Source organism: Leguminivora glycinivorella, chromosome 2, assembly GCF_023078275.1.
Source record: "Leguminivora glycinivorella isolate SPB_JAAS2020 chromosome 2, LegGlyc_1.1, whole genome shotgun sequence".
Lineage (NCBI taxonomy): Eukaryota > Metazoa > Arthropoda > Insecta > Lepidoptera > Tortricidae > Leguminivora > Leguminivora glycinivorella.
The window spans coordinates 31,942,026-32,014,114 of NC_062972.1; the positions used below are offsets into that span (position 1 = coordinate 31,942,026).

At 37.0% G+C, this 72,089-nt stretch overlaps 3 protein-coding genes across 5 annotated transcripts in view; all 3 read right to left on the reverse strand.

Annotated features, from left to right (window-relative positions):
* Nucleotides 1-5,303: 5,303 nt before the first annotated feature.
* On the reverse strand, nucleotides 5,304-24,940 carry LOC125234530 (probable chitinase 2). Of its 3 annotated transcripts, XM_048140817.1 has the most exons (9): nucleotides 17,554-17,668; nucleotides 12,686-12,868; nucleotides 11,456-11,556; nucleotides 9,381-9,646; nucleotides 8,057-8,196; nucleotides 6,804-6,958; nucleotides 5,957-6,302; nucleotides 5,894-5,920; nucleotides 5,304-5,644 (listed from the first exon to the last, which is right to left on the reverse strand). In XM_048140817.1, exons 1-9 carry the CDS (start codon nucleotides 17,618-17,620, stop codon nucleotides 5,454-5,456), a joined length of 1,476 nt encoding a protein of 491 aa, XP_047996774.1. In that variant the 5' UTR covers nucleotides 17,621-17,668; the 3' UTR covers nucleotides 5,304-5,453. The 3 variants fall into 3 exon arrangements, with proteins under 3 accessions (XP_047996774.1, XP_047996767.1, XP_047996757.1); XM_048140810.1 differs by lacking the exon at nucleotides 17,554-17,668 and adding an exon at nucleotides 24,830-24,940 and having other exon boundaries at nucleotides 5,894-6,302; XM_048140800.1 differs by having other exon boundaries at nucleotides 5,894-6,302.
* Nucleotides 24,941-27,015: 2,075 nt separating this feature from the next.
* Nucleotides 27,016-58,871, reverse strand: LOC125234509 (acidic mammalian chitinase-like). Its single transcript, XM_048140778.1, has 14 exons — nucleotides 58,855-58,871; nucleotides 57,635-57,735; nucleotides 55,381-55,646; nucleotides 54,056-54,195; nucleotides 52,665-52,819; nucleotides 51,711-52,164; nucleotides 48,288-48,470; nucleotides 47,067-47,167; nucleotides 44,817-45,082; nucleotides 43,790-43,929; nucleotides 42,412-42,563; nucleotides 41,622-41,911; nucleotides 27,552-27,670; nucleotides 27,016-27,302 (listed from the first exon to the last, which is right to left on the reverse strand). The coding sequence occupies exons 3-14, from the start codon at nucleotides 55,644-55,646 to the stop codon at nucleotides 27,112-27,114; spliced, it is 2,457 nt and encodes an 818-aa protein (XP_047996735.1). The 5' UTR covers nucleotides 57,635-57,735; nucleotides 58,855-58,871; the 3' UTR covers nucleotides 27,016-27,111.
* A 4,318-nt stretch (nucleotides 58,872-63,189) lies between these two features.
* LOC125234519 (probable endochitinase) overlaps nucleotides 63,190-72,089 on the reverse strand; it is a 19,704-nt gene continuing 10,804 nt past the window's right edge. Inside the window, exons 9-15 of the mRNA XM_048140789.1 lie at nucleotides 70,383-70,565; nucleotides 69,364-69,464; nucleotides 66,871-67,136; nucleotides 65,845-65,984; nucleotides 64,465-64,619; nucleotides 63,555-63,963; nucleotides 63,190-63,305 (exon numbers count right to left, since the gene is read on the reverse strand). Coding sequence (XP_047996746.1) covers nucleotides 63,205-63,305; nucleotides 63,555-63,963; nucleotides 64,465-64,619; nucleotides 65,845-65,984; nucleotides 66,871-67,136; nucleotides 69,364-69,464; nucleotides 70,383-70,565 — 1,355 coding nt within the window. The 3' untranslated portion in view covers nucleotides 63,190-63,204. The remainder of the gene's footprint in view (nucleotides 63,306-63,554; nucleotides 63,964-64,464; nucleotides 64,620-65,844; nucleotides 65,985-66,870; nucleotides 67,137-69,363; nucleotides 69,465-70,382; nucleotides 70,566-72,089) is intronic.

Here is a 72,089-nt window from a genome sequence, read left to right on the forward strand (position 1 = left end):
CTGGCGAATTGTTCAAAGAACTATTGTGTCTTATAACCTCGTGTTCAGCAAGTGTTCAGAGAATGATAATTAAAATACAAGTGAATGATTAAGTTTATTAGTAGGTAACTTAACTAATCAGTTTAAGGAAGCCTTCTTAACTATGATCTTGAAAGGATATGTATGCCTACAAAGACGGAGATGGAATTATTTTTGAAATGAAACAAATTGTTTTTTTTTTTATTAATTTGGCAAAATTTTATTCATATGGTTTTTGTAAGTACAATCAAATTCAATTAAAATTAGGTATTGTTCGTAACTAATCATATTTAAGATTAGAATTCGATTCACGGACCATAAGAGTAATAATTAATAATGAAGTTTTTTTATAAATAATCAAATAGTTAATACGTCTTTACAGAGATTGAGGCAAAGATCAATTCGGCATTTTTGCCAAAGTCGTAGGTTGGCATTTGGAGATACCAGTTAACAAATTGAACATCAAATCACATCAATTAAAGTAGGTACAGATACAATTCAGACATTTCCAATACAAGGTATAATATAATACGAGAATTTTACTCTTATGATAGCGATATGTAATGCAGAAGTTTAAAATAAAATAACAATAATAACTAAAGTTATATAATTAGCACAGGTATAAAACTCCGTAAAGAAAAAACGTACCTTAGAACGAGTCGGTGTACCGAACTTCCACACCCACTCACTTATTTATTTACTTACTTGAATAAACATACTTACAACTAACCACCCTTTAAAAATACCTCGTAGATTTGGCCTTGTAATCGTCTAGTGGTAACGTAGAACCCCTCGATATGAACCTTAGCAACCCAAACTCTTTAATGCGAAGTAGAAACAACTATTGGACTCATATATTCACTTATAACTTAACCCACTAATTAGAACTCAGCATAGGGGAAGGTGAGGTATAATGATTCCCTTAAGGGAAAAACTTAACTGTGGCTAAAGCTGAAGACAAAAACCGCAAGATTTCTATTGTTGCAGGTAGTAAACTTACTTGACGTTGTAACTGCACACTTGTTTTTTATTATATGTGTGTATTTTTATAGTATTAGAGGTTTTTGATAAAGTTTAGTAAAGGATCATTTTATACACACCTTTGTATAAAATGATCCCTGGGGTAGGGGTAAAATAATCCCAGGGATCATTTTATACCCGGCCCTTTATTTATTACGGCCCGGCATTTTATTACGGCCCGTTTGTGCAAACACTCTTGAGTTTTTTGTTAGGACAGTGCATATACTCGTCTCGTCAACATTAAATATCCGATGGGGTGAAAAATAATGTTTTGCTTGCACATTTGCGAAAGTCGAAAAAAATTTGTCCACCACAGGCCTTATTAAAGGAGCAGAAGACGTCGATTCTGGGGTACGCCGATGCGTACATTACGATTAATGTCCGGATGTCGACGACTAAACTAAATCAACGAAGCCATTCAAGTCCAACTTTTCCTTTTTCTTCAGAAAATGGATGAGGTCAATTATTTCTGCCGGTTGGTGACCTAAGCTTAAAAGATCCTGTGTGGTCAGTCCGTACATTCTAGACTCTATGTCCTTAATGTAATCAACCAGTTCCTGTTCTTGTTCTAAGTTAAACACTGTTTGTTTGCGACCTAGCTTTTTAGCGGAGCCTACAGCTATTTTATTTTTACCTTTGGCTCTTTTTTTTAAAGCCATCACTGGGACCTTAAACTCTACTTGCAGTTTTGTAAGGCATGCCATCTCTGACGGCATCTAATGCCTTTTGCATTTTGTTCTTCAAGCCAATTTTGGCGATTACTTTTGCGTATATAAATTCGCGGCATGATCTGTAAAAACAACAAATACTAATGGGGTAAAATGATTCCAGGGATCATTTTAAACACACAGAAAGGCATCGTTTTGCCCCAAACACCAAATTTCTAGATATCGATCAAATTATAACCTTCAAATAACGCGTGCGGTAATCGAACATGGCTTAAATATTAGCTAACCGATATTAATACCCGCAAATAACACAACATTTCAATAAATACGCACATGAATAAAGTAATGAAAGTTCAAAAACAGGCTTATCTTAGATCAGAGCCACACTTTTTGATTATTTTTTAATAAAATCACGCCGAGCTCTCGCACCGCCATGAAACTTGGAGAGGTGACTGGCTGGGGCGCGGGGAACATGTTTAAAACGCATTTGGATAGATGGCACTAGTTGTCTCTGATTTAGGGCGGGGGATCGTTTGACCTCCAGGGATCGTATTACCTCACCTTCCCCTAATTTTGTGAAAATTACATTAATTTGGACAAATAGGCAAAAGACGTGGAGATTATGTTAACGCTAAGTAACGCCTGTGAAAAATGTGCGTGCAAAGTAATATACGAACTTGAACAGGAAAAAACCTACAGGCGCCAGACATTTTATCTATAATTTTGGTTTATAAATGGTAAATAATATAAAAAATATTTTAGTAATCATCCACTACGCTCTATTAGTAGTTCCAATTGGGCTCGAAGCTTGCGTTGTGGTTTGGAACTCCTCATCTCAACCAAACTGCTCTGTTGAGAATCCTATGCCAAACCAGAAGGGCTATCTATCTATGAACTAACCCCCCTTTTATTTTGTTTCATTTTCCCTAGCTAAACCCCCCTTTTCCCCAATACTGCTAATAGACCATAACTTCTCGTCCCTTTCACTGTTTCAACGATACACCGAGTAAGAAGCTTCCAATTGAAAACCCAAGAAAAGTAAGCTTAATCACTCCTCGGAGTTTTCGGCTTTCCATCAGTGGACGGCGCCCGCATGCCACTGGTCCCTAAACAAACCCCAGCTAACACTCAATGATCGCTGTCACATGAAGAATCAGAAATTGCTACCACAATTACAAATTACACTTAGATGAATTAAACAGTAATAACTCAAAGCTTTTTCACACTTCGATAATAAATATGATATTGAAGTTTCATTATACCAAGAATAAACACACGATATTATTTATAAAATACCTTCTAACACCCAGTAATTTTGTTCACAGTAATTTTAGATCTTGAATTTAATTTACTTTTACATAATTTATTTTTAGTTATTAGATAAGATAGGTTTTTATACAGAACTTTATTTATTTCCCTACCTATCGATGTGTGTGATTCTACCCTACTAGATAGAAAGTTCCCTACTCTAAAACGATAAAAACTCTGTTCGTACTCACCATGGACCCAGAGTTTTAGGACATACGCGGTGTATACCTAAACTGACTACGCTAGAGTTCAGCAGACTAGACTGAAGAAAGCAAACCCTATAAGTCTGTGTATTTATCCCCCCCCGATGCAGGCGTCCGTGGACAGGGAGGCAATCGGGTAGGATAGTTCCCTATTGTGTATATAATATATACTTATGACAATAAATATACAAGGCCTTCAAATACTGCAACTTCGAGCGAGCATGGATTACTCCAAATGACACATAATTATAATGTCCTCGTTCTAGGCTAACAGCTGGGCATTGAAGAACCAGGGAGGGAGAGATTTTTTCATTTTTCTATGTTGATAAAGAGAAAAATGCCAATTTAACCCTCTGTATTGGTAAAACTGACCTCCTTGCATCAATAGTTTAACAGCCGCTAGGTTAATCGATGCAAGGCTAAACAAACTGTCTGTCTGGGCAGCGATCTGGCTTTATAATTAAATATTCTTCACTTAATTTGAACTGATTAGGTATTATTTACTTTAACCATTAAATTTGATTATCACAATAACATTGAAACTGACAAGAAGAACCGAATCGTTAGCGGCTCACTTCACTCACATAAACTCCAACTCAATAGCACAAGACAATAAACCTGCACCACCGAATCGGAATCTACCATCCAAAATCAGGCTCTGAAAAGAACATAATTATGTTCCCCACAAAACCAAACAATAGACGGCATGAATAAAATAAACACTCACTAACTTTCAATACTTCTAGTAAAACATAACTTAAACTTAGCAGAAATCACTACCCATTAGTACCAGAGTTAAACAACTCTAAGCACTTATCCCAAATGCTGACTCTACGAGAATAAAACATAGATTTTATTCACAATAAAATCAAACACTTAGAAATTTGGGCAGAGGTTCCCCACTATTTAAAACAATTTACACTTTAGACCAGAGTCGACTGTCGGTCCTCGATGCTCGAAAAATAATCAATAAAAACAATGCTCCCGGAGCTATTTATAGGGCACGAATCTGGACATTTTTTCTGGACACGCACCTGTGAAATTATTTCTAGACATTTTATCTGGACATGCCGATATCCAAAATAGAAAGATCATAAGTGCTTTGTTTACACCCATACGCTCTACGAATTAAAGTCCACGTTTTCTCAGCAAAAGATGCTTCCTATCACAGGTGTTTCCACACCTGATTTAGAGAGAGACAGATATATCATTGTTTATACCTAATTAAACTACTTATTGCATTGCGCAATAGTTGAAATACTTGAAATACACCGTGTACCATTTAACACTAAAAATATGAAAACCGCCTATTCAGAATCGAGAGTAGAATCGATTGAACTATATCTTGATGGAAGTAATATTTCTATTCAAATCAACATGATTAATTATCTTTTTACAAGCCTATTCCACCGTACCTGCAACACAACAATGTACATATCGCACCGCCAGAGGCTGCTCACCCCTCTCAATATTTAGGGTTGTCAATACTGGCCAGTTACCTGGGCGAACACTCCTTCCCGCTACGAGCTTGACGTTGTTTGTCATTCTAATCTTAATGTTTATCATAAGTCACTACAAACTAAACTCGCTCCCAATCACAACCCTGCCACTCCCAATATTGGCTCAAACCCGCCCACTACGACTGCGAAATCCACCGTGACAAAGCCTCAAAGTGTTTTACAATAACGCACACAAATAAACAGTTTTATAGTTCATGATGGCAATTAGCAATTATTTTATTAAATGTAGTGTGACGTTTTGAGTAATGGCAAAAACACGTTGTATAAGATGTTTTGTTGAACATGCGCCATCTAGCGGAATCGTTTTACAATCGCTCGCCCGCTCAATAACTTCGTTCGCTATTCACCACCCATGTACGTCTCTCAGTAGTTCTTAATGTTTAGTATTTGCTGAAAGATGGCGCTAATTTCAATAGACGATAATACACTGATTATAAAGCTTAATTATTTTTGTGTAATCATTTAATTCATTCTAATTCTGACATAGTTTTATATGAATAAATAGATACAAAATTACATTTAATCATCAATTTAAACATTTGTTCTTTGCAATGTTTCTTATTTATAGCTAGATGAAGTTGTTCAGTTACATCGGGAGATGGTAGTCTATGCACTGTGGCTACACGTTTTACTTTGGCACTATTTTTGTTTATACTTGAACCTCTTTGCTAACCCGCATCAGAAACTTTTGATAGCCTCAAGACACCATTCGATTTTCAAGCTTCACATTTGACAAGGTACCTATAATTGCAGATTTTATTCTCATCATCCCACACCAGATTGGCTGGACAGTTCATGAGTGTGGGAACCATGCCGTAGTTTCCTTGGACACAGATGAAGAAGGTGGAACAATCGTCAGGGTTGGGTATTGGACCTTCTTTAGTGCATAGTGCTGAGGGTGCTGATGCTGCAATAAAAAAATGAATGATTAGAATACACACATACAAGCTGCAGAAATGACTGACCCCCACCGCGTTGATTGTTTTGCTAAAAACCGAAGGGTTGTTCTTGTTAGACAGGACCCCATAAACTTTTGTCAAAAGGCATACATTATTTGTATCCGTATGTAACAATTGAATGTATTATCATGAATTAAATCAATCAAACAGTTCAGAAAGACAGAAATGTATAAAATAGGATACCAATTTTGACTTACTTGTTGTTGTCGTAGGTTTTACAGTAGACGTCGTTGTAGTACTAGTAGTAGTAGTAACAGTAGTTGGGTGTGTAGGGGCCGCAGTACTTGTAGTAGTAGGACGTTTAGTTGTTGTAGTGGTACTAGGAGTAGTAGTAGACGTAGTAGTAGTAGTACTAGATCCAGCTAAAGCTGAGTTAATAGCCCTTAATAAAGCAAAGTCCTCTCCACACTTCCCGTGGAAGTCATCAGTTTCGATACTCCAAACCATGGCACCGGCGATGCCGAGATTCATGGCATATTCGACCTTCTTGGCTATGGAATTGGGATCATCGTAGGATACCCAGTTTTTGTCTTGGATGGCATATGGCACTTGAGCTATGGAATCGTAAAGGACGTCCCAGGTTTCCGTGTTTAGTTTGGTGCAGAACTGAAAAACAATACGAGGTTTATTTAAGGGATCTTTATCTCAGACTTTTGTTAGTGCTGTTGTAAGCTCTAAGGTCATTTATTGTATGTAGGTATAAAATTCTGATATTAGTTTTTTACCCAAAGACAACAACAACAACAACATACAATCACGCCTGTATCCCATGAAGGGGTAGGCAGAGCACATGAAACTACTCAAGTTTCAGTGCCACTCTTGGCAAATAAGGGGTCGATAGAAAACGAAAGTGTAACATTGCAGTGACAGGTTGCCAGCCTCTCGCCTACGCCACACTTTAACCCATATCCCACAGTCGCCTTCTACGACACCCACGGGAAGAAAGGGGGTGGTGAAATTCTTAACCCGTCACCACACGGGCGATACCCAAAGACGTGTCCCGATTTTTTAGCTTTACTGACTTCAAATTACCCACCTGTCTATCAATGTGTTTGCATCGCATTTTTACCGTAGTAAGACAAAAGTATTGTACGCCTACCAACTCACCTCGTTGTATCCAACAAAGCCTTTTGTAGCAGTATATTGTCCAGCGAACCCAACCCCACTTGATGGAGCCCCTACCCCATTGTTATTCGCATCGGTCAAGTTGAAAGTCCTGCCGTAGAAAGGTATGCCCATTACAACCTTTTCTGGGGGACAGCCTGAAACCAAAATACTTTTAGAGGAACATGATCTGAAAACTGTGTCTATCAAGTTGCTTTAAACTCCATAATGTACAGTACATTGTACAGCAAGAAATCTTCCCTTTCATCAATTTTAACGAAGTATTGCGCCTATATGTATACACAATTACACATAGCCCAAACAGAGGGTCTATATTCAAAACAGAATTGAAGGAGCAAAATTTCTTATTATACGACTGTGCAGTGCTTGGATATACCTACCTACTCGTAGCACATCTACAGAAACGGATGCCCTAACTGTCCTAAGTATGGAACCTTTGTTAGGATTAAAAAATACTTTGATTGTCGTTTGTTTCCTTTCTTTTAGTGAATATTTTAAATATATGATTTTGACTCATGGAGATCATATACATCTCTAAGGAGAATTAGATTAAGTAGATATACATTTTATTTTTAGTTGTGACATTTAGAGTCATTTGCACCTCTAAAGTAATTTAAAACTTTTTTTTTGTATTTGTACTTTTTATATTAAAATTTAGTGTAGTTCTTGGTTGTAATTCGACATTTAGAGACCTTCTACATCTCTAATTAATTGTATAGAGTTAACTTTAGTTAGAACTTAGAATCAGTATATAATAGTATCAATTAAAACCGAAATAAATTACACAGTCATATGAAAGAAAAAGTGACTAAGTCCTCTGGTGCCTGAGGCTGGAATATTTTCAATAGATTATAATTTAACTTGTGTTCATTGGAATAATAGTATCAATTGTAATTTCAACTCAATTTTAAATATTTCTTTAATACATATGTACATGTGACGTGTAAAAGTGCCCCTGTGGCCTATTTGCTGAATAAATTATTTTGATTTTGATTTTGATTTTGTTTCTGATTTATAATAAGCGTATTGCTTTAATAACAATAGTTCCCATATTGAACCTCAAAGAAACCACAAGTAATATTTCTTTTTCTTCAACCTAGCGTTTTCCCGGCCTACGTCAGGGTCCCATTTCTTGCTCAATCTTCTCCACTTTGCCCGGTCTTCGGCATCGTGAGGTGTGATATTGTTCTCTTGCTTAATAACATTAAAGAAAATTAACATATAGCTAAGGTTACCTTGTGAGAGCCAATAGTTCAAAGCGGCATCCACAGCGTAGATCCTACCCTGATCTACGTGGAGGGGAGCGTTGTGGCCGGTGATCGAATCCCAGGCGCCATACAGGTCGTATGTCATGATGTTTACGAGGTCCACGTACCTGTTGACAGATAATTATTTCCTGTAGATTTTGAAATTAAAGTAGGTGCCTAAATGCGGGATGTTACTCCGTCAGAACTCGAACCTGTGACCCTTGGAATACAAGGGAGGTTATTTTAAATTCATTCTTCGTTTAAATTAAAAATTTGTAATGTCTCTCGTAAACGTTTCTGCTTGATCGAAAATCAGTGTCCTGTACGTTAGGTACATCAATTAGCAGCAATGTGCCAAAGAGATTATACACAATGTGCCCATAAATTTTCTCGATATTTTTTTAAATCTTACAATCCATACTAATATTACAAATGGGAAAGAGTGTGTGTCTGTTTGTTTGTCCGCCTTTCACGGCAAAACGGAGCGACGAATCGACGTGATTTTTTAGGTGGAGATAGTTGAAGGGATGGAGAGTAACATAGGCTACTTTTTGTCTCTTTCTAACGCGAACGAAGCCGCGGGCAAAAGCTAGTTATGTCAGATTTTTAAAACACCTGAAATACACACTAATGAGAATTGTGAAAATGTTGAATAAAACAGTCTTCGAAGTCTGGAATGAGAAGTTTCTAGAAGATACTTAACTGAAACATTCAGATACAAAATCGAGGTATATTTGTTGAAAGTTGTTTAGACAAAGTGTATAATCTCTCTGTGACGTGTTTTTATGTTACAGCAAAAGGAAAGGGATAAGCCGCTGTTAGTTATATCTTGTTCCGCGCCTCGAGCTTCTTATAAGCCCTTGTAACATTTACATAAGAACTTGGGCCTAAACAAAGAGTGTCTCTGTAAATGTTTATTTGGAAGCTTGGCTTGTGTATAAACACCTACGAGTTGGGATAAAATAATAGCACATGACATAACTAAATCTGTAGTACTGGTTTGTAAACAAACAGATATTTAAAAAGAATTTGGTAAAGTTAAAAAAATGGCCTCGATAACAATACAATAATATCAAATCAGAAGAAGAAAACCGTAAGTATAAACGGATGGAATTGAACTATTGAATTATTTAAGAATATATACATATTAGTAAATTGTACAACGAACACCGTAAGAACTGCAGTAAAAGATGATATTGATCAAACGCATTTGAATAATGAGATCACGAGGAAATGGAAGAAACATACAACTCTGGTGCAAGCGAAAAATGACGATGAATTATGTTTTATTTCAGTTTAAAGAAAGTCTTACTTGGCCACATTAGGGATATCATAAGACAGCGACGCACTCGACTCCACAGCGGCAACAGCAACAGTAATCAACAGTCCATGTTTATCGAACTCTTCCCTTAATTCCTTCAGTAATAAAGAGAAGTTGTTCACGTCAGCAACTCCCTGAGTACTGTCCCGTTGGTTGGGGTACTCCCAATCTATGTCTAAGCCGTCGAAACCGTAGGTCAGGACCATATCTCTGGCGGTGGTGATGAAGGTCTTGCGCAGGGTAGCGGAGGCTGCCATCTGTTGAGAAATTTCGAAAACTGAGAGTTTAAATGAAAGCTAAGAAATTGAGAAAAGACGTCATAAGGTACCTTACCTTTGATGGCAACTTTACCTTCCTTGGTAAGTGTCTTCCAAACAGGCAATATTTTCACTGCAATATTATGTGGCCGGCAAATATTGCTGCCTCTTCTAACATATGAGTGAAGGAGGGACACAAATAATGGCCGGCCATATAATGACATAGACATAGAAAGGCTTTATTTAATATCACATTACAGTGTTAAAATTAAAATAAGTGGAACAAACAGCTTGATATTGAATGACGTAATGCAATGAGAATATGACCCGTTTATAGAAGCCCCTATAAGAAAGTAAAATACATAATTCTAATACCCTTTTTTTAAATCTGTGACTTCTGAGTCCAGTTGCCGCGAATGATACGGTCGGCTGAATTCAATTAATCCGATTTTTATTCGTATGCATAGATATTAATAAATCTGTTTGTATTAATGAAATTTGTGAAATCATCGTTTTAATTGAAGTAAACTTTAAAGTATAATAAAAATCAAATTATATAAGAAACTAAGACTAAACTAGCTAATGTCTACTTGAGGCATTGTACAAAGGATACTGGCGACATTTCCTCGCTTTATCGCAATGCTGATACATTGTGCGAGGAAGTCGCCAGCTCTTCGGTCAAAATACATATAATACCCGTGAGTGACTTTAAACTTTTACTCAAACTTCCTTCCCTGACTCGAATCGTTTTCTAGCGTCATCGTCGTAATTTTGGATATAACAAAAGATTACAAGTGTTCACACAACACAACATATATACGTTTACCCAAGTACTCGTTCGAAGACCGGTTGACGACACATGACGTCACACACATACGTCACGGCTCCCCGCGCCGCGTACCTACATTAGACTGCACCTTACAGCCGAAGCGGCTACACATATATCTGTATAAATTTATCGAAATTACCTAAACTACTTGTACCTAGTTATTAAGTTAATAAAAAGAAGATAGTGCTATCCTGGAGTTCTTCATTCTTCATAAGAAGACCTTATATTGAGGAGTACACCGAACAACAAGAATGCACGTATTCGCCCCGTTTCCGAATTGCGGTTTCGTTAGCTGCAACCACACTGCTCGTTGTTAACAACGGCTCAAATTCAGGAGCTTGCATATAAGTAAGGTTTTGGCCTCGAAATAATCGCCGGTCTTCAGTGTAAGCCATAGCATTGCGAGCATATGCGATTTTGCGTTGAATGAAATCGATTGACAGAATGTAGGAATGAATGACAATGCATTTGTCCCGTAAAACAATTGAATACTAGTACGGTAATTATATAGTCAAATGTAAAATATTGTGTTACCGACGCATTATGTACAACACGTATACGTATCGCTTAAACGGCTTCAAAATATTTATATATATTGTTAAATAACTATAAATAATCTCAAGAAAAGTTTATAAGATATACCTACATGTGAAAATTTAGATCCACTATTTTAATAAGACATCAAAACTAAATTCAAATATGTTTGCTATAAATGAAACACAAAAGGACACGATACGAGATCGAAATACCTAGCAGAAAACCGCAGACAAAGACGTATTCGTGTTTAAGAGAAAAGGGACGACCGCCCCGTAACCAGTTTCTCATACAAAGGTAGTCCTGATATTCTTCCCTGTTTCACAATTTAATTTTAATGTGTGCAAAAATATTTTCCACGATGAAATAGGTAGAATAAACAGGACTACGTTTCTATGGGGAATTTGCCGTCTCCCATCCTCAACAAGAAACATCAAAATACTTTCCGTGGAGTAGTTTGCAGATCCCTGATTCCAGCCCCCGACGGCCAGAATAGTTTTCAACTGGTTGTTCTGTTGCTTCAATGCGTTGAATTTCTTGAAATTGTCTGAAACATGAAATACGATGTACAGTGAGCTGTGAAATTGCATGAAGACATTATGAATTTATAGATAAATTCTCCATGTACTTTTGAAAGAAAGAAAGAAAGAAAGAAAAGACATTTATTCAGTACAGCACACATACACAGGACAAAATGGTGAAAAAAAAAAGAAACTAATAATAAAAACAAATACACAAAAATATCCTAAGAAAATTACAGCTCACTGTACAGTTAACATCAAAAGTAGCGGATGTAATAACGTGTTGGAAGAAACTACAATTCTGTAACGCATAAACAAAAGCAGATTAGTGTCTATACGTAGAAATAATAATTCCCCTTATCTATTTCTGAACACGAACTGTACAGATTTATTTATTTTTAACTTCTGATTAGCAGAAACGTCTGCAATCGATGCCACTAGGCTTAGAATAAATTTAAAAGTGGAAAATGTCTGCCTTGGGTGAGACTTGCTTGGGTGGCTCAGTTGGCAGAGCGCTGGAATATTGATCCAGCGGCCGTGAGTTCAAGTCTCACCCAAGGCAGACATTTTCCACTTTTAGATTTATTTATATTTTGAAAAGTTTAGGTGTAAACGAGATAGGCGCAGAACCGGCACTTTTTTCATAAGCAGACACTTATTGTTACAAACAGTAGATGATTTAGGTAGTATTTAGTAGTCTTACCCAGTCCATAGTTATAAGATGATGACGATCAGAATACAGAGGACGTAAGTATTGAAAGTCAGACATACAGAATTCTCCAACACTTTGATAAACCAGTGTAGTGTCCAATGCCTTACATCATAAGGATCTTACCAAGTCCATGGTTATCTGCCAGATCAATATGAGGATCGAGCAAGACAAATCCTATCGTAATGGAATCCATCAAGAATTGTCCGGAACTTGAAAAAAAAAAACAGTGTAGTGTCCGACGCCTTAGGTACATCATTAGGATCTTACCAAGTCCATGATCATCAGCTAGATCGAGATACGAGTCGAGCGAGACAACAGTCTCATCATCATGGAATCAATGAAGAATAGTCCAACACTTAGATAAAATAGTCTAGTGTCATTGGGCACATAATACATTGGACTAGGCATTGGTATTGTATTGCATCATGTATTGTGGATCTTACCAAGTCCTTGATTATCAGGCAAGTCCAGATACGGATCGAGCGAGATAACAGTCCCATCGTCATGGATCCCGACGAAGGTGTAAACGAGATGGGTGCAGAGTGAAGCGTTGATGTCGGAGACGGAGAATTTGCCGTCGCCAGAGCGGTAGGTGGCCCATGTGCCGTAGTAGCAGACTACGACTTCTGTGAACAAAAATAATTCCTATCTTAATTTAAATAATTTTTTTTTGTTTTTGTCGAACTAGACCAACAATGAGATGGCGAAAAGACCAGGGTACGTAGCCGAATGGCACAAACGCTCACGAAACGAAACGCTCGTAGATATCTATCTCTATCGCTCTTGCATATTGGCGCGACAGAGCCAGACTACCTTTCGCGGCGTTTCGTTTTCGTTTCGCTTCGCAGAAATGCCATTCGGCTACGGCACCTGGAGTCATCTTGTGGTGACAGGCGGGAGCGTGCACAAAACCGTGACGAGTGGCGGACCACTGTCGGGCATAGGCCTCTCTTCCTTTGATAGAACCTAGGCTATTAAAAAATTCTTCATCTTGTACCATATTGCCGCTACTCGTCAGAGCCAACTTGGAAATTGAAACCAGGAATTGGCGTTTAAGAAGTATAACGCTTTTTTGCACATTGTATATTTCCTCAGTCATCCGTTGACCACGAACGCTGTAAAGTGTTCGAAACGTCGGGATGAATTGTGAATTTATTATACGCGATACAATCCGTTTTCATAGTTTTATTTCATAAGTAAAACGCTCTAAGAGTATATTTTGTTGTTTCCTATCATAAACCCAAATATCTGGGCGACCGAGCTTCGCTCGGTTCTATTTTAATATATCACGTCTTTTGATAAAAAAAAAAACTCTTATAAATACAAAAACAAAAAAAAAAGACAAAAAACAAAAACTTAATTTCTGGCCGGGATTCGAAACCCTGACACCTACGATCTATCTGCGTACATTAGACCGACCTCGTACGACTGAGCTAATCGGAATCGATGCGCGCGCGGCGAAATTAAGGACCATATTTTACGTTTACAAACGCGAAAGAAAAACTCATGAAAACTCGAAAATTCGCGTTTTCCGGGATCTAAGGCTACGCTAGATCGATTTTTCACCCCCGAAAACCCCCACATAACAAATTTCAGCGAAATCGTTAGAGCGGTTTCCGAGATCGTCGGTATATATAAATAAATAAATAAATATACAAGAATTGCTCGTTTAAAAGTATAAGATATAAACGATTTTCTCAAGTTGGTAAAGCGCTATATGTACACGTATTAGGCTGAGAAGTTTCAACCAGATTTTATTACTTTAAAATTAAAATTTTCACTAAGCTCCAAAGCATTTTCCGCAGACATTTTTGCTTGAAAACACCCATTTAAAATGAACACGGAAGCACAATCAATGCCAAACATCTCCCCTTTAATAATCGAATGAGCTTGACCAACGGCCACATTTCATTCACCCTCCAGTAGGCCAGAGACGGGCTCAATGTACCGAATTATACAACCGATCTAAATTGAGATATGATTTATGATGTGGCGAGATGGTGACCGGGTACAGCACATACAGTAGGCTAACTTATTTTAAGTACAATTTTAACATGTATGTCTTCACAAATAAAGAGATTCTGATTCCTGATTCCACCCACTTCCTGATACAAAAGTGGCTAACATTTTAGTATCACGGAAAAGAAGATAATTAATGTCGACCGTAGTAATTATTTTTGTCAAACTGCCGACATTTTTCTAGGCAGTTACATGCATCATGATCATTGTCTAGTGAAACCAATCGTGAGTCACTTAAAAATCTGCACCCAGTAGGCTCGTGTTAGGGCTCAATGTAGAGACATATACATAAATAATACAACCCATCTAAAGTGAGTGGCAACAATGTGACCACTGCGGCATACAGTAGGCAAGCTACTTTAGTAAGTACTAAACTGGCCCAGTAACAATACTATAATCTTAATAGGTTAATATCCTAAGTCTGACATTATAAAATTACCTTTTTAACCCCCGACGCAAAAACGACGGGGTGTTATAAGTTTGACGTGTCTGTCTGTATGTATGTCTGTGTGTATGTCTGTCTGTCTGTGTTTGTGTCTGTCTGTGGCATGTGGCATCGTAGCTCCCGAACGGATGAACCGATTTAGATTTAGTTTTTTTTGTCTGAAAGCTGAGTTAGTCGGGAGTGTTCTTAGCCATGTTTCATGAAAATCGGTCACTATGTCGCGGTCGGGGGTTTTTCAAAATTTTTATTTTGTGGTTAGGTTATAAAGTGTAATACGTAATCCTCACTGTATGGAACTTTAGTCTGAAATAAAGATATTTTTTATAGCATAATTACGTCTAAAATACTGCGTTATAAGTATTAATATTGTATTATATTATTCATTTATTTAGATACTAGCGTTTGCCCGCGGCTACGCTCGCGTTAGAAAGAGACAAAAAGTAGCCTATGTCACTCAGGTCACTCTCCATCCCTTCAACTATCTCCACTTAAAAATCACGTCAATTCGTCGCTCCGTTTTTCCGTGAAAGACGGACAAACAAACAGACACACACTTTCCCATTTATAATATTAGTATGGATTTATTACCTACACGTGCACGTCTTGTAGTCTTGTATTTATAGTATTTAACCTATCTATATAATCACTAAACAAAGTACTTTAGTTTTATTGCGGGCTCTTCAACTCAAAGACGTCATTAAAACTGAAAGTGGAAAATCTTTCTATTGCTACATCATTATGAATCACAAATGAATGCGTTTCAGATTCACTGTTGCATTATCTGTTAGGAAATGCAGTGTATTTTAAACAATAAATACTGTAAGTAAAGTAACTGTAAAGTAATCAATAGTTACCATCTTTATTTAAGTATATTGTTTTGTTTGTAACGGTTTGTATAAATTACCGGTTCGCCTCCTAGAACAACCAAGCCCTAAGTTCCCTGGCATCTTGGTAATGGAGAAGAGGGCTCCGGTATATTTAGCAAGGCCCCTGGAAATTCAATGAAGACTTTATGTGTAGAGGACACTGTTCAGATAAGAAAGCACATCCGGGTTCGAATCCCGGTAAGGGCATTTATTTGTGTGATGAGCACAGATATTTGTTCCCGAGTCATGGATGTTTTCTATGTATAATATAAGTATTTATATATTATATATATCGTTGTCTGAGTACCCACAACACAAGCCTTCTTGAGCTTACCGTGGGCCTCAGTCAATCTGTGTAAGAATGTCCTAAAATATGTATTTATTTTATTTACATCAAATATTTTATGTTGTGTAAAGTACATATATAATGACACTGAGATTTATATTATCTTTTTCTTCTGTGACAATTTGATATGTATTCTCTGACGAAGAACGACGTATTATTAAGCTATAATATAAATTTATTGAAATTAATTTCCATAGAGTACCTAGTCTGTTAATATTTTTTGATGAATACTTTTGCATGTTAAATTGTATAAGATGTAATGTTTTGAAAAGAAGTGGCCCGCCGAGTTTCTTGCCGGTCCCATAGTGGATACCCCCCTCTCAACTGAGGGGGGACTGAAATCTTCTCGAGGCTGAGGCGTAGGGTTAGAGCCGGCGTAGCTTTCTTTGACGTTCATATGCGCATTGTAATATGCCTATTTGTAAAATAAATATTTCATTTTTTTTTCAAGTGCCATACGTACTTCCTGGATCCCTATGTATTTTAATCCAGGTCTTTGTGTGAAAGGTCCCAAATATTTTTTTCTTTAAACAGTCTACTGTAATTGTCTCCGTTACTCTCCTTCCGTAGCGTTAACCTGACCAGCGCTACTAGTTGTCAGTCTCGAGATGGCATTAATCGCGATTGATTAATTGCGATGTAACCAATACAAACTAGTTACGCCGCAATTACAAGTTTACAACATTTATTGTGACGTTCAGAAGCGTTACCATGAGCACAGTATAATAAAGAGGCCGCTCCCCGCTGGAAGTGCCGCCTACCCCTCTCGGTTACCTTACAGTTACCGCCTGTCAAAAACGCGAACAGTCGACCTGTCATATTTCACTTATACAAGCATAGTACGCGTTCTGAGCTTAGACTGTGTGCTAGGAACGCGCCTCTTTCACATATTTGATCGCCAGTGCCCGGAGTGTGCCACGAGTTAGCGACCGTGTCAACTCATATCTGAAATACTCGATCTTGAAGTTATGATTGTTACGAACACACTAGCGGGTTATCAACGTCGTAGTTAGGCTATTATACAAAGGACCGTTCAGTTCTGACTAAATCGTAAATACTACTGCAGTATTTTAATGTCAGAACGGCATTCAATGCAAATGATTTAAAGTGTTCTGCACACCAACTGATAGGTTTTAATTTTAATTGTAAAACATGACAAATTAAATAGAAATTAATATACTCAATTTTACTCCTAAGTTTTCTCACTTTTGTAGATAAAATCAACATTCTTATAAGGCATAATTTACGCCCTGAAGGAACTTACATAAGTACTTATAACATACATACCTAAGGGTTTCATTGGATTGTATGTAACATCAACAGTCCGTAATGTACATATATTCTGAAATCGCATGCGCGATCGCACCATCTAAATACGTTTTGATTATCAGTTTTAGTTGAAATCAAAGCTACCTACTTTATATTTTACAATTACAATTAAATTAACACGATGTAATGTACAAGAAGTGGAATTCCTTGCCGGCGGCTATATTTCCGAGCTCATATAACCCCGCAACCTTCAATTCAATGGTGAACAGGCATCTTTTGGGCGAGCTCACTCCATCGTAGGCCACGTCTTTGCCTTTGGCTAGTCTGTGGTCAAGAGTAAGCCCATTTAAAAAAAATATTACTTACTGTCGTGCCCCTCCACAAAAACGGTCAGCAAAACGACTCCAAACACAAATTTAAGAAACAAAGACATTTTCAAAGGTTACTATAATTACACAGATAAAACTAATGATAATGAAAAGCCAACTAATAGAATAATAAATAGACGACATTTATATATGAACGTTATCTAGGGAATCAAGATCAAGGGGATTAAGTTGAAGTAACTAGATAATAGTATTGAGTAAGATTACTTTTTATTGGTCAATAAAGATATGACTGTAGGGAAATACTTTCACAGAGATAAGGATAGATAACATTTCACGTAGGTACAGTCAACCAATTAGAACCATAGGCCACTCTACAACCAAATGAAATGACAAAAGATTTCTTACAATCTGACTTATAACGTCACTATCACATAGTTCTCCTAGTGTTCCAATTGGTTGACTGTACCTAAAATAAAAACTGTTTATTTCTTTAAATTATTTTATCAGTAAGTACATGCTTATATCTTATCTACCTAAGATCCGTTAATAATCTATTCATAATTCTATTCTCTAATATTGTATAAAACGCGTACCTAGGTGTTTACTCAATTTCCCGAGAGATGTCACTTTTGCTTTTGACAACTAGCTAACGTTATGTTGTCGTAATTTATATAAGAGATTTTAGTTATTTTTGTATCGATAAAGAAGACGAGAAGACCTGTGTGGTATTCAGTTCAGCCGATTAAACGTACTTTTGGTTTATTATTAAACTGGGCGTTTGATTTAAGGCTTTTCCCTTTCGAGACCAGAGTTCAAAGTTAAACATGGTCCTTCGAGCCGGATAGTCAGGCGGATTTTTGTAGTAGAGTCAAAGTGCGGCGGAGCCTTTCTTCAACTAAGAAGGAGAGTTCAGTGAAGCAGCGCACAGTGGCGCCACCTAACGGCGTCCAGGCTGAGTCACCGGCGTTGCGACAGGAGCGCATGCGCCAAGAGTTCAACGAAGAAGGAGCTTTACGTCATCAGTGTCAGTTCAGTGAGTGTATGTCAAGTGTGAACTGTAAGTACAATTATTTATTAGTCAAGAAATTTTCAACCTTGTGAACAGGAGTTTATTTTGTGATGTCGGTTTATTTTGCTACGGGATTTTGAACTTTATTAACAAAACGATATTTACTTTGAAGAATTCGATTGTTTACATGGACTTATAAAATATTTGGTTGTAGTTTGTATGAAATTGAGTAGATTAGAGACTTAGAATAATTCGGAAAATCCTGTTGGAACGGGGAATCCGTGCCCAATTTTTACTCAGAGTGTATCAAAATTCAAACACTTGTAAAATTTTCCGAAATTTGATTTTGATATTTTTACGGTTTTTATTTTTTATAGAATTTTTAAAGTGTAATAAGTTCAATTCAAAATCTGTTTTGTCTAAAGTTTGATATTTGTATTATTTGCAAACATGGATTCATTGCTAAGCTTTCAAAATGACTTGTCTAGTCGTATTTTTAAAGCTCGTGTTAATTTCAAAAAGTCTCCGAAATCACGCATAACGGAGAATTACATAGAGAGTCGACTAGACACCCTAGAGCAGCTTTGGTCAGAATTCAGACAAGGTCATAAAGAGTTAATGCTTACATATGATCAAGTACTTTTACAAGCACAAAGCTATATTATTGAGGACACTTATGACAAAACAGAGGATGAATACACAGATTATAAATGTGAATTGAAAGATCGTTTGACTGATTTCCTAAGTTTTCATTCAAGTCAATCAAAGGTCAACATTCAGGACAATACATTTGTAACAAAGTCAGATTCGGTAAAACTACCCAAATTAACCATCCCTTATTTTTCTGGCAAATACCAAGAATGGATAACATTTCGAGATTTATTCTTATGTATGATGGATCATACTATTATATTGTATGATGGATCTATTGTGGACAATAACAACTCCTTAGATAATGTACAGAAATTGCAATATCTAAAGAGTTATTTCACAGGAGAAGCAGAGCAGTTGCTGCGGAATATACCGGTAACAGACTCAAATTATGATAGAAGTTGGAATATATTAGAGCAACGATACAATAATAAAAAATACCTGTCACAAAAATCAAAATCAAAATCAAAATAATTTATTCAGCAAATAGGCCACAGGGGCACTTTTACACGTCACATGTACATAGGTATTTAAAAAAATATTTAAAATTGAGTTGAAATTACAATTGATACTATTATATACTAATTCTAAGTTCTAACTAAAGTTAACTCTATACAATTAATTAGAGATGTAGAAGGTCTCTAAATGTCGAATTACAACCAAGAACTACACTAAATTTTAATATAAAAAGTACAAATACAAAAAAAAAAAGTCTAAAATTACTTTAGAGGTGCAAATGACTCTAAATGTCACAACTAAAAATAAAATGTATATCTACTTAATCTAATTCTCCTTAGAGATGTATATGGTCTCCATGAGTCAAAATCATATATTTAAAATATTCACTAAAAGAAAGGAAACAAACGACAACCGAACAAAGTGTCCTAATTTAATAAAAATTAGAATTAAAGTTACTAAGTTATAACAGCCCCAGTAAGCTTAAACAGACCGGTCTTCACAGACGGCACCCGTTCACGAGTATGACGCGTATCTCAGCCATTCACATTGTATCCTCCAACGTCTCTTGAGTCAAAAGCCAGCAGCCACTGAATATTCTGCTCTTTTAAAGGATCTTTTAGACACATCAACAGATTGTTTAAGTGCATTGTCTAATTTAGGCATTGATGTTTCCACATGGGACATCATAGTGATACATCTGTTGAAATTAAAGCTAGATCCAGAATCACGTAAGCAATGGGAGCTTAATGTATCGTCTAACTTGGCCTCAGATACATTTCCTACCTTGGATCAGTTCAAAGAGTTCTTGATCAGCCGGTACCGAGCTCTAGAGTTTATTGAGCCGAGAAACGTCAATAAGGCCACCAATGCTTACGAGAAACCTTCAAGTAGTGCAACAATACAAAATGTGTTCCACATTGCTAGCGCATCTGTCATAGCATGTGAGTTTTGTACAGAACCCCATAAACTGTGTTTTTGTAAGAAATTTGCCAAAGAGGACATTGTGAAAAGACACGAATTTGTTACAAAAAATAGGATATGTTACAATTGTTTAGGGAGCAATCACACTGTTAGATTTTGCCAAAAAACCACAAACTGTCGAATTTGTAAAAGAAAGCACCATTCCTTGCTTCATGTAAGGGAGGTCCCAACTTCAGTTGCCATTTCAAAGAATTTAGGTCAGGTAGCTGAAGGTGTCTCGGAAGAAGCCACGCACGTCTCTCCAGAGATCACGCCAGTAGTCAACTGTCATGCGGCAGAGGTTGCTAATAACGAAAAAACGTTGTTGCCCACAGCCCTTGTAAAGGCTGAGTTGCAGACAGGTGATTATCAGGTGGTACGCGCGTTATTAGATCAGTGCTCACAGGCTTCATTTGTCTCTGAAGCTGCTGTGAAGGCATTAGGGTTAAAGAAATTTCCCATAGAGAGTTCAATTACAGGATTAGGTGGCGAACATACCTCTGAGGTCCCTAAATACGCAGTTGAGTTGAAAGTTCAATCGCTCACCGATCCAACCTTCAATACAGTTTTGAAGGCTTACATTGTAAAGAAGATCACTACTTATCTTCCAAGTGAGAAAGTAGTAGCTCCAGAGTGGGCGGCGTTACAGTACATCAAGTTGGCAGATCCAGCTTATAGTTCACCCAATAAAGTGGATATACTATTGGGAGGCAAGGTTTATTGCAATATACTTATGGATGGCCTACTGAAAGGTCCAAATGGATTTCCATTAGCCCAGAACACCATGCTCGGGTGGATTTTATCTGGCCCACTGGATTAATTGATTTGTTTAGAGTTTTGAATCTTACGTTTATTAGGCCATTTAGTTGTCAAAACTATAGTAAGATATTAATGTATAATTCATCGTTTAAAATTAATGTTCTTAGTTCACGTTATACTCTCTTAAAGTAAACTGAAGATGAGAGTGTCTTTTGAAGAAAGTTTTCTGCCTCAATCTTTTTGGTCTATTCTTAAGAGTGGTTTTTCGGCAGAATTAATTAAATATTACTTTCTGTACATATAGTTTTAATTGAAGTGTTAACTTGCCAAGTTCAAAACTGTTTTAGATCATAATTATTATACATTTTTATATTAAAGGAAAAAATGGAAAAATTTACGCTTCCGGCGGGACTGCGAATGGTGCGGGTTCAAGTCCCGCCGGAAGCGTAAATTTTTCCATTTTTTCCTTTAATATAAAAATGTTTAGAATCGTTAGCAGACGTTTCTGCTTAATAAAAATTAATTTAGTATGGGTTAGCACATTGTTACTGGTGAATTCTCAATATAACTTGAGACTCCAGTGCCGTTACAAGATGTAATAGTCTGTCGGTAGATGGCGCTAGACGTCACCCCAAGACGTGTGTACAAAAGGAAAGGCATGGAAAGATTTGCGAAGTCCGGCGTGGCTTCCGTAGCTCAATTGGTAAGAGCATTGCACGGATTGCAAAAATGGTGCGGGTTCAAGTCCCGCCGGAAGCGTAAATTTTTCCATTTTTTTCCTTTAATATAAAAATGTTTAGAATCGTTAGCAGACGTTTCTGCTTAATAAAAATTAATTCATAATTATTATAGTTATATTATGTTGTGAAGGTCAATAATTTTATGTTGTGTTTATGCAAACATGTTGGAAACCGTACCCACCAAATTTGATTTATATTCAGTTCACTTTTGATTTCTTGGTCACTTCATGGTGGGCGGTCATGATGAAGGACATGTTGTCCTTGGTGGGCGGTATGTATTAAAACGCGTACCTAGGTGTTTACTCAATTTCCCGAGAGATGTCACTTTTGCTATTTACAACTAGCTAACGTTATGTTGTCGTAATTTATATAAGAGATTTTAGTTATTTTTGTATCGATAGAGAAGACGAGAAGACCTGTGTGGTATTCAGTTCAGCCGATTAAACGTACTTTTGGTTTATTATTAAACTGGGCGTTTGATTTAAGGCTTTTCCCTTTCGAGACCAGAGTTCAAAGTTAAACAAATATCTATTCAATACCTGGGCTAACGAACTTTGCTTTGTAGTTCTAAATCTCTAATATTCGCGTTTCCTGAGACCTAAGACTAAGCTAGATCGATTTTTCACCCTCGAAAACCCCCACTTAACAGTTTCACCATTCCTGTCTGTCCGTCCGTCCGCGGATAATCTCAGTAACCGTTTGCACTACCAGGCTGTTTGGTGCTAATATGTATATCTATTAAGGTTTACCCTTGAATCGCCGACAGACACTTGTTCGAATATTATTTCAAAGACAACGTTTCAAATAATTTCATTTCATCGACAGTTCATATCATAGAACAATCGACACAAGTAAAATCAAACCGTAGACTTTTATTTCGTAGATAACTTACTCCGAGTATACTTTACATCGTGGTATTTCATTTCGTGTTTTTTCATTTCATTTTGTTTTACATTAAATACAATTCATTACGCATAATATTATTTCAATTATGATTCTTTCTAAAATTGTACAATTTGTAAACTGTTTGTTTGGTCACAGTTCTAACCTAACCCAAACCTACTCGGTAAGCTGGTCGTTTTTGTGTGTGGTCACAGTTCTAACCTAACCTAAACCTAATTTAAAAGCCATTGGTTGTAGTGTAGGTCGCAGTTCTAACCTAATCCTAAACCTACTCTGTAAGCTGGTCGTTTTTGTGTGTGGTCACAGTTCTAACCTAACCTAAACCTAATTTAAAAGCCATTGGTTGTAGTGTAGGTCGCAGTTCTAACCTAACCTAAACCTACTCGGTAAGCCGTTTGTTTCTGTGTGATCACAGTTCTAACCTAACCTAAACATACTCTGTAAGCCGGTCGTTTTTGTGTGTGGCCACAGTTATAACCTAACCTAAACCTACTCTAGGATTTAAGCCAATGGTCATAGTTTAATTATGGACGTAAATATGTGATGTGCCACGATAAAATCGACAATTTGAAGTTTCCTAGAATAGAAACATCTATTAACGTGTAGTACGACAAATGAGAAAGTATTGTAATAATACGTCGAATAAATGAATTGCGATGTTTTGTAGTTCTGCTATTTGAAGTACTTTGAAACGAATCAGCGATGAAACAATATTCGTTGAATAGTATTTATAATAACTAAGAAAATTTCAAATAAATAGTAGTTGAAACAAAATTACTCGAAACAATTTTACTCGAACTAAACTTTCGATGATTTGCTGTCGATGAAATGATATTCGATGAAAAGTTTGTCGGCGAAACAAGGGTACACCATCTATTAACCACGCCGATCAAGTGGTAAAATAAAAACTGGAAAAAAATGTTTTATTAGGGTAACACGTTAAGTGGGGAGTGATTTTTTTTTTTTATTTCAACCCTTGATCAAACGGAAATGTTGAACAGTTTTAAGAAAATTGCACAATATATTTCTACTGTGTGTTATTTAACCGTATATATGCAAAACATGTTTTACCTTAATTTACTTATATACCTAAGTATCTTTAGCGTATTTTCTTAAAAAATATATATTATTAAAATTGGTTGACGCAGTCCAAAATTATCACCGAAAACACTTAAATATTGTGACTGCCGGTAAACTACGGAGCCCTATACTGAGCGTGGCCCGACACGCTCTTGGCCGCCTTTGATCAACCAGAACTCTTGCTGAAATTCGCAAGAGTTCTCCCAAAAACTTTATTTTATTACAGTCCACTACATCGCATTCCTTCCGTGACTTTTATGTAGGAACTACGGCAACCTAACGTTAGCGGCATCTAAATGACGCGCAGAGACATCTATCGACAATTTGTGATACTATACTATCAGCAGCAGTCAGTCAATGCGTAGGTAGACTGTAGTTTTAAAATAGGTACTAATAGCTATTAGTTTTACGGGGGGGAATTATTGTTTAACCGCACGTACCAATATTGATACCCGAGCAAGCTAAAGAGTCCAATATTGAACCGGGAGCGTCGAGTGACTTAAAACGTGGAATCTTGGGCGTGCACGAAGTTAAAACAAATTTTGCCACAAAAAAATCAGATCAATTCGTCGCTCCGTTTTGCCGTGAAAAACGGACAAACAAACAGACACACACGCTTTCCCATTCATAATATTAGTATGGATTTATGTTCCAAAGACATCAAGTTAAAATCTGTATGAAATTTCTCGTGGATAAAATGCAATTTTGCTATCTGTTTTCGAATAACTGTGAAAATGTAATTAAGTACTTACTGTCGTGCCCCTCCACGAAAACGGCCAGCAAAATAACTCCAAATATAAATTTAAGGAACATTTTCGAAATACTATTATTACATTAATTGTACAGATGGATCTAACAACCGAATACCAACTAATAGAATAAAAACTAGGCGACATTTATATATAAAAACGTTATCTAGGGAATAAAGATCATGAGGTGAGGAAACTAGATAATTGTATCGACTTAGATTACTTTTTATTGGTTAATAAAATTATGACTTTTTAGGAAAATTCTTTCAAAGAGATAAGCTACACATACACTTAGATATTAGTCAACAATGTAATAAACATAAATGCTATAATTATTAATGTTATTATTATATTACGTATATTTTTAGGTCGTTGACACAGACATCCAACCCTGTGTTGGTATAGGCTACTTGCCTCCTCCCCCCCCTAGGGTGCATTGTACTACCGCATAAGAACTAGGTGGGCTTACCGGGTGCTGCGACGGGAGCTGCTGGCAGATGCCTCTGCATCGGTACTATCGGTAGTTCTTCTGATTTACTTTTACTATTCAATGAAATATTTAAATAGGCTTCTAGACTCATATCGAATTTGGCACAAAACATTGTTGTTTCCTGTAGTATTTGACATAAGAAACCAATTTTTATAAATTTTGGGTAATAAAAGTGTATAATGACTACGTATTTTCGATTGAAAATGTGTGAAATATTTTTTTTAACTTTGGCCACCGAAAACGCTGTCAGCGATGTAATGACGTCATAGAACCTAACTTAACTTTATGTCGAGTTAATCACTGACATGATGAACTTTATGCCTCATACATAAATGTCAGAAAATTTTGCGTTCAATTCAATTGACGTTATGCACAGACAATCTATAGATTAACATGACTAATGTTGTTTTTGCCTGATTAAGTGAAAGTATACTTTAATAATGTTTTTTTCGCTTTTCAAGTCGTAATAAAATATGGTAATATTTTTTTTCGGTTCATTGGACAGTAATTAATAATATAAGATAGACTTTAAAAAAGGGTCAAGTAGCCTATTCAATGATAATTTTCGGCTGCCTCTCGTATAGATTTTTGATGACACTGAAGTTTTATTTGGACGTATTACATTTATAATTTTTAGTAGCAGGCCAGTAGCCGCGCTAGAACTAATGAGCGTAGTACAGCTAGAGAGTAGTACACCTTTACAAGAAAAAAGGTTATAAATCCTAACAAAAGGTGAGTTGAACAATGAACATGGAGCAATTTGACAAGACTTGAACATTGAACAAGATTTGAGCTTGCAAAACGTTATACCTACTGTACGTAAAGGTGCTGATAGACTTGAATATTTGCTCGGCGCAAAACATCTGGCGAATTGTTCAAAGAACTATTGTGTCTTATAACCTCGTGTTCAGCAAGTGTTCAGAGAATGATAATTAAAATACAAGTGAATGATTAAGTTTATTAGTAGGTAACTTAACTAATCAGTTTAAGGAAGCCTTCTTAACTATGATCTTGAAAGGATATGTATGCCTACAAAGACGGAGATGGAATTATTTTTGAAATGAAACAAATTGTTTTTTTTTTATTAATTTGGCAAAATTTTATTCATATGGTTTTTGTAAGTACAATCAAATTCAATTAAAATTAGGTATTGTTCGTAACTAATCATATTTAAGATTAGAATTCGATTCACGGATCATAAGAGTAATAATTAATAATGAAGTTTTTTTATAAATAATCAAATAGTTAATACGTCTTTACAGAGATTGAGGCAAAGATCAATTCGGCATTTTTGCCAAAGTCGTAGGTTGGCATTTGGAGATACCAGTTAACAAATTGAACATCAAATCACATCAATTAAAGTAGGTACAGATACAATTCAGACATTTCCAATACAAGGTATAATATAATACGAGAATTTTACTCTTATGATAGCGATATGTAATGCAGAAGTTTAAAATAAAATAACAATAATAACTAAAGTTTTTTGTACTCGTAGGTAGTTTTTAATAAAATAAAATAAGCTCAAAATAATTTTAGGTGCATTGAGTTGGTTTAGAAAGCTAAGTTATTTTACATATTTTCTCCTAATAGCATATTTAATACCAAAGAATATATAATTAGCACAGGTATAAAACTCCGTAAAGAAAAAACGTACCTTAGAACGAGTCGGGAGATGGTAGTCTATGCACTGTGGCTGTACACGTTTTACTTTGGCACTATTTTTGTTTATACTTGAACCTCTTTGCTAACCCGCATCAGAAACTTTTGATAGCCTCAAGACACCATTCGATTTTCAAGCTTCACATTTGACAAGGTACCTATAATTGCAGATTTTATTCTCATCATCCCACACCAGATTGGCTGGACAGTTCATGAGTGTGGGAACCATGCCGTAGTTTCCTTGGACACAGATGAAGAAGGTGGAACAATCGTCAGGGTTGGGTATTGGACCTTCTTTAGTGCATAGTGCTGAGGGTGCTGATGCTGCAATAAAAAAATTAATGATTAGAATACACACATACAAGCTGCAGAAATGACTGACCCCCACCGCGTTGATTGTTTTGCTAAAACCCGAAGGGTTGTTCTTGTTAGACAGGACCCCATAAACTTTTGTCAAAAGGCATACATTATTTGTATCCGTATGTAACAATTGAATGTATTATCATGAATTAAATCAATCAAACAGTTCAGAAAGACAGAAATGTATAAAATAGGATACCAATTTTGACTTACTTGTTGTTGTCGTAGGTTTTACAGTAGACGTCGTTGTAGTACTAGTAGTAGTAGTAACAGTAGTTGGGTGTGTAGGGGCCGCAGTACTTGTAGTAGTAGGACGTTTAGTTGTTGTAGTGGTACTAGGAGTAGTAGTAGATGTAGTAGTAGTAGTACTAGATCCAGCTAAAGCTGAGTTAATAGCCCTTAATAAAGCAAAGTCCTCTCCACACTTCCCGTGGAAGTCATCAGTTTCGATACTCCAAACCATGGCACCGGCGATGCCGAGATTCATGGCATATTCGACCTTCTTGGCTATGGAATTGGGATCATCGTAGGATACCCAGTTTTTGTCTTGGATGGCATATGGCACTTGAGCTATGGAATCGTAAAGGACGTCCCAGGTTTCCGTGTTTAGTTTGGTGCAGAACTGAAAAACAATACGAGGTTTATTTAAGGGATCTTTATCTCAGACTTTTGTTAGTGCTGTTGTAAGCTCTAAGGTCATTTATTGTATGTAGGTATAAAATTCTGATATTAGTTTTTTACCCAAAGACAACAACAACAACAACATACAATCACGCCTGTATCCCATGAAGGGGTAGGCAGAGCACATGAAACTACTCAAGTTTCAGTGCCACTCTTGGCAAATAAGGGGTCGATAGAAAACGAAAGTGTAACATTGCAGTGACAGGTTGCCAGCCTCTCGCCTACGCCACACTTTAACCCATATCCCACAGTCGCCTTCTACGACACCCACGGGAAGAAAGGGGTGGTGAAATTCTTAACCCGTCACCACACGGGCGATACCCAAAGACGTGTCCCGATTTTTTAGCTTTACTGACTTCAAATTACCCACCTGTCTATCAATGTGTTTGCATCGCATTTTTACCTTAGTAAGACAAAAGTATTGTACGCCTACCAACTCACCTCGTTGTATCCAACAAAGCCTTTTGTAGCAGTATATTGTCCAGCGAACCCAACCCCACTTGATGGAGCCCCTACCCCATTGTTATTCGCATCGGTCAAGTTGAAAGTCCTGCCGTAGAAAGGTATGCCCATTACAACCTTTTCTGGGGGACAGCCTGAAACCAAAATACTTTTAGAGGAACATGATCTGAAAACTGTGTCTATCAAGTTGCTTTAAACTCCATAATGTACAGTACATTGTACAGCAAGAAATCTTCCCTTTCATCAATTTTAACGAAGTATTGCGCCTATATGTATACACAATTACACATAGCCCACACAGAGGGTCTATATTCAAAACAGAATTGAAGGAGCAAAATTTCTTATTATACGACTGTGCAGTGCTTGGATATACCTACCCACTCGTAGCACATCTACAGAAACGGATGCCCTAACTGTCCTAAGTATGGAACCTTTGTTAGGATTAAAAAAGACTTTGATTGTCGTTTGTTTCCTTTCTTTTAGTGAATATTTTAAATATATGATTTTGACTCATGGAGATCATATACATCTCTAAGGAGAATTAGATTAAGTAGATATACATTTTATTTTTAGTTGTGACATTTAGAGTCATTTGCACCTCTAAAGTAATTTAAAACTTTTTTTTTGTATTTGTACTTTTTATATTAAAATTTAGTGTAGTTCTTGGTTGTAATTCGACATTTAGAGACCTTCTACATCTCTAATTAATTGTATAGAGTTAACTTTAGTTAGAACTTAGAATCAGTATATAATAGTATCAATTAAAACCGAAATAAATTACACAGTCATATGAAAGAAAAAGTGACTAAGTCCTCTGGTGCCTGAGGCTGGAATATTTTCAATAGATTATAATTTAACTTGTGTTCATTGGAATAATAGTATCAATTGTAATTTCAACTCAATTTTAAATATTTTTTTAATACATATGTACATGTGACGTGTAAAAGTGCCCCTGTGGCCTATTTGCTGAATAAATTATTTTGATTTTGATTTTGTTTCTGATTTATAATAAGCGTATTGCTTTAATAACAATAGTTCCCATATTGAACCTCAAAGAAACCACAAGTAATATTTCTTTTTCTTCAACCTAGCGTTTTCCCGGCCTACGTCAGGGTCCCATTTCTTGCTCAATCTTCTCCACTTTGCCCGGTCTTCGGCATCCTGAGGTGTGATATTGTTCTCTTGCTTGATAACATTAAAGAAAATTAACATATTGCTAAGGTTACCTTGTGAGAGCCAATAGTTCAAAGCGGCATCCACAGCGTAGATCCTACCCTGATCTACGTGGAGGGGAGCGTTGTGGCCGGTGATCGAATCCCAGGCGCCATACAGGTCGTATGTCATGATGTTTACGAGGTCCACGTACCTGTTGACAGATAATTATTTCCTGTAGATTTTGAAATTAAAGTAGGTGCCTAAATGCGGGATGTTACTCCGTCTGAACTCGAACCTGTGACCCTTGGAATACAAGGGAGGTTATTTTAAATTCATTCTTCGTTTAAATTAAAAATTTGTAATGTCTCTCGTAAACGTTTCTGCTTGATCGAAAATCAGTGTCCTGTACGTTAGGTACATCAATTAGCAGCAATGTGCCAAAGAGATTATACACAATGTGCCCATAAATTTTCTCGATATTTTTTTAAATCTTACAATCCATACTAATATTACAAATGGGAAAGAGTGTGTGTCTGTTTGTTTGTCCGCCTTTCACGGCAAAACGGAGCGACGAATCGACGTGATTTTTTAGGTGGAGATAGTTGAAGGGATGGAGAGTAACATAGGCTACTTTTTGTCTCTTTCTAACGCGAACGAAGCCGCGGGCAAAAGCTAGTTATGTCAGATTTTTAAAACACCTGAAATACACACTAATGAGAATTGTGAAAATGTTGAATAAAACAGTCTTCGAAGTCTGGAATGAGAAGTTTCTAGAAGATACTTAACTGAAACATTCAGATACAAAATCGAGGTATATTTGTTGAAAGTTGTTTAGACAAAGTGTATAATCTCTCTGTGACGTGTTTTTATGTTACAGCAAAAGGAAAGGGATAAGCCGCTGTTAGTTATATCTTGTTCCGCGCCTCGAGCTTCTTATAAGCCCTTGTAACATTTACATAAGAACTTGGGCCTAAACAAAGAGTGTCTCTGTAAATGTTTATTTGGAAGCTTGGCTTGTGTATAAACACCTACGAGTTGGGATAAAATAATAGCACATGACATAACTAAATCTGTAGTACTGGTTTGTAAACAAACAGATATTTAAAAAGAATTTGGTAAAGTTAAAAAAATGGCCTCGATAACAATACAATAATATCAAATCAGAAGAAGAAAACCGTAAGTATAAACGGATGGAATTGAACTATTGAATTATTTAAGAATATATACATATTAGTAAATTGTACAACGAACACCGTAAGAACTGCAGTAAAAGATGATATTGATCAAACGCATTTGAATAATGAGATCACGAGGAAATGGAAGAAACATACAACTCTGGTGCAAGCGAAAAATGACGATGAATTATGTTTTATTTCAGTTTAAAGAAAGTCTTACTTGGCCACATTAGGGATATCATAAGACAGCGACGCACTCGACTCCACAGCGGCAACAGCAACAGTAATCAACAGTCCATGTTTATCGAACTCTTCCCTCAATTCCTTCAGTAATAAAGAGAAGTTGTTCACGTCAGCAACTCCCTGAGTACTGTCCCGTTGGTTGGGGTACTCCCAATCTATGTCTAAGCCGTCGAAACCGTAGGTCAGGACCATATCTCTGGCGGTGGTGATGAAGGTCTTGCGCAGGGTAGCGGAGGCTGCCATCTGTTGAGAAATTTCGAAAACTGAGTGTTTAAATGAAAGCTAAGAAATTGAGAAAAGACGTCATAAGGTACTACCTTTGATGGCAACTTTACCTTCCTTGGTAAGTGTCTTCCAAACAGGCAATATTTTCACTGCAATATTATGTGGCCGGCAAATATTGCTGCCTCTTCTAACATATGAGTGAAGGAGGGACACAAATAATGGCCGGCCATATAATGACATAGACATAGAAAGGCTTTATTTAATATCACATTACAGTGTTAAAATTAAAATAAGTGGAACAAACAGCTTGATATTGAATGACGTAATGCAATGAGAATATGACCCGTTTATAGAAGCCCCTATAAGAAAGTAAAATACATAATTCTAATACCCTTTTTTTTAAATCTGTGACTTCTGAGTCCAGTTGCCGCGAATGATACGGTCGGCTGAATTCAATTAATCCGATTTTTATTCGTATGCATAGATATTAATAAATCTGTTTGTATTAATGAAATTTGTGAAATCATCGTTTTAATTGAAGTAAACTTTAAAGTATAATAAAAATCAAATTATATAAGAAACTAAGACTAAACTAGCTAATATCTACTTGAGGCATTGTACAAAGGATACTGGCGACATTTCCTCGCTTTATCGCAATGCTGATACATTGTGCGAGGAAGTCGCCAGCTCTTCGGTCAAAATACATATAATACCCGTGAGTGACTTTAAACTTTTACTCAAACTTCCTTCCCTGACTCGAATCGTTTTCTAGCGTCATCGTCGTAATTTTGGATATAGCAAAAGATAACAAGTGTTCACACAATACAACATACATACGTTTACCCAAGTACTCGTTCGAAGACCGGTTGACGACACATGACGTCACACACATACGTCACGGCTCCCCGCGCCGCGTACCTACATTAGACTGCACCTTACAGCCGAAGCGGCTACACATATATCTGTATAAATTTATCGAAATTACCTAAACTACTTGTACCTAGTTATTAAGTTAATAAAAAGAAGATAGTGCTATCCTGGAGTTCTTCATTCTTCATAAGAAGACCTTATATTGAGGAGTACACCGAACAACAAGAATGCACGTATTCGCCCCGTTTTGGAATTGCGGTTTCGTTAGCTGCAACCACACTGCTCGTTGTTAACAACGGCTCAAATTCAGGAGCTTGCATATAAGTAAGGTTTTGGCCTCGAAATAATCGCCGGTCTTCAGTGTAAGCCATAGCATTGCGAGCATATGCGATTTTGCGTTGACTGAAATCGATTGACAGAATGTAGGAATGACAATGCATTTGTCCCGTAAAACAATTGAATACTAGTACGGTAATTATATAGTCAAATGTAAAATATTGTGTTACCGACGCATTATGTACAACACGTATGCGTATGGCTTAAACGGCTTCAAAATATTTATATATATTGTTAAATACATACATACATACAATCACGCCTGTATCCCATGAAGGGTAAGCAGAGCACATGAAACTACTCAAGTTTCAGTGCCACTCTTGGCAAATAAGGGGCAAATAATAATAATAATAATATTGTTAAATAACTATAAATAATCTCAAGAAAAGTTTAAAAGGTTTACCTACATGTGAAAATTTAGAACCACTATTTTAATAAGACATCAAAACTAAATCCAAATATGTTTGCTATAAATGAAACACAAAAGGACACGATACGAGATCAAAATACCTAGCAGAAAACCGCAGACAAAGACGTATTCGTGTTTAAGAGAAAAGGGACGACCGCCCCGTAACCAGTTTCTCATACAAAGGTAGTCCTGATTTTCTTCCCTGTTTCACAATTTAATTTTAATGTGTGCAAAAATATTTTCCACGATGAAATAGGCAGAATAAACAGGACTACGTTTCTATGGGGAATTTGCCGTCTCCTATCCTCAACAAGAAACATCAAAATACTTACCGTGGAGTAGTTTGCAGATCCCTGATTCCAGCCCCCGACGGCCAGAATAGTTTTCAACTGGTTGTTCTGTTGCTTCAATGCGTTGAATTTCTTGAAATTGTCTGAAACATGAAATACGATGTACAGTGAGCTGTGAAATTGCATGAAGACATTATGAATTTATAGATAAATTCTCCATGTACTTTTGAAAGAAAGAAAGAAAGAAAGAAAGAAAAGACATTTATTCAGTACAGCACACATACACAGGACAAAATGGTGAAAAAAAAAGAAACTAATAATAAAAACAAATACACAAAAATATCCTAAGAAAATTACAGCTCACTGTACAGTTAACATCAAAAGTAGCGGATGTAATAACGTGTTGGAAGAAACTACAATTCTGTAACGCATAAACAAAAGCAGATTAGTGTCTATACGTAGAAATAATAATTCCCCTTATCTATTTCTGAACACGAACTGTACAGATTTTTTTTTTCTAGCTTGCGTTAGTGTCCCACTGCTGGGCAAAGGCCTCCCCTCTCTTCCTCCACTCGACCCTATCACTCGCATTTCCCCACCAGTTGGGATAAAATTTTTCCAGGTCGTCGCGTCGCACCATCTCCTTTTTGGTACAGATTTATGTATATTTTGAAAAGTTTAGGTGTAAACGAGATAGGCGCAGAACCGGCAATTTTTTCATAAGCAGACACTTATTGTTACAAACAGTAGATGATTTAGGTAGTATTTAGTAGTCTTACCCAGTCCATAGTTATAAGATAATGACGATCAGAGTACAGAGGACGTAAGTATTGAAAGTCAGACATACAGAATTCTCCAACACTTTGATAAACCAGTGTAGTGTCCAATGCCTTACATCATAAGGATCTTACCAAGTCCATGGTTATCTGCCAGATCAATATGAGGATCGAGCAAGACAAATCCTATCGTAATGGAATCCATCAAGAATTGTCCGGAACTTGAAAAAAAAACAGTGTAGTGTCCGACGCCTTAGGTACATCATTAGGATCTTACCAAGTCCATGATCATCAGCTAGATCGAGATACGAGTCGAGCGAGACAACAGTCTCATCATCATGGAATCAATGAAGAATAGTCCAACACTTAGATAAAATAGTCTAGTGTCATTGGGCACACAATACATTGGACTAGGCATTGGTATTGTATTGCATCATGTATTGTGGATCTTACCAAGTCCTTGGTTATCAGGCAAGTCCAGATACGGATCGAGCGAGATAACAGTCCCATCGTCATGGATCCCGACGAAGGTGTAAACGAGATGGGTGCAGAGTGAAGCGTTGATGTCGGAGACGGAGAATTTGCCGTCGCCAGAGCGGTAGGTGGCCCATGTGCCGTAGTAGCAGACTACGACTTCTGTGAACAAAAATAATTCCTATCTTAATTTAAATATTTTTTTTTTGTTTTTGTCGAACTAGACCAACAAATGAGATGGCGAAAAGACCAGGGTACGTAGCCGAATGGCACAAACGCTCACGAAACGAAACGCTCGTAGATATCTATCTCTATCGCTCTTGCATATTGGCGCGACAGAGCCAGACTACCTTTCGCGGCGTTTCGTTTTCGTTTCGCTTCGCAGAAATGCCATTCGGCTACGGCACCTGGAGTCATCTTGTGGTGACAGGCGGGAGCGTGCACAAAACCGTGACGAGTGGCGGACCACTGTCGGGCATAGGCCTCTCTTCCTTTGATAGAACCTAGGCTATTAAAAAATTCTTCATCTTGTACCATATTGCCGCTACTCATCAGAGCCAACTTGGAAATTGAAACCAGGAATTGGCGTTTAAGAAGTATAACGCTTTTTTGCACATTGTATATTTCCTCAGTCATCCGTTGACCACGAACGCTGTAAAGTGTTCGAAACGTCGGGATGAATTGTGAATTTATTATACGCGCTACAATCCGTTTTCATAGTTTTATTTCATAAGTAAAACGCTCAAGAGTATATTTTGTTGTTTCCTATCATAAACCCAAATATCTGGGCGACCGAGCTTCGCTCGGATCTATTTTAATATATCACGTCTTTAGATAAAAAAAAACTCTTATAAATACAAAAACAAAAAAAAGACAAAATAGTCAGGGACCAAACGACCTCTTTTACAAAAAGTCGTCGACATCTCTTCTAAATACCTAAAACAGGTATGGATGTGTTCCTCGTTATCTCCAGATTACGAATTGACCTGTTTTAGTTTAAGGAGGGGGGACGGGTTGAGAAAAAGGGGGAGAAAGATGGCGGCCGACCATCATAGATATTTATTCACATCTCGAGTCCTATGGCACCAATCTGTTCGTGCAAGGTGTCGTTTGAAAGCTTATTAAACCTACTTTAATTGTTTTTAAATAACTATACTCATAAAAGTAACCGTTTACGAAATATTTGAAAATATGTGTTTTTTTATCGCGCATGAATTGCACAAGTACTAGAAAAAATGCGTCTAACTCAATAAAAAATAACTTTACCGCAATTGATGTTATTATAAAATTTTCGCGTCTATTCATGCTCTTTTTAAAAATATAAGTTTCATTGGTATATGATAATATATAACCATGTAATTACGAATTTGGTTTAGCAGGAGTCACTCTGCCCGGTCGCAGAAATGGGCGCTGACCGTAGTAAAGTATTCAATATTTTTGAGGTCCTATTTTACGGATCCATATGCGAGAGGTATCGTTTCAAAGCTAATTAAACCTACTATATTTTTTTTATAAATAACTATAATCATAAAGGTAGCTGTTTAGAAAATATTTGAAAATATGTGTTTTATAGACCATGAGTCGCACAAGTACCTACTGGTAAAAAATGCTTCTTAATCAATAAACAACAACTTTTCCGGAATTGATGTTAGTATAAGATTTACGCGGAATTTCGTGCGCTTTCTAATAACATAATTTTTATTGGTGTATGATATTATATAACCAAGTAATTACAAATATGGTTAAGTAGGGGCCACAGCGCCCGGCCACGTATGGATGCTGACCGTCGCCAAATTTTCTATATTTTTCAGATCCTATTTTATTTAACAGGAATCTTTTGAAAGCATATTATGCGTACTATCATTAGTTCTCAATAATTTTAGTTGTAACTGTAGTAGCTAACAAAATATTTAAAAATATGCATTGGAACCGATGTGAGTAAAACATGCTTCTAGCTCAATGAATTATATTTTTTCCGCAATTGATATAATAACAAAATAAACGGCGAAATGTATGACCTTTTCAAATAATAAGTTTTGTCAGTATTGCATAAACAATTAATGTTAATTTATCCATCATACTCACTGCGCACCGTCATATACATGGATGACCATTTTCGTTGCCGTGTTCATAATTTTTAAGATTGTATCTTGGTGCATGACCAATAAACAATAACTTTACCGCAAATAATGTTATGATAAAATTTACAGGACATTTCATATGCTTTCTATAAATATAAGTTTTATTGATGTATGATATTATACAACCAAGTAATTACGAATTTGGTTTAGCAGGTGTCACTGCACCCCGTGACGTAAATAAGTGCTAACCGTCGCCTAATTTTACGTATTTCTCAGATCCTATTTTAGCGATCAATTTGTGAGAGGTATCATTTGAAAGCATATTATGCGTACTATCGTTGCTTTTTAATAATTTTAGTCGTAATTGTAGAAGTTAACAAAATATTTGACAATATGTGTATTTTTACTGTATATGAATAGCATTCGCACTGATACGAGTGAAACATGCTTCTAGCTCAATAAATTATATTTTTCCGCAATTGATATAATAACGAAATGAACCGCAAAATGTATGGCCTTTACAAAAAATGAGTTTTGTTAGTTTTGCCTAAACAATTAATGTTAATTTGTCCACCATACCCACTGCGCACGGTCAATCGTCATATAAACGGATGTCCACCGCCGTTGCCTTAATTTTTTCATCATTTTACAGATTTTATTTTACTGATCAATTAAGTATATAAGTAAATTTGATACGTGATAGATTATATTTATTATGAATATACGATTAGTGAAATAAAATCTGAAAAAGGCAACGACGGTGGACATCCATTTATATGATGGTGCGCAGTAGGTGAGCTGAACAAATTCAAGTTAATTGTTTATGCAATACAAACCAAACTTATTTTTTGTGTAAGTCATACATTTTCCGTTTATTTTGTTATTATTTCAATTGCGGAAAACTATAATTTATTGAGCTAGAAGCGTGTCTTATCAATGCCAATGCTATTCATGCACAGTAAAATACACATATTACTAATCAAATATTTTGTAAACTTCTACAGTTTCGACTTGAAATATTAGTAATAAAGATAGTACGCATAATATGCTTTCAAATGATACCTCTCCCAAATTTATCAGTAAAATAGGATTTGAGTAACGTAGAAAATTTGGCGACGGTCAGTCAGCACCCAATATCGTGACAGGGCGCAGTGACCCCTGCTAAACCAAATTCGTAATTACTTGGTCATATATTATCATACACCAATAAAACTTATATTTTTAGAAAGCGCATGAAATTTCGCGTAAATTTTATAATAACATTAATTGCGGTAAAGTTATGGTTTATTAAGTTAGAAGCATTTTTTATCTGTATATGTGCAACTCGTGCTCGAAAAAAAAACTCATGTTTTCAAATATTTTGTAAACAGCTACCTTTATAACTATAGTTATTCAAAAATAATTATAGCAGGTTTAATTTGCTTTCAAATGATACCTCTTACATATGGATCCGTAAAATAAGAACTTAAAAATATTGAATACTTTACTACGGTCAGCGCTCATTTTTATGCGACCGGCGGAGTGACCACTACGAAACAAAGTTCGTAATTTAATGGTTATATTATCACTTACCAATAAAACTTATATTTTTAGAAAGCTCATGAATAGTCGCGTAAATTTTATAATTACATCAGTCGCGGTAACGTTATTGTTTATTGACTTAGAAGCATTTTTTACCAGTACTTGTGCGATTTATGCTCGATAAAAAACACATATTTTCAAATATTATGTAAACAGCTACCTTTAATAGTATAGTTATGTGTAAACAATTATAGTAGGTTTAATTATCTTTCAAACGATACCTCTCCTATATGGATCCGTAAAATAAGACCTCAAAAATATTGAATACTTTACTACGGTCAGCGCCCGTTTATGCGACCTGGAGGATAACCCCTGCCAAACAAAATTCTTAATTACATGGTTATATATTATCATATACCAATGAAACTTATATTTTTAGAAAGAGCATGAATAGACGCAAAATTTTTATAATAACATGAATTGCGGTAAAGTTATTGTTTATTGAGTTAGACGCATTTTTTACTAGTACTTGTGCAATTCATGCGCGATAAAAAAACACATATTTTTAAATATTTCCTAAACGGTTACTTTTATGAGCATAGTTATTTGAAAACAATTAAAGTAGGTTTAATAAGCTTTCAAATGACACCTCGCACGAACAGATTGGTGCCATAGGACTCGAGATGTGAATAAATATCTATGATGGTTGGTCGCCATCTTTCCCCCCCTTTTTCTCGACCCGTCCCCCCCTCCTTAAACTAAAACAGGTCAATTCGTAATCTGGAGAGAACGAGGAACATATCCATACCTGTTTTAGGTATTTAGAAGAGATGTCGACGAAAATCGTGAAGGAGACGACTTGTGGCCAAATTGGCTCTAGACTAAAAAACAAAAACTTAATTTCTGGCCGGGATTCGAAACCCTGACACCTACGATCTATCTGCGTACATTAGACCGACCTCGTACGACTGAGCTAAGCGGAATCGATGCGCGCGCGGCGAAATTAAGGACCATATTTTACGTTTACAAACGCGAAAGAAAAACTCATGAAAACTCGAAAATTCGCGTTTTCCGGGATCTAAGGCTACGCTAGATCGATTTTTCACCCCGAAAACCCCCACATAACAAATTTCAGCGAAATCGTTAGAGCGGTTTCCGAGATCGTCGGTATATATAAATAAATAAATAAATATACAAGTATAAATAAATGAATAAATTTTATTTATTTATAAACGATTTTCTCAAGTTGGTAAAGCGCTATTATGTACACGTATAGGCTGAGAAGTTTCAACCAGATTTTATTACTTTAAAATTAAAATTTTCACTAAGCTCAAAAGCATTTTCCGCAGACATTTTTGCTTGAAAACACCCATTTAAAATGAACACGGAAGCACAATCAATGCCAAACATCTCCCCTTTAATAATCGAATGAGCTTGACCAACGGCCACATTTCATTCACCCTCCAGTAGGCCAGAGACGGGCTCAATGTACCGAATTATACAACCGATCTAAATTGAGATATGATTTATGATGTGGCGAGATGGTGACCGGGTACAGCACATACAGTAGGCTAACTTATTTTAAGTACAATTTTAACATGTATGTCTTCACAAATAAAGATATTCTGATTCCTGATTCCACCCACTTCCTGATACAAAAGTGGCTAACATTTTAGTATCACGGAAAAGAAGATAATTAATGTCGACCGTAGTAATTATTTTTGTCAAACTGCCGACATTTTTTCTAGGCAGTTACATGCATCATGATCATTGTCTAGTGAAACCAATCGTGAGTCACTTAAAAATCTGCACCCAGTAGGCTCGTGTTAGGGCTCAATGTAGAGACATATACATAAATAATACAACCCATCTAAAGTGAGTGGCAACAATGTGACCACTGCGGCATACAGTAGGCAAGCTACTTTAGTAAGTACTAAACTGGCCCAGTAACAATACTAAAATCTTAATAGGTTATTGACCTAATATCCTAAGTCTGACATTATAAAATTACCTTTTTAACCCCCGACGCAAAAACGACGGGGTGTTATAAGTTTGACGTGTCTGTCTGTATGTATGTCTGTCTGTCTGTCTGTGTGTATGTCTGTCTGTCTGTGTTTGTGTCTGTCTGTGGCATGTGGCATCGTAGCTCCCGAACGGATGAACCGATTTAGATTTAGATTTTTTTGTCTGAAAGCTGAGTTAGTCAGGAGTGTTCTTAGCCATGTTTCATGAAAATCGGTCAACTATGTCGCGGTCGGGGGTTTTTCAAAATTTTTATTTTGTGGTTAGGTTATAAAGTGTTAACTAATCTTCACTGTATGGAACTTTGGTCTAAAATAAAGATATTTTTTATAGCATAATTACGTCTAAAATACTGCGTTATAAGTATTAATATTGTATTATATTATTCATTTATTTAGATACTAGCGTTTGCCCGCGGCTACGCTCGCGTTAGAAAGAGACAAAAAGTAGCCTATGTCACTCTCCATCCCTTCAACTATCTCCACTTAAAAAATCACGTCAATTCGTCGCTCCGCTTTTTCGTGAAAGACGGACAAACAAACAGACACACACTTTCCCATTTATAATATTAGTATGGATTTATTACCTACACGTGCACGTCTTGTAGTCTTGTATTTATAGTATTTAACCTATCTATATAGTCAATAAACAAAGTACTTTAGTTTTATTGCGGGCACTTCAACTCAAAGACGTCATTAAAACTGAAAGTGGAAAATCTTTCTATTGCTACATCATTATGAATCACAAATGAATGCGTTTCAGATTAACTATTGCATTATCTGTTAGGAAATGCAGTGTATTTTGAACAATAAATACTGTAAGTAAAGTAACTGTAAAGTAATCAATAGTTACCATCTTTATTTAAGTATATTGTTTGTAACGGTTTGTATAAATTACCGGTTTGCCTCCTAGAACAACCAAGCCCTAAGTTCCCTGCCATTTTGGTAATGGAGAAGAGGGCTCCGATATATTTAGGAAGGCCCCTGGAAATTCAATGAAGATTTTATGTGTAGAGGACACAGTTCAGATAAGAAAGCACATCAAATATTTTATGTTGTGTACAGTACATATTTAATGACGAAGAAGGTGGAACAATCGTCAGGGTTGGGTATTGGACCTTCTTTAGTGCATAGTGCTGAGGGTGCTGATGCTGCAATAAAAAAATGAATGATTAGAATACACACATACAAGCTGCAGAAATGACTGACCCCCACCGCGTTGATTGTTTTGCTAAAACCCGAAGGGTTGTTCTTGTTAGACAGGACCTCATAAACTTTTGTCAAAAGGCATATATTATTTGTATCCGTATGTAACAATTGAATGTATTATCATGAATTAAATCAATCAAACAGTTCAGAAAGACAGAAATGTATAAAATAGGATACCAATTTTGACTTACTTTTTGTTGTCGTAGGTTTCACAGTAGACGTCGTTGTAGTACTAGTAGTAGTAGTAACAGTAGTTGGGTGTGTAGGGGCCGCAGTACTTGTAGTAGTAGGACGCGTCCGTTTAGTTGTTGTAGTGGTACTACGAGTAGTAGTAGGACGTTTAGTTGTTGTAGTGGTACTAGGAGTAGTAGTAGATGTAGTAGTAGTAGTACTAGATCCAGCTAAAGCTGAGTTAATAGCCCTTAATAAAGCAAAGTCCTCTCCACACTTCCCGTGGAAGTCATCAGTTTCGATACTCCAAACCCCGGCACCGGCGATGCCGAGATTCATGGCATATTCGACCTTCTTGGCTATGGAATTGGGATCATCGTAGGATACCCAGTTTTTGTCTTGGATGGCATATGGCACTTGAGCTATGGAATCGTAAAGGACGTCCCAGGTTTCCGTGTTTAGTTTGGTGCAGAACTGAAAAACAATACGAGGTTTATTTAAGGGATCTTTATCTCAGACTTTTGTTAGTGCTGATGTAAGCTCTAAGGTCATTTATTGTATGTAGTATAAAATTCTGATATTAGTTTTTTACCCAAAGACAACAACAACAACAACATACAATCACGCCTGTATCCCATGAAGGGGTAGGCAGAGCACATGAAACTACTCAAGTTTCAGTGCCACTCTTGGCAAATAAGGGGTCGATAGAAAACGAAAGTGTAACATTGCAGTGACAGGTTGCCAGCCTCTCGCCTACGCCACACTTTAACCCATATCCCACAGTCGCCTTCTACGATACCCACGGGAAGAAAGGGGGTGGTGAAATTCTTAACCCGTCACCACACGGGCGATACCCAAAGACGTGTCCCGATTTTTTAGCTTTACTGACTTCAAATTACCCACCTGTCTATCAATGTGTTTGCATCGCATTTTTACCTTAGTAAGACAAAAGTATTGTACGCCTACCAACTCACCTCGTTGTATCCAACAAAGCCTTTTGTTGTATATTGTCCAGCGAACCCAGCCCCACTTGATGGAGCCCCTACCCCATTGTTATTCGCATCGGTCAAGTTGAAAGTCCTGCCGTAGAAAGGTATGCCCATTACAACCTTTTCTGGGGGACAGCCTGAAACCAAAATACTTTTAGAGGAACATGATCTGAAAACTGTGTCTATCAAGTTGCTATAAACTCCATAATGTACAGTACATTGTACAGCAAGAAATCTTCCCTTTCATCAATTTTAACGAAGTATTGCGCCTATATGTATACACATCAGTGGCGGCTGGTGAAAATTTCTGCTAGGCAACACCAGAGTAAATAGAAACCTACCTTAACATTAGGTACTTTACTAGTAATCAATTTTAGGCAAGCCGGTGGGAATCGGCTTATATGGACCAGCCGCTGCTGGTACATATAGCCCACACAGAAGGTCTATATTCAGAACAGAATTGAAGGAGCAAAATTTCTTATTATACGACTGTGCAGTGCTTGGATATACCTACCTACTCGTAGCACATCTACAGAAACGGATGTCCTAACTGTCCTAAGTATGGAACCTTTGTTAGGATTAAAAAAGACTTTGATTGTCGTTTGTTTCCTTTCTTTTAGTGAATATTTTAAATATATGATTTTGACTCATGGAGATCATATACATCTCTAAGGAGAATTAGATTAAGTAGATATACATTTTATTTTTAGTTGTGACATTTAGAGTCATTTGCACCTCTAAAGTAATTTAAGACTTATTTTTTGTATTTGTACTTTTTATATTAAAATTTAGTGTAGTTCTTGGTTGTAATTCGACATTTAGAGACCTTCTACATCTCTAATTAATTGTATAGAGTTAACTTTAGTTAGAACTTAGAATCAGTATATAATAGTATCAATTAAAACCGAAATAAATTACACAGTCATATGAAAGAAAAAGTGACTAAGTCCTCTGGTGCCTGAGGCTGGAATATTTTCAATAGATTATAATTTAACTTGTGTTCATTGGAATAATAGTATCAATTGTAATTTCAACTCAATTTTGAATATTTTTTTAATACATATGTCCATGTGACGTGTAAAAGTGCCCCTGTGGCCTATTTGCTGAATAAATTATTTTGATTTTGATTTTGTTTCTGATTTATAATAAGCGTATTGCTTTAATAACAATAGTTCCCATATTGAACCTCAAAGAAACCACAAGTAATATTTCTTTTTCTTCAACCTAGCGTTTTCCCGGCCTACGTCAGGGTCCCCTTTCCTGCTCAATCTTCTCCACTTTGCCCGGTCTTCGGCATCCTGAGGTGTGATATTGTTCTCTTGCTTGATAACATTAAAGAAAATTAACATATAGCTAAGGTTACCTTGTGAGAGCCAATAGTTCAAAGCGGCATCCACAGCGTAGATCCTACCCTGATCTACGTGGAGGGGAGCGTTGTGGCCGGTGGTCGAATCCCAGGCGCCATACATGTCGTATGTCATGATGTTTACGAGGTCCACGTACCTGTTGACAGATAATTATTTCCTGTAGATTTTGAAATTAAAGTAGGTACCTAAATGCGGGATGTTACTCCGTCAGAACTCGAACCTGTTGATAGTTGAAGGGATGGAGAGTAACATAGGCTACTTTTTGTCTCTTTCTAACGCGAACGAAGCCGCGGGCAAAAGCTAGTTATGTCAGATTTTTAAAACACCTGAAATACACACTAATGAGAATTGTGAAAATGTTGAATAAAACAGTCTTCGAAGTCTGGAATGAGAAGTTTCTAGAAGATACTTAACTGAAACATTCAGATACAAAATCGAGGTATATTTGTTGAAAGTTGTTTAGACAAAGTGTATAATCTCTCTGTGACGTGTTTTTATGTTACAGCAAAAGGAAAGGGATAAGCCGCTGTTAGTTATATCTTGTTCCGCGCCTCGAGCTTCTTATAAGCCCTTGTAACATTTACATAAGAACTTGGGCCTAAACAAAGAGTGTCTCTTTAAATGTTTATTTGGAAGCTTGGCTTGTGTATAAACACCTACGAGTTGGGATAAAATAATAGCACATGACATAACTAAATCTGTAGTACTGGTTTGTAAACAAACAGATATTTAAAAAGAATTTGGTAAAGTTAAAAAAATGGCCTCGATAACAATACAATAATATCAAATCAGAAGAAGAAAACCGTAAGTATAAACGGATGTAATTGAACTATTGAATTATTTAAGAATATATACATATTAGTAAATTGTACAACGAACACCGTAAGAACTGCAGTAAAAGATGATATTGATCAAACGCATTTGAATAATGAGATCACGAGGAAATGGAAGAAACATACAACTCTGATGCAAGCGAAAAATGACGATGAATTATGTTTTATTTCAGTTTAAAGAAAGTCTTACTTGGCCACATTAGGGATATCATAAGACAGCGACGCACTCGACTCCACAGCGGCAACAGCAACAGTAATCAACAGTCCATGTTTATCGAACTCTTCCCTCAATTCCTTCAGTAATAAAGAGAAGTTGTTCACGTCAGCAACTCCATGAGTACTGTCCCGTTGGTTGGGGTACTCCCAATCTATGTCTAAGCCGTCGAAACCGTAGGTCAGGACCATATCTCTGGCGGTGGTGATGAAGGTCTTGCGCAGGGTAGCGGAGGCTGCCATCTGTTGAGAAATTTCGAAAACTGAGTGTTTAAATGAAAGCTAAGAAATTGAGAAAAGACGTCATAAGGTACCTTACCTTTGATGGCAACTTTACCTTCCTTGGTAAGTGTCTTCCAAACAGGCAATATTTTCACTGCAATATTATGTGGCCGGCAAATATTGCTGCCTCTTCTAACATATGAGTGAAGGAGGGACACAAATAATGGCCGGCCATATAATGACATAGACATAGAAAGGCTTTATTTAATATCACATTACAGTGTTAAAATTAAAATAAGTGGAACAAACAGCTTGATATTGAATGACGTAATGCAATGAGAATATGACCCGTTTATAGAAGCCCCTATAAGAAAGTAAAATACATAATTCTAATACCCTTTTTTTTAAATCTGTGACTTCTGAGTCCAGTTGCCGCGAATGATACGGTCGGCTGAAATCAATTAATCCGATTTTTATTCGTATGCATATATTAATAAATCTGTTTGTATTAATGAAATTTGTGAAATTATCGTTTTAATTGAAGTAAACTTTAAAGTATAATAAAAATCAAATTATATAAGAAACTAAGACTAAACTAGCTAATGTCTACTTGAGGCATTGTACAAAGGATACTGGCGACATTTCCTCGCTTTATCGCAATGCTGATACATTGTGCGAGGAAGTCGCCAGCTCTTCGGTCAAAATACATATAATACCCGTGAGTGACTTTAAACTTTTACTCAAAATTCCTTCCCTGACTCGAATCGTTTTCTAGCGTCATCGTCGTAATTTTGGATATAACAAAAGATTACAAGTGTTCACACAACACAACATATAATATACGTTTACCCAAGTACTCGTTCGAAGACCGGTTGACGACACATGACGTCACACACATACGTCACGGCTCCCCGCGCCGCGTACCTACATTAGACTGCACCTTACAGCCGAAGCGGCTACACATATATCCGTATAAATTTATCGAAATTACCTAAACTATTTGTACCTAGTTATTAAGTTAATAAAAAGAAGATAGTGCTATCCTGGAGTTCTTCATTCTTCATAAGAAGACCTTATATTGAGGAGTACACCGAACAACAAGAATGCACGTATTCGCCCCGTTTCCGAATTGCGGTTTCGTTAGCTGCAACCACACTGCTCGTTGTTAACAACGGCTCAAATTCAGGAGCTTGCATATAAGTAAGGTTTTGGCCTCGAAATAATCGCCGGTCTTCAGTGTAAGCCATAGCATTGCGAGCATATGCGATTTTGCGTTGAATGAAATCGATTGACAGAATGTAGGAATGAATGACAATGCATTTGTCCCGTAAAACAATTGAATACTAGTACGGTAATTATATAGTCAAATGTAAAATATTGTGTTACCGACGCATTATGTACAACACGTATGCGTATCGCTTAAACGGCTTCAAAATATTTATAATTATATATTGTTAAATACATACATACAATCACGCCTGTATCCCATAAAGGGGTAGGCAGAACACATGAAACTACTAAAGCTTCAGTGCCACCCTTGGCAAATAAGGGGTTGAAAGAAAACGAAACTGTGACATTGCAGTGACAGGTTGCCAGCCTCTCGCCTACGTCACAATTTAACTTATTGTTAAATAACTATAAATAATCTTAAGAAAAGTTTAAAAGGTCTACATGTTAAAATTTAGAACCACTATTTTAATAAGACATCAAAACTAAATTCAAATATGTTTGCTATAAATGAAACACAAAATGACACGATACGAGATCAAAATACCTAGCATAAAACCGCAGACAAACACGTATTCGTGTTTAAGAGAAAAGGGACGACCGCCCCGTAACCAGTTTCTCATACAAAGGTAGTCCTGATTTTCTTCCCTGTTTCACAATTTAATTTTAATGTGTGCAAAAATATTTTCCACGATGAAATAGGTAGAATAAACAGGACTACGTTTCTATGGGGAATTTGCCGTCTCCTATCCTCAACAAGAAACATCAAAATACTTACCGTGGAGTAGTTTGCAGATCCCTGATTCCAGCCCCCGACGGCCAGAATAGTTTTCAACTGGTTGTTCTGTTGCTTCAATGCGTTGAATTTCTTGAAATTGTCTGAAACATGAAATACGATGTACAGTGAGCTGTGAAATTGCATGAAGACATTATGAATTTATAGATAAATTCTCCATGTACTTTTGAAAGAAAGAAAAGACATTTATTCAGTACAGCACACATACACAGGACAAAATGGTGAAAAAAAAAAGAAACTAATAATAAAAACAAATACACAAAAATATCCTAAGAAAATTACAGCTCACTGTACAGTTAACATCAAAAGTAGCGGATGTAATAACGTGTTGGAAGAAACTACAATTCTATAAATAACGCATAAACAAAAGCAGATTAGTGTCTATACGTAGAAATAATAATTCCCCTTATCTATTTCTGAACACGAACTGTACAGATTTATTTATTTTTAACTTCTGATTAGCAGAAACGTCTGCAAGCGATGCCACTAGGCTTAGAATAAATTTAAAAGTGGAAAATGTCTGCCTTGGGTGAGACTTGCTTGGGTGGCTCAGTTGGCAGAGCGCTGGAATATTGATCCAGCTGCCGTGAGTTCAAGTCTCACCCAAGGCAGACATTTTCCACTTTTAGATTTATTTATATTTTGAAAAGTTTAGGTGTAAACGAGATAGGCGCAGAACCGGCACTTTTTTCATAAGCAGACACTTATTGTTACAAACAGTAGATGATTTAGGTAGTATTTAGTAGTCTTACCCAGTCCATAGTTATAAGATGATGACGATCAGAGTACAGAGGACGTAAGTATTGAAAGTCAGACATACAGAATTCTCCAACACTTTGATAAACCAGTGTAGTGTCCAATGCCTTACATCATAAAGATCTTACCAAGTCCATGGTTATCTGCCAGATCAATATGAGGATCGAGCAAGACAAATCCTATCGTAATGGAATCCATCAAGAATTGTCCGGAACTTGAAAAAAAAAACAGTGTAGTGTCCGACGCCTTAGGTACATCATTAGGATCTTACCAAGTCCATGATCATCAGCTAGATCGAGGTACGAGTCGAGCGAGACAACAGTCTCATCATCATGGAATCAATGAAGAATAGTCCAACACTTAGATAAAATAGTCTAGTGTCATTGGGCACACAATACATTGGACTAGGCATTGGTATTGTATTGCATCATGTATTGTGGATCTTACCAAGTCCTTGGTTATCAGGCAAGTCCAGATACGGATCGAGCGAGATAACAGTCCCATCGTCATGGATCCCGACGAAGGTGTAAACGAGATGGGTGCAGAGTGAAGCGTTGATGTCGGAGACGGAGAATTTGCCGTCGCCAGAGCGGTAGGTGGCCCATGTGCCGTAGTAGCAGACTACGACTTCTGTGAACAAAAATAATTCCTATTTTAATTTAAATATTTTTTTTTTTTTGTCGAACTAGACCAACAATGAGATGGCGAAAAGACCAGGGTACGTAGCCGAATGGCACAAACGCTCACGAAACGAAACGCTCGTAGATATCTATCTCTATCGCTCTTGCATATTGGCGCGACAGACCCAGACTACCTTTCGCGGCGTTTCGTTTTCGTTTCGCTTCGCAGAAATGCCATTCGGCTACGGCACCTGGAGTCATCTTGTGGTGACAGGCGGGAGCGTGCACAAAACCGTGACGAGTGGCGGACCACTGTCGGGCATAGGCCTCTCTTCCTTTGATAGAACCTAGGCTATTAAAAAATTCTTCATCTTGTACCATATTGCCGCTACTCATCAGAGCCAACTTGGAAATTGAAACCAGGAATTGGCGTTTAAGAAGTATAACGCTTTTTTGCACATTGTATATTTCCTCAGTCATCCGTTGACCACGAACGCTGTAAAGTGTTCGAAACGTCGGGATGAATTGTGAATTTATTATACGCGATACAATCCGTTTTCATAGTTTTATTTCATAAGTAAAACGCTCTAAGAGTATATTTTGTTGTTTCCTATCATAAACCCAAATATCTGGGCGACCGAGCTTCGCTCGGTTCTATTTTAATATATCACGTCTTTAGATAAAAAAAACTCTTATAAATACAAAAACAAAAAAAAAGACAAAAAACAAAAACTTAATTTCTGGCCGGGATTCGAAACCCTGACACCTACGATCTATCTGCGTACATTAGACCGACCTCGTACGACTGAGCTAAGCGGAATCGATGCGCGCGCGGCGAAATTAAGGACCATATTTTACGTTTACAAACGCGAAAGAAAAACTCATGAAAACTCGAAAATTCGCGTTTTTCGGGATCTAAGGCTACGCTAGATCGATTTTTCACCCCCGAAAACCCCCTCATAACAAATTTCAGCGAAATCGTTAGAGCGGTTTCCGAGATCGTCGGTATATATAAATAAATAAATAAATATACAAGAATTGCTCGTTTAAAAGTATAAGATATAAACGATTTTCTCAAGTTGGTAAAGCGCTATATGTACACGTATTAGGCTGAGAAGTTTCAACCAGATTTTATTACTTTAAAATTAAAATTTTCACTAAGCTCCAAAGCATTTTCCGCAGACATTTTTGCTTGAAAACACCCATTTAAAATGAACACGGAAGCACAATCAATGCCAAACATCTCCCCTTTAATAATCGAATGAGCTTGACCAACGGCCACATTTCATTCACGCTCCAGTAGGCCAGAGACGGGCTCAATGTACCGAATTATACAACCGATCTAAATTGAGATATGATTTATGATGTGGCGAGATGGTGACCGAGTACAGCACATACAGTAGGCTAACTTATTTTAAGTACAATTTTAACATGTATGTCTTCACAAATAAAGAGATTCTGATTCCTGATTCCACCCACTTCCTGATACAAAAGTGGCTAACATTTTAGTATCACGGAAAAGAAGATAATTAATGTCGACCGTAGTAATTATTTTTGTCAAACTACCGACATTTTTTCTAGGCAGTTATATGCATCATGATCATTGTCTAGTGAAACCAATCGTGAGTCACTTAAAAATCTGCACGTCGTGTTAGGGCTCAATGTAGAGACATATACATAAATAATACAACCCATCTAAAGTGAGTGGCAACAATGTGACCACTGCGGCATACAGTAGGCAAGCTACTTTAGTAAGTACTAAACTGGCCCAGTAACAATACTAAAATCTTAATAGGTTATTGACCTAATATCCTAAGTCTGACATTATAAAATTACCTTTTTAACCCCCGACGCAAAAACGACGGGGTGTTATAAGTTTGACGTGTCTGTCTGTATGTATGTCTGTCTGTCTGTCTGTGTGTATGTCTGTCTGTCTGTGTTTGTGTCTGCCTGTGGCATGTGGCATCGTAGCTCCCGAACGGATGAACCGATTTAGATTTAGTTTTTTTTTTGTCTGAAAGCTGAGTTAGTCGGGAGTGTTCTTAGCCATGTTTCATGAAAATCGGTCAACTATGTCGCGGTCGGGGGTTTTTCAAAATTTTTATTTTGTGGTTAGGTTATAAAGTGTAATACCTAATCCTCGCTGTATGGAACTGTGGTCTGAAATAAAGATATTTTTTATAGCATAATTACGTCTAAAATACTGCGTTATAAGTATTAATATTGTATTATATTATTCATTTATTTAGATACTAGCGTTTGCCCGCGGCTACGCTCGCGTTAGAAAGAGACAAAAAGTAGCCTATGTCACTCTCCATCCCTTCAACTATCTCCACTTAAAAAATCACGTCAATTCGTCGCTCCGTTTTTTCGTGAAAGACGGACAAACAAACAGACACACACTTTCCCATTTATAATATTAGTATGGATTTATTACCTACACGTGCACGTCTTGTAGTCTTGTATTTATAGTATTTAACCTATCTATATAGTCAATAAACAAAGTACTTTAGTTTTATTGCGGGCACTTCAACTCAAAGACGTCATTAAAACTGAAAGTGGAAAATCTTTCTATTGCTACATCATTATGAATCACAAATGAATGCGTTTCAGATTAACTATTGCATTATCTGTTAGGAAATGCAGTGTATTTTGAACAATAAATACTGTAAGTAAAGTAACTGTAAAGTAATCAATAGTTACCATCTTTATTTAAGTATATTGTTTGTAACGGTTTGTATAAATTACCGGTTTGCCTCCTAGAACAACCAAGCCCTAAGTTCCCTGCCATTTTGGTAATGGAGAAGAGGGCTCCGATATATTTAGGAAGGCCCCTGGAAATTCAATGAAGATTTTATGTGTAGAGGACACAGTTCAGATAAGAAAGCACATCAAATATTTTATGTTGTGTACAGTACATATTTAATGACGAAGAAGGTGGAACAATCGTCAGGGTTGGGTATTGGACCTTCTTTAGTGCATAGTGCTGAGGGTGCTGATGCTGCAATAAAAAAATGAATGATTAGAATACACACATACAAGCTGCAGAAATGACTGACCCCCACCGCGTTGATTGTTTTGCTAAAACCCGAAGGGTTGTTCTTGTTAGACAGGACCTCATAAACTTTTGTCAAAAGGCATACATTATTTGTATCCGTATGTAACAATTGAATGTATTATCATGAATTAAATCAATCAAACAGTTCAGAAAGACAGAAATGTATAAAATAGGATACCAATTTTGACTTACTTTTTGTTGTCGTAGGTTTTACAGTAGACGTCGTTGTAGTACTAGTAGTAGTAGTAACAGTAGTTGGGTGTGTAGGGGCCGCAGTACTTGTAGTAGTAGGACGCGTCCGTTTAGTTGTTGTAGTGGTACTACGAGTAGTAGTAGGACGTTTAGTTGTTGTAGTGGTACTAGGAGTAGTAGTAGATGTAGTAGTAGTAGTACTAGATCCAGCTAAAGCTGAGTTAATAGCCCTTAATAAAGCAAAGTCCTCTCCACACTTCCCGTGGAAGTCATCAGTTTCGATACTCCAAACCATGGCACCGGCGATGCCGAGATTCATGGCATATTCGACCTTCTTGGCTATGGAATTGGGATCATCGTAGGATACCCAGTTTTTGTCTTGGATGGCATATGGCACTTGAGCTATGGAATCGTAAAGGACGTCCCAGGTTTCCGTGTTTAGTTTGGTGCAGAACTGAAAAACAATACGAGGTTTATTTAAGGGATCTTTATCTCAGACTTTTGTTAGTGCTGTTGTAAGCTCTAAGGTCATTTATTGTATGTAGGTATAAAATTCTGATATTAGTTTTTTACCCAAAGACAACAACAACAACAACATACAATCACGCCTGTATCCCATGAAGGGGTAGGCAGAGCACATGAAACTACTCAAGTTTCAGTGCCACTCTTGGCAAATAAGGGGTCGATAGAAAACGAAAGTGTAACATTGCAGTGACAGGTTGCCAGCCTCTCGCCTACGCCACACTTTAACCCATATCCCACAGTCGCCTTCTACGACACCCACGGGAAGAAAGGGGTGGTGAAATTCTTAACCCGTCACCACACGGGCGATACCCAAAGACGTGTCCCGATTTTTTAGCTTTACTGACTTCAAATTACCCACCTGTCTATCAATGTGTTTGCATCGCATTTTTACCTTAGTAAGACAAAAGTATTGTACGCCTACCAACTCACCTCGTTGTATCCAACAAAGCCTTTTGTAGCAGTATATTGTCCAGCGAACCCAACCCCACTTGATGGAGCCCCTACCCCATTGTTATTCGCATCGGTCAAGTTGAAAGTCCTGCCGTAGAAAGGTATGCCCATTACAACCTTTTCTGGGGGACAGCCTGAAACCAAAATACTTTTAGAGGAACATGATCTGAAAACTGTGTCTATCAAGTTGCTATAAACTCCATAATGTACAGTACATTGTACAGCAAGAAATCTTCCCTTTCATCAATTTTAACGAAGTATTGCGCCTATATGTATACACATCAGTGGCGGCTGGTGAAAATTTCTGCTAGGCAACACCAGAGTAAATAGAAACCTACCTTAACATTAGGTACTTTACTAGTAATCAATTTTAGGCAAGCCGGTGGGAATCGGCTTATATGGACCAGCCGCTGCTGGTACATATAGCCCACACAGAGGGTCTATATTCAGAACAGAATTGAAGGAGCAAAATTTCTTATTATACGACTGTGCAGTGCTTGGATATACCTACCTACTCGTAGCACATCTACAGAAACGGATGTCCTAACTGTCCTAAGTATGGAACCTTTGTTAGGATTAAAAAAGACTTTGATTGTCGTTTGTTTCCTTTCTTTTAGTAAATATTTTAAATATATGATTTTGACTCATGGAGATCATATACATCTCTAAGGAGAATTAGATTAAGTAGATATATATTTTATTTTTAGTTGTGACATTTAGAGTCATTTGCACCTCTAAAGTAATTTAAGACTTATTTTTTGTATTTGTACTTTTTATATTAAAATTTAGTGTAGTTCTTGGTTGTAATTCGACATTTAGAGACCTTCTACATCTCTAATTAATTGTATAGAGTTAACTTTAGTTAGAACTTAGAATCAGTATATAATAGTATCAATTAAAACCGAAATAAATTACACAGTCATATGAAAGAAAAAGTGACTAAGTCCTCTGGTGCCTGAGGCTGGAATATTTTCAATAGATTATAATTTAACTTGTGTTCATTGGAATAATAGTATCAATTGTAATTTCAACTCAATTTTAAATATTTTTTTGATACATATGTACATGTGGCGTGTAAAAGTGCCCCTGTGGCCTATTTGCTGAATAAATTATTTTGATTTTGATTTTGATTTTGTTTCTGATTTATAATAAGCGTATTGCTTTAATAACAATAGTTCCCATATTGAACCTCAAAGAAACCACAAGTAATATTTCTTTTTCTTCAACCTAGCGTTTTTCCGGCCTACGTCAGGGTCCCCTTTCCTGCTCAATCTTCTTCACTTTGCCCGGTCTTCGGCATCCTGAGGTGTGATATTGTTCTCTTGCTTGATAACATTAAAGAAAATTAACATAATTATAGCTAAGGTTACCTTGTGAGAGCCAATAGTTCAAAGCGGCATCCACAGCGTAGATCCTACCCTGATCTACGTGGAGGGGAGCGTTGTGGCCGGTGATCGAATCCCAGGCGCCATACATGTCGTATGTCATGATGTTTACGAGGTCCACGTACCTGTTGACAGATAATTATTTCCTGTAGATTTTGAAATTAAAGTAGGTACCTAAATGCGGGATGTTACTCCGTCAGAACTCGAACCTGTGACCCTTGGAATACAAGGGAGGTTATTTTAAATTCATTCTTCGTTTAAATTAAAAATTTGTAATGTCTCTCGTAAACGTTTCTGCTTGATCGAAAATCAGTGTCCTGTACGTTAGGTACATCAATTAGCAGCAATGTGCCAAAGAGATTATACACAATGTGCCCATAAATTTTCTCGATATATTTTTAAATCTTACAATCCATACTAATATTACAAATGGAAAAGTGTGTGTGTCTGTTTGTTTGTCCGCCTTTCACGGCAAAACGGAGCGACGAATCGACGTGATTTTTTAAGGTGGAGATAGTTGAAGGGATGGAGATTAACATAGGCTACTTTTTGTCTCTTTCTAACGCGAACGAAGCCGCGGGCAAAAGCTAGTTATGTCAGATTTTTAAAACACCTGAAATACACACTAATGAGAATTGTGAAAATGTTGAATAAAACAGTCTTCGAAGTCTGAAATGAGAAGTTTCTAGAAGATACTTAACTGAAACATTCAGATACAAAATCGAGGTATATTTGTTGAAAGTTGTTTAGACAGAGTGTATAATCTCTCTGTGACGTGTTTTTATGTTACAGCAAAAGGAAAGGGATAAGCCGCTGTTAGTTATATCTTGTTCCGCGCCTCGAGCTTCTTATAAGCCCTTGTAACATTTACATAAGAACTTGGGCCTAAACAAAGAGTGTCTCTGTAAATGTTTATTTGGAAGCTTGGCTTGTGTATAAACACCTACGAGTTGGGATAAAATAATATCACATGACATAACTAAATCTGTAGTACTGGTTTGTAAACGAACAGATATTTAAAAAGAATTTGGTAAAGTTAAAAAAATGGCCTCGATAACAATACAATAATATCAAATCAGAAGAAGAAAACCGTAAGTATAAACGGATGGAATTGAACTATTGAATTATTTAAGAATATATACATATTAGTAAATTGTACAACGAACACCGTAAGAACTGCAGTAAAAGATGATATTGATCAAACGCATTTGAATAATGAGATCACGAGGAAATGGAAGAAACATACAACTCTGGTGCAAGCGAAAAATGACGATGAATTATGTTTTATTTCAGTTTAAAGAAAGTCTTACTTGGCCACATTAGGGATATCATAAGACAGCGACGCACTCGACTCCACAGCGGCAACAGCAACAGTAATCAACAGTCCATGTTTATCGAACTCTTCCCTCAATTCCTTCAGTAATAAAGAGAAGTTGTTCACGTCAGCAACTCCCTGAGTACTGTCCCGTTGGTTGGGGTACTCCCAATCTATGTCTAAGCCGTCGAAACCGTAGGTCAGGACCATATCTCTGGCGGTGGTGATGAAGGTCTTGCGCAGGGTAGCGGAGGCTGCCATCTGTTGAGAAATTTCGAAAACTGAGTGTTTAAATGAAAGCTAAGAAATTGAGAAAAGACGTCATAAGATACCTTACCTTTGATGGCAACTTTACCTTCCTTGGTAAGTGTCTTCCAAACAGGCAATATTTTCACTGCAATATTATGTGGCCGGCAAATATTGCTGCCTCTTCTAACATATGAGTGAAGGAGGGACACAAATAATGGCCGGCCATATAATGACATAGACATAGAAAGGCTTTATTTAATATCACATTACAGTGTTAAAATTAAAATAAGTGGAACAAACAGCTTGATATTGAATGACGTAATGCAATGAGAATATGACCCGTTTATAGAAGCCCCTATAAGAAAGTAAAATACATAATTCTAATACCCTTTTTTTTAAATCTGTGACTTCTGAGTCCAGTTGCCGCGAATGATACGGTCAGCTGAAATCAATTAATCCGATTTTTATTCGTATGCATATATTAATAAATCTGTTTGTATTAATGAAATTTGTGAAATCATCGTTTTAATTGAAGTAAACTTTAAAGTATAATAAAAATCAAATTATATAAGAAACTAAGACTAAACTAGCTAATGTCTACTTGAGGCATTGTACAAAGGATACTGGCGACATTTCCTCGCTTTATCGCAATGCTGATACATTGTGCGAGGAAGTCGCCAGCTCTTCGGTCAAAATACATATAATACCCGTGAGTGACTTTAAACTTTTACTCAAACTTCCTTCCCTGACTCGAATCGTTTTCTAGCGTCATCGTCGTAATTTTGGATATAACAAAAGATTACAAGTGTTCACACAACACAACATATATACGTTTACCCAAGTACTCGTTCGAAAACGGTTAACGGCACATGACGTCACACACATACGTCACGGCTCCCCGCGCCGCGTACCTACATTAGACTGCACCTTACAGCCGAAGCGGCTACACATATATCTGTATAAATTTATCGAGATTACCTAAACTACTTGTACCTAGTTATTAAGTTAATAAAAAGAAGATAGTGCTATCCTGGAGTTCTTCATTCTTCATAAGAAGACCTTATATTGAGGAGTACACCGAACAACAAGAATGCACGTATTCGCCCCGTTTCCGAATTGCGGTTTCGTTAGCTGCAACCACACTGCTCGTTATTAACAACGGCTCAAATTCAGGAGCTTGCATATAAGTAAGGTTTTGGCCTCGAAATAATCGCCGGTCTTCAGTGTAAGCCATAGCATTGCGAGCATATGCGATTTTGCGTTGAATGAAATCGATTGACAGAATGTAGGAATGAATGACAATGCATTTGTCCCGTAAAACAATTGAATACTAGTACGGTAATTATATAGTCAAATGTAAAATATTGTGTTATCGACGCATTATGTACAACACGTATGCGTATCGCTTAAACGGCTTCAAAATATTTATAATTATATATTGTTAAATACATACATACATACATACAATCACGCCTGTATCCCATAAAGGGGTAGGCAGAACACATGAAACTACTAAAGCTTCAGTGCCACCCTTGGCAAATAAGGGGTTGAAAGAAAACGAAACTGTGACATTGCAGTGACAGGTTGCCAGCCTCTCGCCTACGTCACAATTTAACTTATTGTTAAATAACTATAAATAATCTTAAGAAAAGTTTAAAAGGTCTACATGTTAAAATTTAGAACCACTATTTTAATAAGACATCAAAACTAAATTCAAATATGTTTGCTATAAATGGAACACAAAATGACACGATACGAGATCAAAATACCTAGCATAAAACCGCAGACAAACACGTATTCGTGTTTAAGAGAAAAGGGACGACCGCCCCGTAACCAGTTTCTCATACAAAGGTAGTCCTGATTTTCTTCCCTGTTTCACAATTTAATTTTAATGTGTGCAAAAATATTTTCCACGATGAAATAGGTAGAATAAACAGGACTACGTTTCTATGGGGAATTTGCCGTCTCCTATCCTCAACAAGAAACATCAAAATACTTACCGTGGAGTAATTTGCAGATCCCTGATTCCAGCCCCCGACGGCCAGAATAGTTTTCAACTGGTTGTTCTGTTGCTTCAATGCGTTGAATTTCTTGAAATTGTCTGAAACATGAAATACGATGTACAGTGAGCTGTGAAATTGCATGAAGACATTATGAATTTATAGATAAATTCTCCATGTACTTTTGAAAGAAAGAAAAGACATTTATTCAGTACAGCACACATACCCAGGACAAAATGGTGAAAAAAAAAGAAACTAATAATAAAAACAAATACACAAAAATATCCTAAGAAAATTACAGCTCACTGTACAGTTAACATCAAAAGTAGCGGATGTAATAACGTGTTGGAAGAAACTACAATTCTATAAGTAACGCATAAACAAAAGCAGATTAGTGTCTATACGTAGAAATAATAATTCCCCTTATCTATTTCTGAACACGAACTGTACAGATTTATTTATTTTTAACTTCTGATTAGCAGAAACGTCTGCAATCGATGCCACTAGGCTTAGAATAAATTTAAAAGTGGAAAATGTCTGCCTTGGGTGAGACTTGCTTGGGTGGCTCAGTTGGCAGAGCGCTGGAATATTGATCCAGCTGCCGTGAGTTCAAGTCTCACCCAAGGCAGACATTTTCCACTTTTAGATTTATTTATATTTTGAAAAGTTTAGGTGTAAACGAGATAGGCGCAGAACCGGCACTTTTTCCATAAGCAGACACTTATTGTTACAAACAGTAGATGATTTAGGTAGTATTTAGTAGTCTTACCCAGTCCATAGTTATAAGATGATGACGATCAGAGTACAGAGGACGTAAGTATTGAAAGTCAGACATACAGAATTCTCCAACACTTTGATAAACCAGTGTAGTGTCCAATGCCTTACATCATAAGGATCTTACCAAGTCCATGGTTATCTGCCAGATCAATATGAGGATCGAGCAAGACAAATCCTATCGTAATGGAATCCATCAAGAATTGTCCGGAACTTGAAAAAAAAAACAGTGTAGTGTCCGACGCCTTAGGTACATCATTAGGATCTTACCAAGTCCATGATCATCAGCTAGATCGAGATACGAGTCGAGCGAGACAACAGTCTCATCATCATGGAATCAATGACGAATAGTCCAACACTTAGATAAAATAGTCTAGTGTCATTGGGCACACAATACATTGGACTAGGCATTGGTATTGTATTGCATCATGTATTGTGGATCTTACCAAGTCCTTGGTTATCAGGCAAGTCCAGATACGGATCGAGCGAGATAACAGTCCCATCGTCATGGATCCCGACGAAGGTGTAAACGAGATGGGTGCAGAGTGAAGCGTTGATGTCGGAGACGGAGAATTTGCCGTCGCCAGAGCGGTAGGTGGCCCATGTGCCGTAGTAGCAGACTACGACTTCTGTGAACAAAAATAATTCCTATTTTAATTTAAATATTTTTTTTTGTTTTTGTCGAACTAGACCAACAATGAGATGGCAAAAAGACCAGGGTACGTAGCCGAATGGCACAAACGCTCACGAAACGAAACGAAACGCTCGTAGATATCTATCTCTATCGCTCTTGCATATTGGCGCGACAGAGCCAGACTACCTTTCGCGGCGTTTCGTTTTCGTTTCGCTTCGCAGAAATGCCATTCGGCTACGGCACCTGGAGTCATCTTGTGGTGACAGGCGGGAGCGTGCACAAAACCGTGACGAGTGGCGGACCACTGTCGGGCATAGGCCTCTCTTCCTTTGATAGAACCTAGGCTATTAAAAAATTCTTCATCTTGTACCATATTGCCGCTACTCATCAGAGCCAACTTGGAAATTGAAACCAGGAATTGGCGTTTAAGAAGTATAACGCTTTTTTGCACATTGTATATTTCCTCAGTCATCCGTTGACCACGAACGCTGTAAAGTGTTCGAAACGTTGGGATGAATTGTGAATTTATTATACGCGATACAGTCCGTTTTCATAGTTTTATTTCATAAGTAAAACGCTCTAAGAGTATATTTTGTTGTTTCCTATCATAAACCCAAATATCTGGGCGACCGAGCTTCGCTCGGTTCTATTTTAATATATCACGTCTTTAGATAAAAAAAAAACTCTTATAAATACAAAAACAAAAAAAAAAGACAAAAAACAAAAACTTAATTTCTGGCCGAGATTCGAAACCCTGACACCTACGATCTATCTGCGTACATTAGACCGACCTCGTACGACTGAGCTAAGCGGAATCGATGCGCGCGCGGCGAAATTAAGGACCATATTTTACGTTTACAAACGCGAAAGAAAAACTCATGAAAACTCGAAAATTCGCGTTTTCCGGGATCTAAGGCTACGCTAGATCGATTTTTCACCCCCGAAAACCCCCTCATAACAAATTTCAGCGAAATCGTTAGAGCGGTTTCCGAGATCGTCGGTATATATAAATAAATAAATAAATATACAAGAATTGCTCGTTTAAAAGTATAAGATATAAAAGATTTTCTCAAGTTGGTAAAGCGCTATATGTACACGTATTAGGCTGAGAAGTTTCAACCAGATTTTTTTACTTTAAAATTAAAATTTTCACTAAGCTCCAAAGCATTTTCCGCAGACATTTTTGCTTGAAAACACCCATTTAAAATGAACACGGAAGCACAATCAATGCCAAACATCTCCCCTTTAATAATCGAATGAGCTTGACCAACGGCCACATTTCATTCACCCTCCAGTAGGCCAGAGACGGGCTCAATGTACCGAATTATACAACCGATCTAAATTGAGATATGATTTATGATGTGGCGAGATGGTGACCGAGTACAGCACATACAGTAGGCTAACTTATTTTAAGTACAATTTTAACATGTATGTCTTCACAAATAAAGAGATTCTGATTCCTGATTCCACCCACTTCCTGATACAAAAGTGGCTAACATTTTAGTATCACGGAAAAGAAGATAATTAATGTCGACCGTAGTAATTATTTTTGTCAAACTGCCGACATTTTTTCTAGGCAGTTACATGCATCATGATCATTGTCTAGTGAAACCAATCGTGAGTCACTTAAAAATCTGCACCCAGTAGGCTCGTGTTAGGGCTCAATGTAGAGACATATACATAAATAATACAACCCATCTAAAGTGAGTGGCAAGAATATGACCACTGCGGCATACAGTAGGCAAGCTACTTTAGTAAGTACTAAACTGGCCCAGTAACAATACTAAAATCTTAATAGGTTATTGACCTAATATCCTAAGTCTGACATTATAAAATTACCTTTTTAACCCCCGACGCAAAAACGACGGGGTGTTATAAGTTTGACGTGTCTGTCTGTATGTATGTCTGTCTGTCTGTCTGTGTGTATGTCTGTCTGTCTGTGTTTGTGTCTGCCTATGGCATGTGGCATCGTAGCTCCCGAACGGATGAACCGATTTAGATTTAGTTTTTTTTTGTCTGAAAGCTGAGTTAGTCGGGAGTGTTCTTAGCCATGTTTCATGAAAATCGGTCAACTATGTCGCGGTCGGGGGTTTTTCAAAAATTTTATTTAGTGGTTAGGTTATAAAGTGTAATACCTAATCCTCACTGTATGGAACTGTGGTCTGAAATAAAGATATTTTTTATAGCATAATTACGTCTAAAATACTGCGTTATAAGTATTAATATTGTATTATATTATTCATTTATTTAGATACTAGCGTTTGCCCGCGGCTACGCTCGCGTTAGAAAGAGACAAAAAGTAGCCTATGTCACTCTCCATCCCTTCAACTATCTCCGCTTAAAAAATCACGTCAATTCGTCGCTCCGTTTTTTCGTGAAAGACGGACAAACAAACAGACACACACTTTCCCATTTATAATATTAGTATGGATTTATTACCTACACGTGCACGTCTTGTAGTCTTGTATTTATAGTATTTAACCTATCTATATAGTCAATAAACAAAGTACTTTTTTCTACTCCAGCACTTAAATCTGTCAATTAGATTATTGTCAGCGGTATCCAAATTAAGTTCATTTGAGTAACGATAGAAAAGTCTATTTGTCTATAGGTTCATATGATAACTGCTGAGCAGTATTCATATGAATATAGGAGTTCTGTAAGTTTATTTTTAAAAGTACAACTTCCATTTATCAGGTATGTTTTCATTTGCAATAATAAATAACTCTTAATAAATAATATAATATTTAGGTTCATAATTTAAATCAAGATGAAAAAATAAACTGAAATGCGTTTTACATATTATTAGATATTGCAAAACAAAGGTAAAAATCATAAGTTTATCAAATAATTTTACATTTGACATTTAAATATTCTTGAACGCAACCACATTTTTCGTAATTGAAAACCGGCTTATTTTCTATTTTTCTTGTCTATGGCATGTAGAGTTCGGTTAATGTACGACCCAGAAATGTACAGCCCAAAATCGGCGTCCACTTTTTTGGACGCGAATTACGGGGTCGTACAATACTGCCGCCCTGTAAAAAAAAGTGGCTTCGAATTATCGCCCGGACCAAACGTGTACAGCCCGAGAATGCCCAACCCATCAATTCACGGTCTAAGAACTCTCGTACATCATGGACGCCAATTCCTGGGTCGTAAATTCTTGGGTTGAGCATTCTCTGGCTGTGCATTATTGGTTCCCGCATTTGTAAACTTTTTAAAAAATTATTTGAACTATTTTAGTGTTTTATACTTTATTTTAAGTCGACGTTGTGCAAAAACTTAAGTAATTATGAGTGATTCTGGTGAACAATATACTCCCCAAGAAATCAAGGCTATGGCGCTCAAAGTGACTGACAATTTGTTACCTGAAAAGTCGGATACAGCGTAGCAAAAATGTTATGATTGTTTTATGACATGGAAATTGCAAAAAAATGTTTCAACTTTCTCTGAAATCGCATTGTTGGTATATTTTGAAGAATTGTGCAACAATATCTCACCATCAACATTTTGTGGACAGAATACTCAATGCTACGACGATCCACACAAATATTCCCATTCATTATATGAAGTAAGTAACTAACCCATTTTATTATTCTTGAATAGGTATTTATGTGGCTGTCGTAGAAAAAGTATAGTATACAATCGTAACATTATGAAGGCTATAAAAGTCTCGTACCTTACTTAGGCCACTCGGCAAGCCTTCGTGGCCTAACCGCGGTACTCAACTTTTATAGCCTTCATAACGTTACCGTTATATAATATACTATAGTTTTATTGCGGGCACTTCAACTCAAAGCCGTCATTAAAACTGAAAGTGGAAAATCTTTCTATTGCTACATCATTATGAATCACAAATGAATGCGTTTCAGATTAACTATTGCATTATCTGTTAGGAAATGCAGTGTATTTTGAACAATAAATACTGTAAGTAAAGTAACTGTAAAGTAATCAATAGTTACCATCTTTATTTAAGTATATTGTTTGTAACGGTTTGTATAAATTACCGGTTTGCCTCCTAGAACAACCAAGCCCTAAGTTCCCTGCCATTTTGGTAATGGAGAAGAGGGCTCCGATATATTTAGGAAGGCCCCTGGAAATTCAATGAAGATTTTATGTGTAGAGGACACAGTTCAGATAAGAAAGCACATCAAATATTTTATGTTGTGTACAGTACATATTTAATGACGAAGAAGGTGGAACAATCGTCAGGGTTGGGTATTGGACCTTCTTTAGTGCATAGTGCTGAGGGTGCTGATGCTGCAATAAAAAAATGAATGATTAGAATACACACATACAAGCTGCAGAAATGACTGACCCCCACCGCGTTGATTGTTTTGCTAAAACCCGAAGGGTTGTTCTTGTTAGACAGGACCCCATAAACTTTTGTCAAAAGGCATACATTATTTGTATCCGTATGTAACAATTGAATGTATTATCATGAATTAAATCAATCAAACAGTTCAGAAAGACAGAAATGTATAAAATAGGATACCAATTTTGACTTACTTGTTGTTGTCGTAGGTTTTACAGTAGACGTCGTTGTAGTACTAGTAGTAGTAGTAACAGTAGTTGGGTGTGTAGGGGCCGCAGTACTTGTAGTAGTAGGACGTTTAGTTGTTGTAGTGGTACTAGGAGTAGTAGTAGATGTAGTAGTAGTAGTACTAGATCCAGCTAAAGCTGAGTTAATAGCCCTTAATAAAGCAAAGTCCTCTCCACACTTCCCGTGGAAGTCATCAGTTTCGATACTCCAAACCATGGCACCGGCGATGCCGAGATTCATGGCATATTCGACCTTCTTGGCTATGGAATTGGGATCATCGTAGGATACCCAGTTTTTGTCTTGGATGGCATATGGCACTTGAGCTATGGAATCGTATAGGACGTCCCAGGTTTCCGTGTTTAGTTTGGTGCAGAACTGAAAAACAATACGAGGTTTATTTAAGGGATCTTTATCTCAGACTTTTGTTAGTGCTGTTGTAAGCTCTAAGGTCATTTATTGTATGTAGGTATAAAATTCTGATATTAGTTTTTTACCCAAAGACAACAACAACAACAACATACAATCACGCCTGTATCCCATGAAGGGGTAGGCAGAGCACATGAAACTACTCAAGTTTCAGTGCCACTCTTGGCAAATAAGGGGTCGATAGAAAACGAAAGTGTAACATTGCAGTGACAGGTTGCCAGCCTCTCGCCTACGCCACACTTTAACCCATATCCCACAGTCGCCTTCTACAACACCCACGGGAAGAAAGGGGGTGGTGAAATTCTTAACCCGTCACCACACGGGCGATACCCAAAGACGTGTCCCGATTTTTTAGCTTTACTGACTTCAAATTACCCACCTGTCTATCAATGTGTTTGCATCGCATTTTTACCTTAGTAAGACAAAAGTATTGTACGCCTACCAACTCACCTCGTTGTATCCAACAAAGCCTTTTGTAGCAGTATATTGTCCAGCGAACCCAACCCCACTTGATGGAGCCCCTACCCCATTGTTATTCGCATCGGTCAAGTTGAAAGTCCTGCCGTAGAAAGGTATGCCCATTACAACCTTTTCTGGGGGACAGCCTGAAACCAAAATACTTTTAGAGGAACATGATCTGAAAACTGTGTCTATCAAGTTGCTTTAAACTCCATAATGTACAGTACATTGTACAGCAAGAAATCTTCCCTTTCATCAATTTTAACGAAGTATTGCGCCTATATGTATACACATCAGTGGCGGCTGGTGAAAATTTCTGCTAGGCAACACCAGAGTAAATAGAAACCTACCATAACATTAGGTACTAGTAATCAATTTTAGGCAAGCCGGTGGGAATCAGCTTGTATGGACCAGCCGCTGCTGGTACACATAGCCCACACAGAGGGTCTATATTCAAAACAGAATTGAAGGAGCAAAATTTCTTATTATACGACTGTGCAGTGCTTGGATATACCTACCTACTCGTAGCACATCTACAGCAACGGATGTCCTAACTGTCCTAAGTATGGAACCTTTGTTAGGATTAAAAAAGACTTTGATTGTCGTTTGTTTCCTTTCTTTTAGTGAATATTTTAAATATATGACTTTGACTCATGGAGATCATATACATCTCTAAGGAGAACTAGATTAAGTAGATATACATTTTATTTTTAGTTGTGACATTTAGAGTCATTTGCACCTCTAAAGTAATTTAAGACTTTTTTTTTGTATTTGTACTTTTTATATTAAAATTTAGTGTAGTTCTTGGTTGTAATTCGACATTTAGAGACCTTCTACATCTCTAATTAATTGTATAGAGTTAACTTTAGTTAGAACTTAGAATCAGTATATAATAGTATCAATTAAAACCGAAATAAATTACACAGTCATATGAAAGAAAAAGTGACTAAGTCCTCTGGTGCCTGAGGCTGGAATATTTTCAATAGATTATAATTTAACTTGTGTTCATTGGAATAATAGTATCAATTGTAATTTCAACTCAATTTTAAATATTTTTAATACATATGTACATGTGACGTGTAAAAGTGCCCCTGTGGCCTATTTGCTGAATAAATTATTTTGATTTTGATTTTGATTTTGTTTCTGATTTATAATAAGCGTATTGCTTTAATAACAATAGTTCCCATATTGAACCTCAAAGAAACCACAAGTAATATTTATTTTTCTTCAACCTAGCGTTTTCCCGGCCTACGTCAGGGTCCCCTTTCCTGCTCAATCTTCTCCACTTTGCCCGGTCTTCGGCATCCTGAGGTGTGATATTGTTCTCTTGCTTGATAACATTAAAGAAAATTAACATATAGCTAAGGTTACCTTGTGAGAGCCAATAGTTCAAAGCGGCATCCACAGCGTAGATCCTACCCTGATCTACGTGGAGGGGAGCGTTGTGGCCGGTGGTCGAATCCCAGGCGCCATACATGTCGTATGTCATGATGTTTACGAGGTCCACGTACCTGTTGACAGATAATTATTTCCTGTAGATTTTGAAATTAAAGTAGGTACCTAAATGCGGGATGTTACTCCGTCAGAACTCGAACCTGTTGATAGTTGAAGGGATGGAGATTAACATAGGCTACTTTTTGTCTCTTTCTAACGCGAACGAAGCCGCGGGCAAAAGCTAGTTATGTCAGATTTTTAAAACACCTGAAATACACACTAATGAGAATTGTGAAAATGTTGAATAAAACAGTCTTCGAAGTCTGGAATGAAAGTTTCTAGAAGATACTTAACTGAAACATTCAGATACAAAATCGAGGTATATTTGTTGAAAGTTGTTTAGACAAAGTGTATAATCTCTCTGTGACGTGTTTTTATGTTACAGCAAAAGGAAAGGGATAAGCCGCTGTTAGTTATATCTTGTTCCGCGCCTCGAGCTTCTTATAAGCCCTTGTAACATTTACATAAGAACTTGGCCCTAAACAAAGAGTGTCTCTTTAAATGTTTATTTGGAAGCTTGGCTTGTGTATAAACACCTACGAGTTGGGATAAAATAATAGCACATGACATAACTAAATCTGTAGTACTGGTTTGTAAACAAACAGATATTTAAAAAGAATTTGGTAAAGTTAAAAAAATGGCCTCGATAACAATACAATAATATCAAATCAGAAGAAGAAAACCGTAAGTATAAACGGATGGAATTGAACTATTGAATTATTTAAGAATATATACATATTAGTAAATTGTACAACGAATACCGTAAGAACTGCAGTAAAAGATGATATTGATCAAACGCATTTGAATAATGAGATCACGAGGAAATGGAAGAAACATACAACTCTGGTGCAAGCGAAAAATGACGATGAATTATGTTTTATTTCAGTTTAAAGAAAGTCTTACTTGGCCACATTAGGGACATCATAAGACAGCGACGCACTCGACTCCACAGCGGCAACAGCAACAGTAATCAACAGTCCATGTTTATCGAACTCTTCCCTCAATTCCTTCAGTAATAAAGAGAAGTTGTTCACGTCAGCAACTCCATGAGTACTGTCCCGTTGGTTGGGGTACTCCCAATCTATATCTAAGCCGTCGAAACCGTAGGTCAGGACCATATCTCTGGCGGTGGTGATGAAGGTCTTGCGCAGGGTAGCGGAGGCTGCCATCTGTTGAGAAATTTCGAAAACTGAGTGTTTAAATGAAAGCTAAGAAATTGAGAAAAGACATCATAAGGTACCTTACCTTTGATGGCAACTTTACCTTCCTTGGTAAGTGTCTTCCAAACAGGCAATATTTTCACTGCAATATTATGTGGCCGGCAAATATTGCTGCCTCTTCTAACATATGAGTGAAGGAGGGACACAAATAATGGCCGGCCATATAATGACATAGACATAGAAAGGCTTTATTTAATATCACATTACAGTGTTAAAATTAAAATAAGTGGAACAAACAGCTTGATATTGAATGACGTAATGCAATGAGAATATGACCCGTTTATAGAAGCCCCTATAAGAAAGTAAAATACATAATTCTAATACCCTTTTTTTTTAATCTGTGACTTCTGAGTCCAGTTGCCGCGAATGATACGGTCGGCTGAATTCAATTAATCCGATTTTTATTCGTATGCATAGATATTAATAAATCTGTTTGTATTAATGAAATTTGTGAAATCATCGTTTTAATTGAAGTAAACTTTAAAGTATAATAAAAATCAAATTATATAAGAAACTAAGACTAAACTAGCTAATGTCTACTTGAGGCATTGTACAAAGGATACTGGCGACATTTCCTCGCTTTATCGCAATGCTGATACATTGTGCGAGGAAGTCGCCAGCTCTTCGGTCAAAATACATATAATACCCGTGAGTGACTTTAAACTTTTACTCAAACTTCCTTCCCTGACTCGAATCGTTTTCTAGCGTCATCGTCGTAATTTTGGATATAACAAAAGATTACAAGTGTTCACACAACACAACATATATACGTTTACCCAAGTACTCGTTCGAAGACCGGTTGACGACACATGACGTCACACACATACGTCACGGCTCCCCGCGCCGCGTACCTACATTAGACTGCACCTTACAGCCGAAGCGGCTACACATATATCTGTATAAATTTATCGAAATTACCTAAACTACTTGTACCTAGTTATTAAGTTAATAAAAAGAAGATAGTGCTATCCTGGAGTTCTTCATTCTTCATAAGAAGACCTTATATTGAGGAGTACACCGAACAACAAGAATGCACGTATTCGCCCCGTTTCCGAATTGCGGTTTCGTTAGCTGCAACCACACTGCTCGTTGTTAACAACGGCTCAAATTCAGGAGCTTGCATATAAGTAAGGTTTTGGCCTCGAAATAATCGCCGGTCTTCAGTGTAAGCCATAGCATTGCGAGCATATGCGATTTTGCGTTGAATGAAATCGATTGACAGAATGTAGGAATGAATGACAATGCATTTGTCCCGTAAAACAATTGAATACTAGTACGGTAATTATATAGTCAAATGTAAAATATTGTGTTACCGACGCATTATGTACAACACGTATGCGTATCGCTTAAACGGCTTCAAAATATTTATAATTATATATTGTTAAATACATACATACATACATACAATCACGCCTGTATCCCATAAAGGGGTAGGCAGAACACATGAAACTACTAAAGCTTCAGTGCCACCCTTGGCAAATAAAGCTAGGAACATACTACGCGGACGTCCGTCGTAAATCGACCGCGACCGCGACCGATCAGTGTGCACGGAACAAAACATCCAGCGAGCCAGATTTGGATCGGACGTCCATGCGCTCAAGGCCGCGTCCACGTCCGTCGACCGATAGTTTGCACGGTTATGTGTATTTCCATTGTCCAGATCCCCGTCCGCGGTCGATTTACGACGGACGTCCGCGTAGTATGTTCCTAGCTTAAGGGGTTGAAAGAAAACGAAACTGTGACATTGCAGTGACAGGTTGCCAGCCTCTCGCCTACGCCACAATTTAACTTATTGTTAAATAACTATAAATAATCTTAAGCAAAGTTTAAAAGGTATACCTACATGTTAAAATTTAGAACCACTATTTTAATAAGACATCAAAACTAAATTCAAATATGTTTGCTATAAATGAAACACAAAAGGACACGATACGAGATCAAAATACCTAGCAGAAAACCGCAGACAAAGACGTATTCGTGTTTAAGAGAAAAGGGACGACCGCCCCGTAACCAGTTTCTCATACAAAGGTAGTCCTGATTTTCTTCCCTGTTTCACAATTTAATTTTAATGTGTGCAAAAATATTTTCCACGATGAAATAGGTAGAATAAACAGGACTACGTTTCTATGAGGAATTTGCGTCTTCTATCCTCAACAAGAAACATCAAAATACTTACCGTGGAGTAGTTTGCAGATCCCTGATTCCAGCCCCCGACGGACAGAATAGTTTTCAACTGGTTGTTCTGTTGCTTCAATGCGTTGAATTTCTTGAAATTGTCTGAAACATGAAATACGATGTACAGTGAGCTGTGAAATTGCATGAAGACATTATGAATTTATAGATAAATTCTCCATGTACTTTTGAAAGAAAGAAAAGACATTTATTCAGTACAGCACACATACACAGGACAAAATGGTGAAAAAAAAAAGAAACTAATAATAAAAACAAATACACAAAAATATCCTAAGAAAATTACAGCTCACTGTACAGTTAACATCAAAAGTAGCGGATGTAATAACGTGTTAGAAGAAACTACAATTCTGTAACGCATAAACAAAAGCAGATTAGTGTCTATACGTAGAAATAATAATTCCCCTTATCTATTTCTGAACACGAACTGTACAGATTTATTTATATTTTGAAAAGTTTAGGTGTAAACGAGATAGGCGCAGAACCGGCAATTTTTTCATAAGCAGACACTTATTGTTACAGTAGATGATTTAGGTAGTATTTAGTAGTCTACCCAGTCCATAGTTATAAGATGATGACGATCAGAGTACAGAGGACGTAAGTATTGAAAGTCAGACATACAGAATTCTCCAACACTTTGATAAACCAGTGTAGTGTCCAATGCCTTACATCATAAGGATCTTACCAAGTCCATGGTTATCTGCCAGATCAATATGAGGATCGAGCAAGACAAATCCTATCGTAATGGAATCCATCAAGAATTGTCCGGAACTTGAAAAAAAAAAACAGTGTAGTGTCCGACGCCTTAGGTACATCATTAGGATCTTACCAAGTCCATGATCATCAGCTAGATCGAGATACGAGTCGAGCGAGACAACAGTCTCATCATCATGGAATCAATGAAGAATAGTCCAACACTTAGATAAAATAGTCTAGTGTCATTGGGCACACAATACATTGGACTAGGCATTGGTATTGTATTGCATCATGTATTGTGGATCTTACCACGTCCTTGGTTATCAGGCAAGTCCAGATACGGATCGAGCGAGATAACAGTCCCATCGTCATGGATCCCGACGAAGGTGTAAACGAGATGGGTGCAGAGTGAAGCGTTGATGTCGGAGACGGAGAATTTGCCGTCGCCAGAGCGGTAGGTGGCCCATGTGCCGTAGTAGCAGACTACGACTTCTGTGAACAAAAATAATTCCTTTCTTAATTTAAATATTTTTTTTTTGTTTTTGTCGAACTAGACCAACAATGAGATGGCGAAAAGACCAGGGTACGTAGCCGAATGGCACAAACGCTCACGAAACGAAACGCTCGTAGATATCTATCTCTATCGCTCTTGCATATTGGCGCGACAGAGCCAGACTACCTTTCGCGGCGTTTCGTTTTCGTTTCGCTTCGCAGAAATGCCATTCGGCTACGGCACCTGGAGTCATCTTGTGGTGACAGGCGGGAGCGTGCACAAAACCGTGACGAGTGGCGGACCACTGTCGGGCATAGGCCTCTCTTCCTTTGATAGAACCTAGGCTATTAAAAAATTCTTCATCTTGTACCATATTGCCGCTACTCATCAGAGCCAACTTGGAAATTGAAACCAGGAATTGGCGTTTAAGAAGTATAACGCTTTTTTGCACATTGTATATTTCCTCAGTCATCCGTTGACCACGAACGCTGTAAAGTGTTCGAAACGTCGGGATGAATTGTGAATTTATTATACGCGATACAATCCGTTTTCATAGTTTTATTTCATAAGTAAAACGCTCTAAGAGTATATTTTGTTGTTTCCTATCATAAACCCAAATATCTGGGCGACCGAGCTTCGCTCGGTTCTATTTTAATATATCACGTCTTTAGATAAAAAAAAAACTCTTATAAATACAAAAACAAAAAAAAAGACAAAAAACAAAAACTTAATTTCTGGCCGGGATTCGAAACCCTGACACCTACGATCTATCTGCGTACATTAGACCGACCTCGTACGACTGAGCTAAGCGGAATCGATGCGCGCGCGGCGAAATTAAGGACCATATTTTACGTTTACAAACGCGAAAGAAAAACTCATGAAAACTCGAAAATTCGCGTTTTCCGGGATCTAAGGCTACGCTAGATCGATTTTTCACCCCCGAAAACCCCCACATAACAAATTTCAGCGAAATCGTTAGAGCGGTTTCCGAGATCGTCGGTATATATAAATAAATAAATAAATAAATAAATATACAAGAATTGCTCGTTTAAAAGTATAAGATATAAACGATTTTCTCAAGTTGGTAAAGCGCTATATGTACACGTATTAGGCTGAGAAGTTTCAACCAGATTTTATTACTTTAAAATTAAAATTTTCACTAAGCTCCAAAGCATTTTCCGCAGACATTTTTGCTTGAAAACACCCATTTAAAATGAACACGGAAGCACAATCAATGCCAAACATCTCCCCTTTAATAATCGAATGAGCTTGACCAACGGCCACATTTCATTCACCCTCCAGTAGGCCAGAGACGGGCTCAATGTACCGAATTATACAACCGATCTAAATTGAGATATGATTTATGATGTGGCGAGATGGTGACCGGGTACAGCACATACAGTAGGCTAACTTATTTTAAGTACAATTTTAACATGTATGTCTTCACAAATAAAAAGATTCTGATTCCTGATTCCACCCACTTCCTGATACAAAAGTGGCTAACATTTTAGTATCACGGAAAA

Coding starts and splice junctions, on each gene's coding strand:
- LOC125234530 (XM_048140800.1), bottom strand. CDS start 17,620: ATGTCTTTGTTTCTTAAATTTGTGTTTGGAGTCGTTTTGCTGACCGTT. Junction 9,647..11,455: donor GATCTGCAAACTACTCCACG/GAAAGTATTTTG, acceptor ATTTCTCAACAG/ATGGCAGCCTCCGCTACCCT. Junction 6,303..6,803: donor GCTTTGTTGGATACAACGAG/GTGAGTTGGTAG, acceptor ATTGTTTTTCAG/TTCTGCACCAAACTAAACAC.
- LOC125234509 (XM_048140778.1), bottom strand. CDS start 55,646: ATGGCAGCCTCCGCTACCCTGCGCAAGACCTTCATCACCACCGCCAGA. Junction 47,168..48,287: donor GCCTGATAACCAAGGACTTG/GTAAGATCCACA, acceptor TTCATGTTTCAG/ACAATTTCAAGAAATTCAAC. Junction 27,303..27,551: donor AAAACCTACGACAACAACAA/GTAAGTCAAAAT, acceptor TTTTTATTGCAG/CATCAGCACCCTCAGCACTA.